Source organism: Ailuropoda melanoleuca, chromosome 8, assembly GCF_002007445.2.
Source record: "Ailuropoda melanoleuca isolate Jingjing chromosome 8, ASM200744v2, whole genome shotgun sequence".
NCBI classification, from domain to species: domain Eukaryota; kingdom Metazoa; phylum Chordata; class Mammalia; order Carnivora; family Ursidae; genus Ailuropoda; species Ailuropoda melanoleuca.
The window spans coordinates 20,718,782-20,790,588 of record NC_048225.1 but is presented as its reverse complement, the minus strand read 5'-3'; the positions used below and the strand labels follow the sequence as shown (position 1 = coordinate 20,790,588).

General features: G+C 41.4%; 2 protein-coding genes and 1 pseudogene across 7 annotated transcripts; 2 read left to right on the top strand and 1 right to left on the bottom strand.

Annotated features, from left to right (window-relative positions):
- The window catches only part of LOC109490348, a 5,080-nt pseudogene extending 4,131 nt beyond the window's left edge, over nucleotides 1-949 (top strand).
- A 15,582-nt stretch (nucleotides 950-16,531) lies between these two features.
- ACRV1 (acrosomal vesicle protein 1) lies at nucleotides 16,532-22,349 on the top strand. Of its 4 annotated transcripts, none has more exons than XM_019804620.2 (4): nucleotides 16,532-16,662; nucleotides 19,016-19,636; nucleotides 20,963-21,082; nucleotides 21,825-22,349. In XM_019804620.2, exons 1-4 carry the CDS (start codon nucleotides 16,611-16,613, stop codon nucleotides 21,947-21,949), a joined length of 918 nt encoding a protein of 305 aa, XP_019660179.2. In that variant the 5' UTR covers nucleotides 16,532-16,610; the 3' UTR covers nucleotides 21,950-22,349. The 4 variants fall into 4 exon arrangements, with proteins under 4 accessions (XP_019660179.2, XP_019660180.2, XP_034521938.1 ...); XM_019804621.2 differs by lacking the exon at nucleotides 16,532-16,662 and adding an exon at nucleotides 18,275-18,721; XM_034666047.1 differs by lacking the exon at nucleotides 16,532-16,662 and adding an exon at nucleotides 18,277-18,727 and having other exon boundaries at nucleotides 21,825-22,345.
- A 16,010-nt stretch (nucleotides 22,350-38,359) lies between these two features.
- On the bottom strand, nucleotides 38,360-67,896 carry CHEK1 (checkpoint kinase 1). Of its 3 annotated transcripts, none has more exons than XM_011230764.3 (14): nucleotides 67,645-67,896; nucleotides 66,845-66,919; nucleotides 65,538-65,761; nucleotides 64,269-64,333; nucleotides 64,105-64,174; nucleotides 52,874-53,062; nucleotides 52,095-52,199; nucleotides 50,032-50,127; nucleotides 47,975-48,010; nucleotides 46,456-46,564; nucleotides 46,091-46,268; nucleotides 45,690-45,821; nucleotides 43,301-43,402; nucleotides 38,360-42,068 (listed from the first exon to the last, which is right to left on the bottom strand). In XM_011230764.3, exons 2-14 carry the CDS (start codon nucleotides 66,907-66,909, stop codon nucleotides 41,973-41,975), a joined length of 1,467 nt encoding a protein of 488 aa, XP_011229066.1. In that variant the 5' UTR covers nucleotides 66,910-66,919; nucleotides 67,645-67,896; the 3' UTR covers nucleotides 38,360-41,972. The 3 variants fall into 3 exon arrangements, with proteins under 3 accessions (XP_011229066.1, XP_011229065.1, XP_002924041.2); XM_011230763.3 differs by lacking the exon at nucleotides 67,645-67,896 and adding an exon at nucleotides 67,025-67,508; XM_002923995.4 differs by lacking the exons at nucleotides 47,975-48,010; nucleotides 67,645-67,896 and adding an exon at nucleotides 67,025-67,504 and having other exon boundaries at nucleotides 38,362-42,068.
- Between the last annotated feature and the right edge of the window lie 3,911 nt (nucleotides 67,897-71,807).

Genomic DNA, 71,807 nt, shown 5'->3' with positions numbered 1-71,807 from the left:
AGCCCCTCCTCCTCTGGGCTCCACGTCCCAGACGGTGGGGGCTTCTGGAAACAGCTGGTTTGCGGTATTTCCTTTGGTAGGCTGCCTGGGAAGAGACCCCTCCCCCCCCACCCCCTGCAGCCTCACTACAGGTGAGTCCAGTCTTGGCACATCTCTGACTGTAGGGGAGGCAGGGCCAGCAGACGCGCTCTGACCAGGAGACAGGGATTACACTGGCTGCCCCTAGTATCTGAGGCCTCAGAGAGATCAGGTAGAAAATGAGGACTTACAACACCTCCTCCCTTCCTTAGGTATAAAATTAGAGTTGTACAGGAGGTCATGAGAAATTTCCTACCCTGTCCCCATCCTTCCCACAGACCCATCACACAGCCTTGTTTGGCAGAGACTATAGGACCAGGGATAGCAGGGCACAGTGGGAGGGCTTGGGTCTTCCAACATTCAGTGGAGTTGTGATGAAGACCTAAGACACCAGGAGGGGGGAGGAAGACGTGGTCGCAGCTACAGTGGAGCTCTGGCCGCCCCGCTCCAGCTCCTGACTCACCGCTGTTCACTCTCACCAAGAACAAGTCAGTCAGGAAGCTATACTGCAGCCGTGGCTTTTAATGACACCGGGAAGACACACATGGAACTGGAGGTGGTGATTCACCAAATTAGAAAAACTCTCACCAGCCGCAATGTAAAATCTTTGGAAAATGTGTGTGCTGACTTGACCAGAGGCGCAAAGGAAAAGAATCTCAAAGTGAAAGGACCAGTTTGAATGCCTACCAAGATACTGAGAATCACTACAAGAAAAACTCCCTGTGGTGAAGGTTCTAAGACATGAGATCCTTTCCAGATGAGGGTCCACAAGAGACTCACTGATTTGCACCGTCCTGAGATTGTTCGGCAGATTACTTCCATCAGTATTGAGCCAGGAGTTGAGGTTGAAGTCACCATTGCAAATGCTTAAATCAACCTTTTAAATAAATTGATTATCAGTTGTTAAAAAAAAAAAAGAAAATAGAAGGGGCTCAAACTCATCTGAATTGAATATAAATTTCCTTAGACACGACTTGAGGGCTCTCTGCAAGCTTCCTTGGGGCAGGAAGTGAAGATGGAGTAGGTATGGATTTGTTGATACTATAATCTGGGGTCCAGGAAATATCTCATGTTTCATTCTCTTGAAGTCACCCAGAATCCAACATCCCACCACCACTGACCCAGACGCTAAAACAATCCATCTCTGTGATTTTGAGGTCTTCTCCCCTCCTCTCATTTCCTTCAGGGCAGCGTCTGAAGAAGACACACACCCGTGGAAGTTCACGAACGTTTGCCTGAACTCCGAGCAGAGCCATCTGCCTGTGCTGAGCTGCTGGCCCCTGTTCTGGTCTCATGCTTGGGCCTCACTGGGTCCCACCAAGTCTGAAATCCATGGAGACGAGGGGTCACCTCTCTGAGTGGACCGTGTCCCTGTGAGGTCACCCGCTCCTTCAGGCGCTGCCAGAATCAAGGTGGGGAGAAGTCATCCCAGTGTCCCACAGTCCCCAAGGCATTCCCTCCTCTCCCCACAAGCGAGGTAATCCTGCCAAGGGCTCCAGACTTCCAGATAAACCAGCATATGGGGGAGGTTGTTCGCAAACAACTTCTGTTTGTGCTGGCCAAAAAATCCTCCCTGAGGCCAGCCATAAAATGAACTGGAAACTTCCTGGGAGACAGTGGGAGCTATTTTGTGAAGGGGAGAAAGGGAACACAAAAAGCGTTGAGTAGGTCAGCTGGAATTCCTGCCACAAAATGGTTTTTGTCCTGAAGTTGATTTTTGTGTAAAAGGAAAAGAGGTTTTAGGGGAGCTTTCTAAAGCACCAGCAGCGAGCTGGCAGAATCCCCTGTTTGTCTCTCATCTTCAGTGAGAGCACAAGGCTGGGCAGAGCACCTAGGCAGGTCAGTGACCCCTGGTCTTCTGGGAGCTCCTGGGACCAGTGCAGGGTGGCCTTTCAGAGATATGGGAAGTCTGTGTGGGAACATTAGGGAAAGCATACCGTCTACCAGCTTCATTTGCAATCTCAAGGTCACCCCCCACCCTGTGAACCTGGGGAGAGTGGCTGCCCTGGCTGTCCCCACCTCAGCCCTCACACTTCCTGCCAGTGACACACATAGGTCATGTAGCTGGTCTCCTCATTCTTGTAAGAACTACCCACTCATTTTGCTAATCATAAATATTTCACATGACAGAGCCCCTTCTCTGAAATACATTGGTGGGGAGGAAAAAATTTTCTATACCCTTTGAGATTCTTATACGTGGTCTAAGAATTAAATTGACAGGAGACAGGTTATCAGGGAAAAAATCAAATTTACTGATGTGCATATGGGGAATTCGCATAAACGAGAGATTCCAAGGACAGATGGGCAAAATGAAGCGTTTATGCTATCCTGAGCTAAGGAGAAGGGCTAGGAGTCTAGGACTTCAAAGGGAAAGAAAGCAATTCACAGGGAGATGAAAAAGGGTAAGGGAGGGATGGAGGTACAGAGAGAGAAATGGAGGAGACAGGAATCTGAGAAAAAGAGCACCAAGGGCGATGGGAAACAGAAAGCCTTGATCTGGTGGGAGAAGCTGTGGAAATGTCAATACCCAGAGCTGAATAGGAGCAGACTTCAGAGCTTGAACAGGGGCAAGGTGGCCCCATCCTTCAAGGCTACAAGAGCACAGAAAAGGGCTCAATGATTACTGAACAGGTCAAAAATGGGCCAACTCTCTACAATTGTTCACAGTTCACTTGATTCACGAATCTGAGCCCTTGGTCTCAAGACAGGCACGGAGAGGTCCCCACGGTCCTGGTGTCCGTATGGGAGACTGTCATCTGGAGAGGAAGACAAGAGAAGAGGATCTCTGATTTGTGGCCTCCAAGATCAAGTGTGTCCCACATTCGGGGTAAACAATACATATTTGTTAAGACAATGAGTGATTCAGCCAATGGGAAGAAACAGCACATGGTCCTGAGGGTTCAGGTTGCCAGGTAGGAAGGGACATCAACCACCACTCTGCAAGGACGGGGGGTGCCCCTAGTGGGCCATCTTCCTCCAAGCCCTCACCTTGCCCCCAAGGCCTCCAAGTCCCAAAAGCACTACCACAAGCAAGCTCCACTTGAATTTGCATAGCTAGTTGCTCCCATCCCTGAGTCTGCGTGGGGACTCCCCAAAGACCCAGGGACCCCTCAACAAGCCCTTTTCCTCTGATAACTCTGTTGGTCCAGTCAAGGGCCAGTGGCAGTTCAGCACCAGATCCAGGACCCTTGTGCAACTTTTTTCCCCCAAAATGATTTCACAGCCCTTTATTCACTCTCATGTGTATGCTTAGATGATATTTAAATACTGCCACGTTGATTTTAGCCCTTGGCTCAAACAATGCAAACACTAATTTTGCATACAGTAACAGAACCCCGATCTGGGAGAGCTTTCCCAGTGCTTAAGGGTGGAGTATGCAGGGAAGAGCCAAATCCCAAGGGCTGTAAGGAATTTCCAGATTGTAACTCCAGGAAGCAGATTATAGAGCTATGGGGACATTCACTTAAAACCGTCCCCCACAGGGAAATCCATGATGCATTCTGGCCATGGCCCCTTTTGCAGCTTTTTAAGAAAAATCCCCTCCTGATCTCTCTGCTTTTGACCCCAGGGTTCCTGAGAGCCACCTGCCTCAAAATCAGGCAAAGGTCACCCAGGGGATGTCTCAGGCCCCACCTTACCTTCATGGTCTGTCCTCAGAAAGCTCCGTTGGTTCCCTACAGTGTGGGTGGCATGTTGCCCACCCGTGGAAACCTCAACTTCATTGATATCCATTTGGGCACGGAAACACACATTAGCATTCATTCTTACATTCTGGAAATATCCTAAAATTGGAAAGTGAAAACAAGCATAATGAGGCTCTCCGGGCCCTGCCTTCCCACAGGTCAGGAGAGAGCACACCCTCTGGGCCACTGGCAGCCTGGAAAATGGCCAGTTGCCAGGCCCGATGAGGTGGCTGAAAGCACGTGATTTCTGGGTGCTTGGCTCAACCTGGCAGGACTGACAGGCTCCCCCTCTCCTCCCAGGGACGGGCTGTGCTGCCTGGGAAAGGTCAGGTCCTACCCTGTAGCTCCTCCAGCCCCACCCATATGGTCCCATGACCATCTCCCCAATCCTTCCTGAGAGGAGCCCACATCGCCTTCACCACCCACAAAACCTTCCTTGCTCCCTTTCAACTCAAATTGAGGGCTCTCAGCAAGAAGGCCTGAGGAGCCAGGGAGTGTCAGGGATTAGAACTGAGGTGGGAAGGGGGTGAAGTAAAATTGGGAAAGGGGGGAGGAAGGAGAAAGGGAAGAGCAGGGACAGAAGTGGAAGAAACAGAGAGGGGAGGCCGAGGGGGAGGACGCACAGTGGGGTGAGGGGGCGAAGGCTGTGATCACCTCTGAGGTTAAGGTTAGACCCTTGTGCCTTGCTCTTCACCTCCCCGTGGCCCGCCAATTCATAGCTCACCTGCAGCCTGTCGCATAGGTCCTTCGTGATGCCCAGATGCTCGACTTCTGTGCATGTATCCCAGCATGTAACAGGTGATGAGCAACACGATCGGTGACAGCAGCAGCAGCGGTGGGATGACGGGTCCCATTGCGTGTGCAGGCCCGGGGAGCAGAAGGCAGGGCAGAGCCACAGGCCTGAGTATCGGGCTTTACCACCCCGGCTGGGAGGGCTCGCCAGTGGGAGCTGAGGCACAGGGCTGCACTTCCACCCCAGAATGAACAGACTGGCTGCGGGGAGCCCCAGCCTTCCTGCCTGCCTCTCGGGGGTGGGGCACACCACCATGTGATTTCTAATCCCTAGAACACTTGCCTGAGTATGCTGTGAGCCCAGACTGAAACCTCCTGATTTCTCAGAAATGGATACGTGCCTTGACTCTTGCTTAAAACACACACACACACACACACACACACACACACACACACACACACACACAGTATAGTGAACTTCCCTTCTTGAAGAGGAAAATTACCCTGAGCAGGCCCAGGCCAGGAGGCCCCACAAAATGGAAAGTTACTAACAATAAGCTAGAGATAACCAGAAGCCTTCTTGGGAGCAAGAGATAATCCGCCTTTTCTGCTTCTGTAAACAGGCTTCTGGAAACAGGCTCCCCGCACTACCGTTCCCACCTAAAACGGCCCCCAGTCCCCTAGTTTAAGCCCACGGACCAGCAGTCAGTGTAGGCCTTGGAACCTGACTGTCTGCAGGGCCCTATAAAAGTCCTAGAACCCTGTGGCCTGGGGCCCAGAATTTGGAGCATGAGCTCATCTGGGTCCACGGGTTTAGAATAAACCTGAGTTCTCCTACTTCTCCAAATGTCACTTGGTCTTTCACTAGTCTGATTTTTAGTTTTTCTGCAACAATTCGACAAAAGAACAGCCTAACAACAAGGCGATCCTCCTTAGTGACCCTAACAAGGGCTAGCCACGGAAATGTTCCCCACTGCAAGACAGCAGTACTGGCCTCCTCCACCCGAACCTGGCACTGGCCCCAGCCTGTCAGCAGCGTGGGCTCCAGCCTTAGCTTGGGACGCCCTCTGCTGGGTTCTGTTGCCACAGTAACACCTGTGTCTGCCATAGAGCCGCTGTCTCCCTCTCCCTTCTCTCTCTCTCTCCTCAATCACTTGTCACGGGGGTTTACCTAAGGGGTTTATCTTCCGGGCAGCCTGCATTCCAGACTAGACATTTTGGTGTGTTTATATGGTGAGGAACGTAGTTTAGAAACACTCTGGAGGGGTGCCTGGCTGGCTTGGTGGGCGGAGCAAGCAAGCCTGGATCTTGGGGTTGTGAGTTCAAGCACCATGTTGGGTGTAGAGATTGCTTAAATAAAAATCTTTAAACACAAAACAAACACTGATCTGGGAAAAGAAAGTTTTGTAGCTTTGGCTTCAGGCTCCTCTGCACCCCTAGGCACACCCCAGAACTTGGGGCCACCCTTACCCAAATGCAGAACTCAAAAGTGAACAGATCTGCTCCCCCCTGCATCTCTCCCAGCTTAAGAATGGGAAACCCGCTGAAATAAAGGGCTTACTCCATAGGGGTCTAATTATTCCCCAGTCCACCTCTGAAGTCTGACAAGGCTGAGACAGCTATGTCATCCCAAAATAGCGTATGACACTGATAGAAAGCTTGCTATGAGCCAGACTTACTGCTGAATACTTGAACAATATTGAGGAGGGAACAGAAGGCTAGCTGAGGACAGAGCACAGGCTGACACCCTGCAAGCCCCCGCCCCCCAGGTGGGATCTGTGTGACATTCCTCAGGCACGCCCCGCTGCCCTAAAGCCAAGGGAGGGAAAAGCAAATGGTTAACTTAGAGAGATTACACTCCTGCGGGACAGGAGTCTCCCTCAGTTTACAAAGGTCTTAATGATTTACAAGAAAAAGCCTTCTTATCAATCACCCAACTTCCAGAAGCAAATTCCCAACTGTCTTAATGTTAATGCTTTGCTAGAGGGAAAGACAACCTTAACTGGACAGTGGCAAGGCCTCTGTTGTTTTTGTAGGTCCTCTTTAGCATAGGAAGTTTCTTTTGAAAGCCTCCCTTTTTCCTTAGTCACAACCCCCAAATACATAATCAGCCATCCCTCACAACCCTGGGGCAGCAGCTCTTCCTGCCCACGGGTCCTGTCCCTGTGCCTTAATAAAACCACCTTTTTACACCAAATACATCTTAAGAATTCTATCTTGGCCATAGGCTTCAGACTCCACCCCACCAAACTTCACCTGTATTCCAGAAACCACATCATTTGGTGCCCAACGTGGGGCTTTGAGTCTTTGCATCTGGACCCTGAGCTTTGGTGCAAACTTGGTGAGTACTTCTCTTCTCATCCTTTTCTCTCATGCAGGGGCTTTTCAGGGAGCATGGTCTTATTGGAGCACTTTCATGCCCATTGCTCGGGCTGCAATCCTCTAGCCCATGGCTACTCTACGGGGAGGAGAAGCTGGCCTTTTGGCTGGAAGTTAGTACCCTGGCTGGGATGGTAATAAGACCCAGAAACTTGATGCCCCTCTCTTTGCTCCTGTCCTTATACAAAGTCATCTGTCTTGGGTACAGGACAGCCACCTAAGTCACCAGGACAGCTGCCAAACCTAAGACTCCTGTGTGAGGTTTCCACCTCATTGGTCTAATGTGATCCCCTTCATATCCGTGGTCTAGTCACTTCTGGTCACAAGACTTCCACTGGGAGCTGGCTGAAACCAGTACCCAACTGAATTGAAACCCAAATGGGTACTCTTTCCTAGGGACGTTGGCTGTAAGTACCACATGGGTTAGAATGTTGCTTAGGTCATGATGGATTTTATCTTTACTGCTTTCTATCAATGTCCTCTACTAACTACTTAAGGTACAAAATTGGGTACTTTCGTCTACAAAATTGGGTACTTTCTTCTTGTAAAGCTTCTCTAGTGTATTCCATGGGTTAAAAATGGTGGATTCTACATGGCCTTCACAGCAAAGCAAGCCAAGGTGCACATGGCCTTCACAGTGGGGCCTTCAGCAGGGCAAGACAGGGTGCAGTGTGCAGTGTGGCAAGGCAAACTCAGTCCATACACCAGCACCATCGTAGTCTAGAATGTGATGGGGAAGCGGGGGCAGGGGGGCAGGCCTCTCACCTATGAGACCTTTATGGCAGGCAGTGATCATAGCGATTTCATTCCGGAGATGCCTCAGGTTGCTCTGACACAAGGAACCTCTGACATATCCTGCATGTGGGAGGCTCCCTGGGAGTGGGGGTAGGGGGCTGGTTTTCTTGGTAATGGATGTTCTCTATTTAGTCCCCAAGGATTCTCCCTTGGGATGCCTGTTATCCCACAGGAAACAATTCAGATTGCAACATTTAACAAAGGTATGACATGACCTCAGTACAATCTATCATCTCCTCTGCAGGAAACAGGGTGAATGGACCTAGGGTACCTTCACTGCTCACACCTAGGCCTTCATTGCTCTATATCCGGACCTAACGGCCTCTTGCAAAATGTGTTTGCCTGAATGCATTGGCTAGTAAACTCCCTCCTGACGTATAAGATGATAATTAGCTAAACAGGTCTCCTCTGTGTAAACCCAGGTTACTGGAGGAAACACAGGCCATCCCTAGTAAAGGGAACTCTGACTTTTCTCTCATTATTCCTCCTAATAGACCCAGGTTACTCTAATGGTATGTGGGGCTGCTCCGTCATTCATTTCCTGGGTTAGACCCAGGTTACTCTAATGGTATGTGGGGCTGCTCCCTCATTCATTTCCTGGGTTAATGGCTGTAATGGAATCCAACTGTCCCTGGTTAGCCTACCTCAGGACGATGACTTTAAGGAATATTCCCAAGCAGCTGCCCAAACTCCCTTTGTTTCAAGGAAATTCCCTGTCTTCTCCAGCCCAACATGAACTGCCTATTTCCTTTTATTGGTGGGAAAACATGGAGTCTGCTCCTCTGTGGAGCTGATGAGCTCTAGAACCAGGAACCCTTTGTCTGCCTTCTGGCAGCACTTCACCTCTTCCGTCTCCCCCTCCTCTTGTTTCTGCATCACCTTGGATGCGCCCTGCATAACCGGCTACTAGACCATTCTCAGTGCCTCCAGCACCACTGGCTCCTCCTCCTCTCCTCTCTCTCAAGGAGCGAAGAAGAGCACACCCCGGACTGAACACTGCCCACTTCAGATTTCCCCACCAGTATCCCAGGTTAAAATAGACAATGGGGAAAAACTGAGTTTTAAAAGCAGATCCAGGTGAAACATAGTTTGGTATTTAAACTAATTTAAGTTTGTTGGTTTAATGAAGATAAACATGTATTTATTTATATTTTTTAGAAGATTTTATTTATTTGAAAGAGAGCAACGATGAGAGGGGGTAGGATCAGAGGGAGAGGCAAACCCCCTGCTGAGCAGGGAGCCCGATGCAGGACTCGGTCCTGGGACTCCAGGATCATGACCTGAGCCAGAGGTAGTCACTTAACCAACTGAGCCGCCCAGGCACCCTGATAAACATGTCTTTGAAGTGATCAGAATTAAAGGTGAAACTTTTATTCTATCGAGGTTTGCTGAAGGTCAAATAAGCTTCTGTTATGTCTGTTGCAATTTGTTAGCAAGAAGATGATTTAAATGATGATTAATTGTCTCAAAGTTTTCATGAGTAGTTGTTAAGACGGCTTCCTAAATCTTTGATAACCTGAAACCTTAAAGTTTTGCTTGGATGATAAATGGGATTGAATTCATTGGAAATATAGGTCTTTTACGAATAGGATAAAGTGCTAAAGCATTGATTACTGGATATAGGTATGTGCTTTTGACTTCTTATTGCAAAGAAACTAAGACTATTTAGGCCTATTTACTGGTAAACATGCTTGTGCTTAATCCGTTCATAAAATTGCCATCTAAAAAGTTTTGGTGTAACAGTTCACAATTGGTTACTACTTAGTTTTCACTAGAGACTAAGGTTTGTAAGAGTGCAAAATTCTAAGTGTAATTAAAGACTGATGCAAATAAGGGAAGCAACTCTGTATGTGTAAGAAAGATAAAAGGAATGGAAATGCATTTTTGTTGAAGGTAAAAGAAAGTAACTTTGTCCAAAATGAGACTGTTTTTTTTTTGTTTTATTTATTTATTTATTTATTTATTTATTTATTTATTTATTTATTCGACAGAGGTAGAGACAGCCAGCGAGAGAGGGAACACAAGCAGGGGGAGTGGGAGAGAAAGAAGCAGGCTCCCAGCAGAGGAGCCTGATGTGGGGCTCGATCCCACAACGCCGGGATCACGCCCTGAGCCGAAGGCAGACGCTTAACCGCTGTGCCACCCAGGTGCCCCTGAGACTGGTTTTTTGAAGAGAAATGGCTTGGGACAGAATCTGAATGTAAGGAAAGTTGTGGAAGGTTTGTGAAAGGAAATCTTTGGAAAAGAATTTTAGGTATGGTCAGGATGGACTAAGATTGAAATGAATGGATTTTAAAAGTACTGTGGTGTAAGATTGAAATTCGGCCTTTCTCCCTGTTCAAAAGGCAAGGTTTTCTTGAATTTATTGGTCTGCTCTTGATAAAATGTAAACAGGTTTTTCTCTTTTGTCTGCCCAGAAAACCAGTTTCTATATTTTGTCTTTATCAGGTTTTTGATTATTTGGTTAAAACTTCTCAGTATTAGGGGAGCTAACTTTTGCTAACATCTATATAACCCAACATGTTTGCCTTTGGACTCTCTTATTGTCACCTTGGTTAAATAAAAATAAATTTTGTAATGATCTGCAATCCTATTTAGACACATGCTTTAAAACTTTCTAAGGTTTTAACAAACTTCCCAAGATTTAAATTGTAAATAAAGTCTCTTTGACTCATTAGGCCTTTGACTTATTAGGCCTATTTATTATTTATGTTCAGTTACTCTGGAAGAACTCTTAAACAAATACTAAGCCTTTGCTTGTATCGCTTGGGTAAATGCTATAAGTATTCTAGAGATGATATGCAGTCCCTAAAATTTTAAATATGTTCTGGTATAAGGCCATCATTTAATATTCTGATTATTGAAGTGTTACATGTCACAGAAACAACCAGAGTTCCTTGCCAGCTGTGTTGTAAACTCTCAGTTCTTTAACCATGTCCATTTTGAGTTTTTAATTTATGGTCACGGTTCTTTTTTTTTTTTAAGGTTTTATTTATTTATTTGACAGAGAGAGAGCATGCACCCGCGCGCGAGAGAGCGTAAGCAGGGGGAGAGGCAGGCAGAGGCAGAGGGAGAAGCAGGCTCCCTGCAGAGCAGGGAGCCTGATGAGGGGCTCGATCCCAGGACCCTAAGATTATGACCGGAGCTGAAGGCCAGCACTTAACTGACTGAGCCACCCAGGCGTCCCTATAGTCAGTGTTCTTATTCTCTTGAAAAGTGTGTTTCATCTTCAATGGGATTCATAAAAAAGACTTTTAGGACAAATACAGATATTTAATATCTTTAAGATTATAAAACTGAAATTGGTAAGAATTTCCAGAATTGACTAAACTGAGGATGATTATAGTTTAAGACTCTTGTTTAAAACATTGCTGATTCTCTAATATTTGCTTTTTCAGACTAAGGAACTTTCTCTTAAGACATCAGTGATATACAGAAATAATAAGACAATTATTTCCTCTGTGAACAAATTGAAGCCTTTAACCTTTTTTTTTAAAGATTTTATTTATTTATTTGACAGAGAGAGACAGTCAGCGAGAGAGGGAACACAAGCAGGGGGAGAGGGAGAGGCAGAAGCAGGCTCCCAGCGGAGGAGCCTGATGCGGGCCTCAATCCCAGGACTCTGGGATCACACCCTGAGCCAAAGGCAGACACTTAACGACTGAGCCACCCAGGCGCCCCTGAAGCCTTTAACTTTTCTCTCCACCTGAACCCTCTGAAATTCAAAAGGTCTCCATAAGTTTTCTTTCTTTCGTGACAATTACGGTCAGTTGCATAAGTTCAATAAGAATGTGTTCTCCTTGTTAACAGGGCACCATTGGAAATATTGGCTATTTTACCAAGACATTGACTGGGATGTCATATGTGAGAGACTTGCATAGACTCATATATGACCAGACAGCTTTAAGGAACTAAGTTTGACTTCATTTATTTTTTTTAAGATTTTATTTATTTATTTGACAGAGAGAGAGAGAATGGGGGGGAGAAGGCGAGGGAGAAGCAAGTTCCCCACTGAGCAGAGTCCTGACATGGGGCTCGATCCCAGGACCCTGGGATCATGACCTGAGCCAAAGGTAGACATTTAACTGACTGAGCCACCCAGGGGCGCTGAGGTTGACTTTATGAAACCTGGAGCTGTAAAGCCCCTTGGAACTGTTGGCTGATACCTTGCTTACAGAGTTCCCCGCAGCCTCACCAGGTGAGTAAAGAGTGTCACTTCCTGGAAAGTGCAGGAACCTCAGGATACTTTGGGGACCTCAGTGAAGAGGAGTTCACCCAAATCTACAGGTACTGCAGGCATGTCTGATGACAGGTACTTGGCTTGGCTTCTGGCCTGGAGAACTAGAAGTTCAACCTAGAGATTCCTTGGAAATGTTCTAGCAAAGCAGATTCTGAAAGAGCTATGTGATCATCACTGTTCTTGCTGAGTTTACGTGGATAATGAGGCCAAGTGTGTTAAAACTGGACTTGTTTCATAAGTAAGTTAGTCCTGATGTGGCTATTTCTAATTTAAAATAGGAGGGCACGTATCGCATGGTGCACTGGGTGTTATACGCAACTAATGAATCATCGAGCTTTACATTGGAAGCCGGGGATGTACTGTATGGTGATTAACATAATATAATAAAAAATCATTTAAAAAAATAAATTAAATAAAATAAAATGGGGGTTATTATAGAGATAAAATATTTCAATAACACATCTTTGTAGCTACTAGATTACAAGCATTGAGATTCAAGGAAACTGGAATGAGGATTGCCCCAAAAAACCCATAGGGGTCAGTCCTTTTGAGTTCCTATATGGAAAACCTTTTCTCACTGTAGGCCTATCAACAGATGGAGACTATAATGCTCTGTTAGTTATTCACTTGAGGCTGGGCAAATTCATGAATCTCTAAATGAACATGCAAACCATATCCTTCGTAAACCTGTTCTGATACTTACTAGCAACCCACCCCGTATAAACCCTGGAGACATGATTTATTTAAAGGATTGGAAGTCTAACACAGCAGAGGATTTAACTCCAAAATGGAAGGGCCCCTACCGGCTCGTATTATGTACTGTATTATTTTACTGCAGTAAAATTAGAGGGACACTCTCCATGGGCTCGTATATCTAGAATAAAACCTATAACCCCCTTACAGGGGACCCATGAGCAAGCTACCATGCCTTCCTATTCCTGTGAACCAGTGGAAGACCTCAAATTTCTCTTCAAAGGACAATAAGGACTGGAAGAAAATTTTAGTTAACCACCAAAGGTCTCTTTCTTCAGGCTTCTCTTTCTCATAATATTAACCTTGTTTTGTTGTCTTTTCTGGTGTCTCCCTGCCTGGTGCCAAGATTCCTCTACGGCCATACTTCCAGCTGACAGATGGTCCTTTCTACTCAAGAATGGGTATGTCCTGTAGTAACCTAATGAGATATTTAGTCTGTATGCCATGTGCTAACATCCCTACATTCTCTACCTTGGACTGGCTGCCTCTGCCTTTGGTAACTCCCGCATATAAATTCCCAACTGACTAATGACGACCCATAGGTCGGGACGCCTCTACACCCTTATTCAGCAGGAAGAAGTTACAGAAGGTAAGACCTTCCACTCTCAGCAACCTTAAAGATTTAAGAGTCAAAATTGTTCAGGGGGGTATGATGTGGGAAACCAAGGCAGAAGGAAATGGTGATACAATTAAATGTCCATGTAACCTGCAGCCCATTGACAAATCCTTGAGGCAGGCAGAATATAATATTCCTCCAGGAAGCTCCCAATGTGAATGTCTTGCTAGAGGGAAAAACAGCCTTTGACGATAGCAAGGCCTCCTGTCTCCTGTGTCTCCTTTAGCAGATGAAAATCCTTTTGGAACTTTCCTTATCTTTACTTCCCCCCACCCCAAAGTACAGAATCACTTGCTCCTCATAATCCTGGGGCAACAGGGAGCTGCAGGGAGCAGAGGGCAGCGACAGCTCTTTCTCCCCATGGTCCTGTCCCTGTGCTTTAATAAAACTGCCTTTGTGCACCAAAGTAGTCTCAAGAAGTCTTTCTTGGCCATCGGCTCTGGACCCCAACAACACTACTCCAAAAACCACAACCCAACAACACTACTCCAAGAGCCACCACATGAATATCCAAAGACCAGAAGACAGGATTCCTACTGCCAGCGATGGCTCCTCCGGACGCAGAAGGTCGCCAGCCCCTGTTCCACGTCATGCACAAAAATGGACATGTCTCAGCAAAAATAATTTTCTGTAATCTACTAATAAGCTTTTTTACTAAATGGTTCTTCTGGGACTCCCATTCAGTCTTAATCCTAGAATGCTCTGGTGCAGATGGGGGCCCTGCTGTTTAGGCCAGCGCTAGGGGATTCTTTCCTTTCTACTCCTTGAAGCTAATCCCTGACCCTCTTTCCAGTTTTCCAAGCTCCCTGAGGCCTGGCTGCTCTTTCCCAGTCCTTCCTGTAGTAAAGACAGATGAGACCCCTGTTAGCCTGTGGGGTGCTCAGGGACTCAACATTGTGCATTGTGCCTGAACTGGGAGTGGGGACAGATCGTGACAGAAACTTAGGATGGGTGAGCATGCATCATTTTCATAAATATGTTAATATAGTTAATATAATACACTTTGAAAAAGCAAGTAAAACTTTTTTGCTTTCTTGGCACAAACTACATAAAGCTTATCAAAATCAGCACAGCAAATGGAGGTATCAAAAAGCAGTCAACCCCCCTCCCAGAACTGTCCAGGAAGCTTAAAAGGGGCCTCCTTAGGGTATAGTAAGAATTTAGATATTTACCCAAAAATGATGTGTTTTTTGTTTTTTGGGGTTTTTTAAGGTTAAGAAACCTTCCTCGGGTGCTATCAATGAGTGGTTAAGGATGAATGGGTAGAGGCAGGAATGAGCTTGTCATTCACCTCTGGTCTCAGCAGACAATGTCTCCCCAGATCCTGACCCCCACAACCCCATGTGACCCTCAGCCCCCACAGCCCCTGATGCCTCTGAAATCTCTGCCTTATGTTTTCCTCTTTCCTGAATGCAGGGAACCAAAAAACTTGGGGTCCTCCCAGCCAGCCCGGTGTTGCCCATAAAAGGACTCTATGATGCTCTTCTCTGTTCTATGACATAAACATAAGGATGGGTATGTACTGTGGTAACCTAAGGAGATATTTAGTCTGTATGCCATCGACTAATATCCCTCTCTGCCCTCAATTATAAGAAGGTGGCCTGGTCAGAGTCCCAGGAAGTGAGAGGAGGAATGGCTGTAGGGGCATACAGTGAAAGCAGAGTCCTGGGCATCAGGGTTCCAACTTCAGGAAACATTCCAGGGCAAGACCTAAGCGTGGCACAAAGGTGGCAAAACTCCCAGGCTTCAGGAGAGAACAGGCCCTTGTATAAAGGTTACTAACAACCTTTATCAATAACCAGTGGGGCCGGGGGGGCACCTGGGTGGCTCCATTAGTTGGGCGTCTGCCTTTGGCTCAGGTCATGATCTCAGGGTCCTAGGATGGAGCCCCATGTCAGGCTCCCTGCTCAGTGGGGAGTTTACTTCTCCCTCTCCCCCTCTCCCTACTCATGCTCTCTCACGCTCTCTCTCAAATAAAAAAGGAGAAAATCTTTTTAAAAAGTAAATAAGCCCTGGGAACAAAAGAGTGCAAAGATGCAACCATCAGTACAAACTCATTACTTATCTGGCTTCAACCACAGCAGAATTCCTGGCTGCTAGTTTGATCAGTCGTCCGTTCAGATAGGAGTTCCTATGCTGAAGAAGTGTGCAAGGTCTCAATGTCCTGACAAGCTGGCCACCTTCCCCGGGTTCTAAGTACATGGGTCAGCCCCCTGGTGTGCTGGTAAACATTTGACAACTGGCTTGTGGGGCAAGGCTGGATGGGAAGAGTCCTGATTTGTAGCATTTGTAGATTTCCACGGTGCAAATGGCAATTTTCAGCTACCATGCTGACATCACTGACCAGGGAGTTGAGAAGAGATGTGCCCAGCATTAAGAGTATTTCCCTCATACAGATACAATAGTACTAAACAACCTTATGGGCACATAGTAAATAGTAAAATGTCATAAAATAATTAAGAAGTGATGAGGTTTTGAGTATTTCTTACCTTTGTTTCTAATATAATTTGTCAGTTTATATGTTAATTTTAAAAATATCTGTGTCCAACAACCAGCTTGTGGAATTCCTGAAACTTGACCCATCAGCTCTCATCGGCCAGTTCCCAGCACATCACGGGTTAATCCCTGCTCAGCGGGAAGCCTGCTTCTCCCTCTCTTGCTCCCCCTGCTGGTGTTCCCTCTCTCACTGTGTCTTTCTGTGTCCAAGAAATAAATAAAATCTTCAAACAAAACAAAACAAAACAAAAAAACCATGGCATAAAAGGAAGAAGAATATAGAATAAATACTTTGATCTCAATCTGTGTGTGTGTGCATGTGTGTGTATTTCCCCCTCTAATCTTCCACTGGCTAAATCCAGTGTGAACCCAAACACAATCAGCAGTCAGGGGATCAAGTCAATTGAGATTAGCCTCCAGGGCCAAAAAAAGGGGCTGATTCAAAGGGCCAAACACAAAATAATCAGCCAATCACACCTCACTGTCAAGAACATTTCAAAAAGAGAATAAATAGCTTTTAAAATGTATTACAAAGAGAATATGTTATTTTGGTAATATGATTTTTTTTAAGGATGGGGCAAAGAGCCCCAATACACCATGTTATACATGGCAAATTAGCCTTCACTCGCACAGTTCGCCCTGACTTGTTAGAAAGCCATCCTGCCTGAGCAGCCAACATGAGAACCTCAGAGCTCAACCCATTGTGAGGCACATGGGTGGTCTCTGAGGTTCTAGAATTCTCAGGAGCTGTAGCTTAGCACTGGGAGCTTCTGCTCACAGTTTTCCTTCACAGCTCTTGGGTGCCCTACGCCAGGGTCTCCCCTTCCCCAAAATCCAGATGAAGAAGTTTCTCTTACTAATGAGTCTTTATCTGATTGGATGTGCCAGAGGTGAGTCCCCTATCTTGGCTCTGGGAGACTTCGTTCAGGTCTTTTAGCCCTTGAAGAAGGAAGACCAGAATATTAGTTACCCAAACCAATCTGACTCAGAATCAGGAATAGCTGAAGCAGTTCAACTCTGAGACCCAGTTGATTCCTCCTTGTAATGGCTTTACCATCAGAGAAGCCTGCTGGCTTGGCACAGTCTCATTCCTACAACTTCTTTCAGCCACTCACCATTTGTACCTGCCACTCTGTGAGATGAGAAGATAGCCCTAATGGTTCTGTGGAAGTCCAATGAAGGTTTGTCCCAAGGAACTGAGTGCAAGGGATCTTTCTGTAGTTGATGTAGCAAGCAAGGAAAGACACAAGGAGATGGGAATGTGATGTACCCAGAAAGCCGTCTCAGAGCACAGCAGGGATATGGGCCAGAGACCCTAAGAGCCTCTCCTTCATGGCCAGGTTCCACCCATCTAGGACCTCTTTCAGGGTCCTCATTCATGATGGGCTGTGTTCCCTCATTCCTCCTAGAGGAGAAGAGAGAGGCCATGAGCTCTGAACTGTCGGCTAAGTGACAAAGTGTTTTCCGTGATGTTGGTTGTCTGAGATTTTGGTTTTTGTTCCTTTAGACTGTCAAAAGTTGATTCAGAAACGTAGATACATAGCTACCAGATGGTAGTATATACCAGCCACGCGGCGAAGCAGTGAGTCATCAACTCTAAAAACGACTAAGAAATGAATGTGCTCTTTCAAGCTTCCTTTCTACATCAGAAATCTCTTTATTAAAACTTCTGTTAACTGTTAAAAGAATCAGTCAAGCAGATAATATTCAGCAACAACTTTTAAAAATAAAAACCTCCCCAAAGCCTTTCCAAACCTTACCTTGCCTTTATCAACATATTCTAATCCTAGTCTTTCAGAAAGTCATCAGTTATAAAGACTGTGAATTACCCAGAATATATGTATCTATGGCAGGACTCTAACAGAGATAAGGGTAATTCAGCACCCTAGGCTACCTTGTCCTCAACAGATCTTGTCAATCCTCTCAGCTTTTGGGTAGGATTAATAATTCAGTCTTTATAGTCTACCCACCCTCCTCTGGGTCACTCAGCCTAATCACAGAGTAATAATCAAATTGTTTGGTGCTACATTCAATAAAATGAAAAGTCCTACCTAAAGAATATTTGTCTAATAGTCATTGGTGAGATGGATTCAAGGTAGAAGGGACTGGCCAGAAGAGAATGACTGGCTAAGAGTTTTTATAAGTCCCAGTATGAAGTGGGAAGGAGAGAAAAATAAAATTAATTGAACACTTAGGCAATACACTAGGCACTTCACAATTTATCTTACTGAAAACTCATGCAACTGGGGCGCCTGGGTGGCTCAGCCATTAAGCGTCTGCCTTCGGCCCAGGTCATGATCCCAGGGTCCTGGGATCGAGCCCCACATCGGGCTCCCTGCTCAGTGGGGAGCCTGCTTCTCCCTCTCCCACTCCCCTTCCTTGTGTTCCCTCTCTCACTGCCTCTTTCTGTCAAATAAATAAAATCTTAAGAAAGAAAGAAAGAAAGAAAGAAAGAAAGAAAGAAAGAAAGCAAGCAAGCTCATGCAACTACATGAAGTGGGTGCAAATGGTCCATCACAAGGAATCTCAATTCAGAAATAAATACGCAAAGAATGTTTTTATCTTAATAACTGATCCCAACTTTGAGTGTCCAACCCGCATGCATTGGGGACACAGTGTAAGAAAGAACTTGAATTTGCCGAATAAAAATGTCTTAAATCCTGTCTGATCATTTTTGTGGGTTCATTAGACATTTGTCATCTCTGGTTTAAAAATTATCCTGTCCAAAGGGTAAAATCTTCTACCTTCAATTTCAGCCAGAATTACTTAGCTATTGAACCGAGTTGCTTTCTCTTTCCCTTTTGTATTTTCATCCTTCCTGCCTTTCCCCCAGAGAGGAAACGGAGGGAGGGCTGGTGGTAGACTTCTGATAATGTGATTGATGGCACGCTGATTTCCTGATGCTGACTTTGTCGGGGAGGCACACCATTTTCCCTTCGGGTGCTTTTGGTACATGTGTGAGTGGGTCCCCCTGTATGTTTCTTAATAACGTGGATCTTTAAAATACTTTCTTTAAATGCCAGAGGCGGTCTCCGTGTGTTTCATTAACACCTCCGTCCTTCATGGTCTCTTGGGTAATGGGTTGATTTCCTCCAACATCTGCAATACCTTCAGATGCCTGACCAGGTGCACAGGAAACCCAGGAATCCCATATTAGCCTTACTGCATAAGAAAAGCAGTCTTTATCCTGGACATTCTTTCTCTCACCTTCACTCTCTCTCTTCTGTTCCTTCTCCATCCCAGGAGCATCAGGTCAGCCTGATGAGCTTCCTGGCTCTATGGACCATCAAGCTTCAGTTAAGCAATTTTCAGGTGAGTACTTTTCACTCGGAAACCCTTCAGATGGTGAAGCTTTGTATGAGACTTCTGCAGGCAAAAGCACTTTAAGCGAGCACGCTTCAGGCAAGCACGCTTCAGCTGAACATGCTTCAAGTGAGCACACTTCAAGTGAGCATACTTCAGGTGAACTTGCTTCAGGTGAACACACTTCAGGTGAGCATGCTACGGGTGAACACACTTCAGGCAAACACGCCACAGGTGAGCACACTTCTGGTGAACAACCTTTGGGTGAACAGCCTTCTGGTGAAAAGACTTCACGTGAACAGGCTTCTGGTGAACAGGCTTCTGGTGAAAAGCCTTCCGGTGAACAGGCCTCAGCTGAAAAGCCTTCAGGTGAACAGCCTTCCGGTGAACAGGCCTCAGTTGAAAAGCCTTCAGGTGAACAAGCTTCCGGTGAGAAACCTTCTGGTGAACAGGCTTCAGATGAACAAGCTGCAGCTGAACAGGCTTCAAGTGAACAGGCTTCAGGTGAAAAGCCACTGGGTGAACAGCCTTCAGGCATTCCACCTTCAAGCACATTTTCAGGTGAGGCACATTTTCAGGTGAAGTGCATCTGGATGGGTGCTAGTCCTTGACTTCAGGGGAGAAATAGGCAGCACATCAAGAAACCCACCTTTAAGGAGAGGGCATAGAAGAAAGACTAGTTCACAAACACGTCACAGGCATCTCTTTACAATAATACCAGGAGGCAGGATATAGGTTTTGTGGAGCCCTGAAGGCTAAACCATTTTGAGGGCTCTTTAAAAAAAATAAAATAACACAAATACAAAATGCCTGCAGTCCCTCCAACTTCACTCAATGTAAGAAATTATGAATATAAATGCCCACTGCTCCCTTGGAAGGGGCTCATGGGACACTAACCTTCATGAGCTTCATGCTTAATCTGCCTCAACAAACTATGTTAGAATGCCTCGCAAACTCTGGAAAGAGACGACTAGCCCTGAAGCTGGTGGCTTTCTTTTGTCTGAACATGGAAAATAGAACATGAACACACTTTTGTCTGTTAGATTCATAAAGAAGTTCCCAGCTTAACTGCAATTCTTTGGCTCCTACTAAAAAAGGAGTTGTTCAAGAAAGGAAAACAAGATCCAGAGTTTGACCCTTGAAGATATTACCAGACACAAGCACTTCATATTTCCTCCCATTGCATAAGTAGTAATATTCCAAATCTTCAGATGAGAGAAGTGGGGCTAACAGCACATAGCTAGAAAGGAGCAATCCTTGGATTCAAACTTCAGTTGGTCTGACTTTGAAGCCCACATCCTTCCTATTTCTTTATGCTTCCTTAACTAGGGAATTGGCAATGGAAATAATAAAAGAGGCAAAATGGAAGCATTTCAAAAAGAATGTCCTTTGTGACAAATTGACATTGTTGAAGGTCAACTTGAAAACGGAGAACGATCACTCTTTCAGCGTTTGCAACATTAGAGCATTCTAACATAGCTTATTAATCAATCAGTTCTTACTCTAAGTGTGCCTTGTGGGTGAGAGTATGATGGGGGAGTAAAAAGGGGAGCCAGTCATGTGATTAAAGCTCTACTTGGCTCCTATGGAGTTAGACGCGGCAGAAGCCAGTGGGGATATGGAGTAAACATCAGTATTACAGAGAGAAATTTGGGATTCTTCAGCAATGAAAATTATAGATGAAGCAGTAACAATGAAGGAATTTCCTCTGGTCCAGAAGAGAGACTATCCTCTATCAGATTCAGGGCCCTCAAATGCCCAACAAGAACCAAACAATGACATGTGTTGTATCCAGGCTACTTGCTGTCCATCATCCCTCTCCTTGTGACTCATGGCTCTCTGCCTGGTCCATCAGGAAATTTCATCAGGCTTATCTTAAATTTGCAGGCCCAATATTAAATTGCCACACATGCTCGTATATGAATGATCAAGGAAAATGTCTTCATGGAGAGGGAGTCTGCTCCACTCGGAATTCCCAGCAGTGCATGTTAAAGAAGATCTTTGAAGGTATGTGGGGACTTCATAGTACAGTCTGTGCCAGAGAAACACATCAACTAACTTGAGTACTCTTGGGAGCAACTGGGGTGGTGGGAGCCCAAGGCCGGGTCAAGCTGTGATTCCCCAGAAACTGGAGAGTCAGGAGAACCTTATCCTTTCAAGAATTAAGAGCAGAATTCTAGTTACTGATGGGGAGGTAGAGGCCCTTCCCAGCAGGCCTATGATGTCTTAAAAAGAGACAGGGAGACTGGCTGTCTCTTCCTGTAAAAGAAATGCATGAGTTGCACCACCTTCAGATGTTGAGACATTGACCATAAGCTCAGGACTGTGTCTGTCTTGTTCATGGTTATATATTCCTAGCACTTAGCACATTTAGGCATTTAGTAAATGCTGAATACATGAATAAAGAATTGTCTATCAGTCAGTGTTCACAGGCTGCTAGACCTATCTTGCTATATTCCCATACTCTCTACCCTTATACTCACTCCTCATCCCCAAAATAAGGTTACTGCCATCCGGCGAACCACACTGCCTGACTTCCCTTGTGGTTTGTCTAGTCCCTCAAGACAGGCAGTGGACAACAGATATGGGGAAGGGCCCAGAAAAGACAGTTGGAAGGAGAGGGGGAGGAAGAATATACAAGTTAGAGGTCTTGGTCGCGCCTGCACGGGGACACTGGGGACCATGGATGAAGGCGAAGGTCGGAGGAGGAAGCCTTCTGCTCACTACAGTCTGTCTCTGCTTCTTTCAGGTGGAAAACTCCAATTCATGGTTCAGGGGTGCGAGAACATGTGCCCATCTATGAACCTCTTCTCCCATGGAACCAGGATGCAAATCATATGCTGTCGGAACCAATCTTTTTGCAACAAGACCTAGAAGCCTGTGCCCTTGCTTCCTGCCCTGACTCAGGCAGCAAAAATTCTCCATCACCCTACAGGGCTCAATTTATATTTTGTTTCTTCCCAGTCAATAACTAGTCACATCTGCTCTGCCTGAGCGTCAGACAGGATGTTCAAATACCTCACCTTTCCTCTCCTATCCATGCCCCGTTACCCATTCTTCTCTGTCATCTGTCTTCCCTTATCCCGTCTCTCCACATTCTTTTCTTTTCTCAATAAATTCTGCATGGTCAAGAATATAGACTGGAGACGGACTTCTTTTCCCATCAGCCAGTTGCAGGGTCAGCCTGAGCTTGCTTCCTCTCCACACACTACAGTGGATGTGTTTTAAATCCCTCCACATTCATCAAAGTGGAGGGGTCCCCCAGGGCAGAGACCACACAGAGAAATGCAGGGTAGCTTAAACAATACTGTGAGACCTTCCCTGACCCCTCCATTTCTATCACAATAGAAACCCCACCCCCTTCTACCATCCTGGGATGGTGTTCAAAACTCACCCCTTTTTTGGCTCTTCAGTTTTCAGTCTTTGAGTTTACTCTTAACATAATTATAACAATAAAATGACTCTTTTTTATTTGCTATATAAATATGTAGTAGGTCATACTGCATAAATCTTTTTCTCACACAATGTTACTGGATCACCTCAGTAGAGAGGAGCAGGTGGAAATACTATAATAGTGCCTCTCTCATCTTGTATTCGTGTTATATTCTTTAATGTGTCTTCACACACATGGTCTCATCTGATCCTCAGCAAAGAGCCCAGTAAGGCAGACAAGAAAGACAGAATCATCCTTAGTTTACAAATACATAGAATTTATTTATTAGTACACCACGTTGTTCCAAACTTGCCATGGTTACATTGTTACATTGAGCCAGGGCCGGATTTCAAAACCAAATCTGCATGATTTCAATTTAAGTAGTTTCCACCACATGATAAATATTAGACAGAATAGTTCTTTCAAGATCAAAATCAATCCTCTCTTCCAACACAAGCCCTTTTTTGCTGCTGCTCTCGCACACCTCTAATTAAGACCTCCTGAGATCACCTAGGTGGTCTTAACAGTGTTTTGTGCAGAGCAAAAGCCTTCGATTTTGATAAAATCCAATTTTTTCTTTTAGGGACAGGGCTTTAGATTTCATACTTAAGAACTCTTGGAATACTGGGATTCTTGGGTGGCTCAGTCAGTTAAGCATCTGCCTTCAGCTCAGTCCTGATCCCAGGGACCTGGGATCAAGCCCCACGTCAGGCTCTCTGCTCAGCGGGGAACCTGCTTCTCCCTCTCCCTCTGCCCCTACCCCCTGCTTGTGTTCTCTCTCTCTCTCAAATATTTTTTTGAAAAACAGATTTTACTGTTTGTGAAATTTAAAAAATTGTACACTCACACACATACACACATCATGGACCCTCTCCCAAAAACATTGGTAATAGACTCTTCATTGGCAGTAACTACTTGCTAGTAGACAATGGAACTTATCTCCAAATTTCTTTTTTTTTTTTTTAACAATTATTAGAGGTATTTTTCTCTATATAATTTTAATTTCCATTGTCTAAAACTCAGTGATGCTTACATTCATATTTATTTGTTTTTATATGGGAATATCCAAATTGACAACACATTAAACATTTTTGTACTTTAATAGAGAAATGTAAACTGTGGTTAATTTAATATTTTCACCTATGGATTTAAGTAGGTACTATTTGCTTAAAACCAAATGGGCTGGGCACTGACTTTGGATATGTATTTCCATGCAGACAATCATGATTGTGAAGAGAGTGGTAACTAGCACTTACAGAATATATATACTCCATGCTATGTGATGCATGTAGCAGTTTGTTTATGCTTTCTCTTTTAATCCTGAAAACAATTTTACAAAATTATTAAGATTACAGGATCCTAAGCAAGACAAATTGGAGAGTTTGTCACAAGCCAAAATAAATAATGGTGGTCCAGAGATTCCATCAGGCTCCTTTTCAAATTTCTGAGTGAAAATTATTTTGGATACAAAGTACCATCCCTTGATAAACTGGCATTCAAAAATAAAGGCCCAAAACCTGGAACTAAAATCCCAAAAGAATTCTCAACTTAAAATATGGTCTACTGGGGCACCTGGGTGGCTCGGTCTGTTAAGCATCCAACTCTTGGTTTTGGCTCAGGTCCTGATCTCACGGGTCCTGAGATCAAGCCCCATATGGGGCTCCCCACTCAGGAGGAATCTGCTTGGATATTCTCTGTTCTCTGCCTCTTCACCTACTTGTGCTCTCTCTCTCTCTCAAATAAATAAAATGAAAGAAAGAAAGAAAGAAAGAAAGAAAGAAAGAAAGAAAGAAAGGGAAATATGGTCCACTGAGGTCAAGAAGAAAAATGAAATCCTACTAAAATTATTGACTTTTTTTTTTTGAGAGGAGATAAATATTAGCCAAATCTATTCTATAAATATAGCTACATATGTTGAGGAAATAAGTTCAAATGTGTGATCAAAATGTAAGGGAAGGGAAGTTCTGGCTTCAATTAATAGTGGAATAGTTTGGTCGAACTAACATTCTTTAGATAACAATTATAAACAGGGTGAAAAATAAGAAAGAACTATTTGAAATTTCCTTGAGAGAAATTGGAGAGAAGTCTTCCCCAAAAAGATAGGAAGAGTGCCAAGTGAGATTTGCAAGTCTGTGGTCTTATGCCTGAGAGGACTTCTTAGTCCACATATCAAGGGAGGGCAAAAACCCACAGGTTACTGGTTTGAGGATTCAGAGAACAAAGATTAGGGCTGGCAGAGCAGCTATCAAATTAGGGAATTCCAGGAAAGAAAGAAGCCACAATTAAACCTCAAAATGAGTATAAACTGTGACCAAATTCTTGGCTGATCTCTGACTCCAGGAGGTCTGACAATAGCAGCTGGAAGCTGAAAGAACTGAGCAGAGATGTGTGCTGCTGTCTACCTCAAAGAAAACAGAGTCTGGTCTACAAGTCAACCTAGGAAAACACAAGTCAACACTCTTCAGAGGAACACACAGAGTCCAGAGCCTCTATAATGCACCATTCACTATGTCCACTATATAATAAGAAATTAGTAGACATAGAAATAAAAATGTGACCCATAGCAAAGAAAAAAAGGATACTGACCCCAAGATGTACCAGACATTGGAATTAGTAAACAAAAGTAATAAACAGCTATTAGAGATGTGTTCAAAAATCTAAAGGAAAATAGTGTCATATGAATGAACAGATAAGGAATCTCAAAACAGAAACTAAAACTACAAAAAAGAACCAAATGGAAATTTTAGAACTGAAACTACAATAACTGAAAAAAATCACAAGATGATCTTAACAGTATATTGGAGACCACATAAGAGTCAGCAATCTTGAAGAGAGCTCAACAGAAATTATCCAATTTGAAAAACAGAGGGAAAAAAATATCAAAGAATGTGAACAAAATCTCAGTGATTTGTGGGACCATATCAAGCAACAGAACACATAATTAATTGGAGTCCCAGAAGAACAGGAGAGAGATAATAAGACAGAAAAAGCATTTAAAAAAAAATAATGGCCAAAATTTTCCCAAATTGGGTGAAAAACAAACTTACACATCTAAGAAGTTCAGTGAACCAAGGTTGGATAAACATGATAGAAAACCACATAGGCACATAATAGTCAAATTACTAAAATTCAAAGATAAAGAAAAAAACCTCAAAATTGGTCCAAACAAAAGATACATTGTAATATGTATATAAGAGAACACTGATACAAATGTCAGCTGACTTCTCATCAGAAACAATGGAGAGCAGAAAACAAGAGAATTACATGTTTAAGATTATTTATTTATTTATTTAAATTGAGAAAGAGAGAACAAGCAGGAGGAGGGGCAGAGGGAGAGAGAGAAGCAGGCTCCACACTGAGCAGGGAGCCTGATGTGGGGCTTGATCCCAGGACCCTGGGATGATGACCTGAGCTGAAGGCAGATACTTAACCAACTGAGCCACCCAGGCACCCCGAGAATTATATGTTTAAAGCCATAAAAGAAAAAACCTGTCAGCCAAAATGTTACAAACAAGACAATTAATTATCCTTCAAAAATGAAGGTAACAAAGACATTTTCATATAACCAAACAGGAAGAGAATTCACAACCAACAGACCTGTACTACAGAAGGAAAACAAAACAAAACAAAAAAGCTAAAGTAATTTCTTCGTGCTCAAGGAAGCTAAAGGAAAAGGACGCCAGATGGCAACTCTGACCTACACGAAGAAATGTGGAGAACAGATATAATAAATGTGGTAAATTTAAGACACGTATACTATTTCTTTTGCTAATTTTAAAAGCCATGTCTGCTTAAAGCTAAAATTATTTTTAATGTAAAAAGATATATATATATATAACAATAATAGCACAAGGAAAAAGAAGGTAACTGGAACTATACTTTCAGAAGTTTCTTATTTTGAGGGCACCTGGCTAGCTCAGTCAGTTAAGCATCCAACTCTTGGTTTCAGCTCAGGTCTTGCTCTCAGGGTTGTTAGTTCAATCCCCATGTTGGGCTCCAGTCTGGGCATGGAGCCAACTTAAAAACAAACAAACAAACAAACAAATTCTTATTTTTAAGTCAAGTAGTACAATATTAATTTAATTCAGGGTGAAAAGATACAGTAATCCTTGGAGAAAAATCATTTTAAAAAATACACAAAGGTACAGCTAAAAAGCCAATGTAAAAATTAAAATGGAATACTAAAAAGTATTTGATTGACTCAAATAAAGGTAGAAAATTGTGGCTGTTGTGGGGGGAGTGTTTTCCATTGTCTCTCTTTAATAAAACTTTGCTCTGCTTTACTTTTGTTTTGCTGTCCTGTAATTCTTTACTGTGACAGTGAAAAAACCAAGGCTTCTTCCTGTTTCCATCTCACTCTCAGTAACAAAGGGAAGCCTCATGCACTCTCCTTCCCTCCCATCAAAGACAATAACCAATCAATTACAGCTAAATATCACAGAAACAACTATGGTCCCATACCCACCAAAGCAAGCAAAGGCCAAGTGAGGAGCCTGCACTCCCACCCTAATGAGCCTATAATTAGGAGCCCAACACCCCTGCTGTGGTTGTGTCAAAGAAGGCCAAGGAGGGAGTTGGGAATTTCATCCCCCAGTAAGAAACAAGGCCCTTGCCAAACACTGTCAGCATAGGCCATGTGGAAAGCCAGGATTTCTGCCTGCACTTAGCAATAATGTTGAGTTCCCATTCCCATTGGAGTGGTATCAGAGGAAGTATAGTGGGGTTGGGAGTTTCCCCATTACCCAGCAGTAATGAGACAGCCCCCATGATAGTATCAGTGGAGACCACTTGTGGAGCTGGAACTCTAAACTGCACAGCAGCAATGAAGGGCCTCCCAACTTGTGTGTCAATGGAGGCCAAACGGGAAACCTGGATATCTGTCTCTACTGGATAGTAACAAGGTATTTTCTCCCTCATTGCTGGAACAGTGTTGCAAAAAAGGAAACTAAAACAAAAGGCTTAATTAAGATTCAATGTCCAGGACATAATTAAAAAATGTCCAAGTTTCAAAAAAATCACTCTTCATATCAAGAACCAGGAAAAGCCCAGACTAAATGGAAGAAAAAAAAAAAAAGACAATCTATGCCAAAAATTGAGATGATAGATATGTTTGATTATATGAAAAAGATTTTAGCAACCATAATAAATGTGCTTCCATGAGGAATTATGAACATCCTTGAAACAAGTGAATGGAAAGCCTCAGTAGATAAAATGTTTCAGCAAAGAAAAAAAAAAAACAAAGAAATACCAAATAAAAATTTTAGGACTGAAAAATATAACCATAATAAAAACCTCAGTGGATTGGACTCATCAACAGAATGGAGGGGAAAGAGGAAAGAATGAACCAGAAGATAGAAAAATAGAAAAGAAAAAATAGAAATCACCCAATAGAACAAAAAACAGCAAAAACCAAAACTGTATATATAAACACAAAGAACAAAGCCTGAGGGATCCATTAAACTATAACAAAAGATACATGCCATTGGAGTCCCAAAAGAAGAGAAGAAAGAAAGCAGGACTAAAAATACACTTAAATCATAGCTGCAAACTTACCAAATTTAGGGAGATAAAAATGGGGTAGGGGGCATGAACACAAAGGAAAGCCCTCCCTGACACCCTCCTAGGCACAAGAAAACAGCACTCCAACAGGGGAGGAATTTGAAGCCTGTGGCCCCTGGAAAGTAACAATAGCAACAATAAAGTGTAACCTATCGCAATTCCTGTCTAGACTAATTCATGCCCTCACACTGACAGCCTCACTCAAGAAGAAGCATGTCCATTTCTAGGTGTCAATACTATTTATCTCATTCTCTACAATTCTATCCACTGTGCCAAACATTTGATTAAAAAATTACAAATACAAAAAAAAAAGCAAGAGAAAATAACCCACTGTCAAGAGATAAAGTAATTATCATAACTTAACTGTGCAATGGCCCATTGTTGGAACTATTCATCAGGGAACTCAACTGTAATATGTTAAAAGGTTGAGTGAAAAAGTTAGACAAACAGTTTAGACAAATAGATGAAGAATTTGAAAGGAGAAATGCAATCTCTAAAAAGAGTCCTATGCTAGAAATAAAAAAACACAATATCAGAGGTAAAGATTTTCTGTGCTGGGCTCATTAGTAGACTCAATACAGCAAAGGAAAGAAACAGTGAACTTGAAGACTGGGCAATAGAAATGAGACTGAAACATGAATAGATATAATAACAATAAAATAATAAATAATAACAATAATAAACCAGCACATAGCATCCAACAGCTGTGGGATAATACCAAACATTCTAACATATGCAATCAGTTTCCCAGACAGAGAAGAAAGAGAAAATGGGATGGAATATATACTTAAAAACATAATAGTCAACATTTTCCAAAAATAATGAAAAACATCAAAACACAGATCCAAAGAACCCATAAGAATCTCACACAGATGAGTACTGAAAACACCACCACAACCATCAAACTGCTTAAAACCAAAGATAAAGACCAAATCGTGAAGACACCAGGAGAAAAAGACACTTTAAGTAAATTGTGATAAGTTAAAGGTGTGTACCATAAGCCCTAAAACAAGGTATGTCTCTGCATGATAGGATGGGATTGCTAGTGATGTCTCTTTTGGCCACTATTTCATACTTTTTTCTAAATTGAATATTTTACTTATGTAATTTAAACATAAAAACAAAAATTCCAAACAACATCAACTTAAAAAGATACAGGATTTATTAAGAAAAAAGATACACGGTGGAAAGGGGGAAAGACTGAGGAAGTGAGTGTGTGTCTGTGTGTGTGTGTGTGTGTCTGTGTGTGTCGGGGGGTGGTATAACAAAGGGGCAGGAGAAGGAGTCCCTTCCAGCCCTAAATTCTATGAGTAAGAGAGAAACAAGATATTGGAGCCATTGTGACTCTGGTCAGACTGGCAGAAAAGGAGCTTCTAAATGGAAGGCACATTGAGGGCAGGGATCAGGTCTGTTTTATTCGCTGTTATAAAATCAGCATCTAATTACAGAGCCTAGCAGGCAGAAAATATGCATTGAAGGAAGGGAAAGAAGGAGGGGGACCAGCTTGCTATATTCTAGCCAGTGATAGGAGAAGGGAGTGAGGGATGGAGGTACAGAGAGAGAAAGGGAGGAGACAGGAATCTGAGAAAAAGAGCACCAAGTGCCATGGAAAACAGAAGCCTTGATCTAGTGGGGGAAGCTGTGGAAATGTCAATACCCAGAGCTGAATAGGACCAGGCTTCAGGGCTTGAACAGGGGCAAGGTGGCCCCATCCTTTGAGGCTACAGGAGCACAGAAAAGGGCTCAATGAATAACCGAGCAGGTCAAAGATGGGCCAACTCTCTACAATCCTTCACAGTGTCACTGGGGGATTCAAAATGAATCTGAGCCCTTGGTCTCAAGACAGGCACAGAAAGGTCCCCACGGTCCTGGTGTCCATATGGGAGACTGTCATCTGAAAAGGAAGACAAGAGAAGAGGATCTCTGATTTGTGGCCTCCAAGATCAAGTGTGTCCCACATTCGGGGTAAACGATAACATATTTGTTAAGAGAATGAGTGATTCAGCCAATGGGAAGAAACAGCACTTGGTCCTGAGGGTTCAGGTTGCCAGGTAAGAAGGGACATCAACCACCACCCTGCAAGGACAGGGGGGGCCCCTAGTGGGCCATCTTCCCCCAAGCCCTCACCTTGCCCCCAAGGCCTCCAGTTCCCAAAAGCACTACCACAAACAAACTCCGCTGGAATTTGCATAGCCAGTCCCTCCCATCCCTGAGTCTGCGTGGGGACTCCACAAAGACCCAGGGACCCCGCAACAAGCTCTTTTTTCCCTGATAACTCTGTTGGTCCAGTCAAGGGCCAGTGGCACTTCAGAGCCAGATCCAAGACCCTTGTGCAACTTTTTTTCCCCCAAAATGATTTCACAGCCCTTTATTCACTCTCATGTGTATGTTTAGATGATATTTAAATACTGCCAGGTTGATTTCAGCCCTTGGCTCAAACAATGCAAACACTAATTTTGCATACAGTAACAGAACCCCGATCTGGGAGAGCTTTCCCAGTGCCTAAGGGTGGAGTATGCAGGGAAGATCTGAATGCCAAGCCCTGTAAGGAATTTCCAGATTATAATTCCAGGAAGCAGATTATAGAGCTATGGGGAAATTAACGTAAACCCATCCCCCACAGGGAAATCCATGATGCATTCTGGCCATGGCCCCTTTTGCAACTTTTTAGAAATAACCCTTCCTGATCTCTCTGCTTTTGACCCCAGGGCTCCTGAGAGCTACCTCCCTCAAAATCAGGCAAAGGTCACCCAGGTGATGTCTCAGGCCCCACCTCAGAAAGCTCTGTTGGTTCCCTACAGTGTGGGTGGCGCTTTGCCCAGCCTGGGAAAAACCCCGGGTGATGAAAGTCCAACAGCTGTTGACCCTTGGATGCTGGATATATTCTAAAATCGGAAAGTGAAAACAGGCATAATGAGGCTCTCCGGGCCCTGCCTTCCCACAGGTCAGGAGAGAGCACACCCTCTGGGCCACTGGCAGCCTGGACAATGGCCAGTTGCCAGGCCCGATGAGGTGGCTGAAAGCACGTGATTTCTGGGTGCTTGGCTCAACCTGGCAGGACTGACAGGCTCCCCCTCTCCTCCCAAGGACGGGCTGTGCTGCCTGGGAAAGGTCAGGTCCTACCCTGTAGCTCCTCCAGCCCCACCCATATGGTCCCATGACCATCTCCCCAATCCTTCCTGAGAGGAGCCCACATCGCCTTCACCACCCACAAAACCTTCCTTTCTCCCTTTCAACTCAAATTGAGGGCTCTCAGCAAGAAGGCCTGAGGAGCCAGGGAGTGTCAGGGATTAGAACTGAGGTGGGAAGGGGGTGAAGTAAAATTGGGAAAGGGGGGAGGAAGGAGAAAGGGAAGAGCAGGGACAGAAGTGGAAGAAACAGAGAGGGGAGGCAGAGGGGGAGGACGCACAGTGGGGTGAGGGGGCAAAGGCTGTGATCACCTCTGAGGTTAAGGTTAGATCCTTGTGCCTTGCTCTTTACCTCCCCATGGCCCACCAATTCACAGCTCACCTAGAGCCAGACCCCATCGTCCTTCCTGAAGCCCAGCAGCATCTGTCCTGTGCAGGAAGCCCAGCAGGAAGGGGACGGAGAGCAGCAGCAGCGGTGGGATGCCAGGTCCCATTGCGCGTGCATGACCAGGGAGCGGAATGCAGGGCAGAGCCACAGGCCTGAGTATCGGGCTTTACCACCCCGGCTGGGAGGGCTCGCCAGTGGGAGCTGAGGCACAGGGCTGCACTTCCACCCCAGAATGAACAGACTGGCTGCAGGGAGCCCCAGCCTTCCTGCCTGCCTCTCGGGGGTGAGGCACACCACCATGTGATTTTTTTTTTTTTAAAGATTTTATTTATTTATTTGACAGAGAGATAGCCAGCGATAGAGGGAACACAGCAGGGGAGTGGGAGAGGAAGAAGCAGGCTCTCCGCAGAAGAGCCTGATGTGGGACTCGATCCCAGCATGCCGGGATCACACCCTGAGCCTAAGGCAGACGCTTAACGACTGCACTACCCAGGCGCCCACCACCATGTGATTTCTAACCCTTAGATGGCTTTCCTGAATATGGTGTAAGCCCAGACGGAAATCTCCGGATTTCTCAGGAATGGATATATGCCTTGACTGTTGCTAAAACAAAACAAAACAAAAACCACTATAGTAACATCCCTTTGACAAAAGAACAGTCTAACAACAAGGCGATCCTCCTTAGTGACCCTAGCAAGGGCTAGCCACGGAAATGTTCCGCACTGCAAGACAGCAGTACTGGCCTCCTACACCCAAACCTGGAACTGGCCCCCAGCCTGTCAGCGGTGTGGGCTCCAGCCTTAGCTTGGGACGCCCTCTGCCGGGTTCTGTTGCAACAGTAACACCTGTGTTTGCCGTAGAGCCGCTGTCTGCCTCTCCTTCACCCCTCACTGCAGGGATTAACCTAACATTTTGGTGCCGAAACTCTGGACACAGGGCTCTGGCTCCACAGCGAGAAAACCATCCTGCAAGAGGAGAAGCAGCGGGCACCAGCAGCCCGCCCCTGGCTAACTCTCCAATCTGGGTGGGCTCCTTGCTTCTGACCCCGTCTCAGCCTAGATTTCCCCCTCCTGTTGCCTTCTCTTCTCCTCCCCGTGGCTCCAGCAGGGGCCACTTCCCATTGCTGGACATCACATCCAACACCAGCTGTCTCCATGCAGGTGAGTTTTCCCATTTCTCCATCCCTGGAACCCTCTCATATCTTCTACCTGCCAGGCATCCAGGCTGTGGTGGCAGCGTGCTCTCAGAGGATGCTCTCTGAGCGCTCCCCGCTCCTTCCTTAAAAAAATAGTAGAAGTCTTTGGGGACACCCCTCTCATCTAATATTTTTCATTTCTTTGGGAACTGGAATCCTCATTCTCTCAACCTCCATCATGGGTCAGACCCCCTCAAAACCCCCTCGTAACACTCCTCTTAGATGTCTTGGGCCTGACCTCCAGCATTAAGCCAAAAACATCTCATTTTCTATTGTAATATGGCCTGGCCACAGTACGAACCAGATAATGATAATTGCTGGCCAAAAAAATGGTGCTTTTAATTTCCAAGTACAGCGTGACCTCAGAAACTTCCTCCAACACAATAGAAAATGGTCTGAGGTCCCTTATATCCAGGTCTTTGTCTACCTCCAATCTAAACCCTCTCTCTGTCAACCCTATTCACCCTGCCAGTCCTTCTCCTCAAAACAAAATCTCCCCCTCTTCCCTCCCAAAAAAACCTTCTGCCTACAACTTCAGGTAGACGCATTGCCCCCATTACCACCTCCCACTTCTCTGCCCCCCTCTCCAGCCCATCCCTTGGTGCCTCCTCCCCCACCCCCTCAAAAAAAAAATCTCATGCCCCTGCCAACATACTCCCCTCCTCAGGGAGACGGCAGGGGCAAAAGCCATTGTCTGCATTCATGTGCCATTCTCCCTTGCTGACCTTTCCCAAATTAAAAAGTGCTTAGGCTCCTTGGTCACCGACCCTACCACCTTCTGAAAAGATTTCCTATACATCAACCAGTCCTATAATCTTACCTACTACATCTAATTCATCCTCTTGTCCACCCTCTCCCCTAAGGACAGGGAACGTATCTGAGCAGCACCTCAAATTCACGCAGACACACTCCATCAACAGGATGCCACCCACAACCCCACTGATACCATCATTGTCCCCAAAATTGATCTCAACTGGGACTACCTGCTCAATACACCCGAAAGACAGAGTAGGGGCCACATGGTTACCTACCTCCTGGCTGGTATGGGTAACACTGCCCTCAAGGCCATCAATTATAAAAAGATTTAGAAAAAAAGAAGTCACCCAGGGCCCGATGAATACCCTGCCTCCTCCTACTCCTGGCTTTCAAAAGCTGTAACGAGATACACTACTCTCAACGAGTAGTAGTGTATAGATAGAAAGGATCTATCTTCACTTACACTTCATTTCACAATTGGCCCCAAATATCCATAAAAACTCCAAAAACTGGAAGATGGCCCACAAACCCCACAATGGGATTTAATTGAGGTGGCCTTTAAGGTCTTTGATAATAGAGAAGGGGAGCAAAAAAACCCAAAAAACTCAAGAGATCAGGCAAAATATCAGATACTGGCAGCTGCCATCAGGCAAGGCTCCCAGGGTCCTCAAAAACCTAACGCCCCACACATAAGCTCACCAGGACCATGCTGTAAATGCAGCCAACAGGGCCACTAGGCAAGAGCTTGGCCCAACCCCAAACCACCACCAAAGCCTTGCCCTACCTGTGGCAAAAAGGGGCACTGGAAGTTAGACTGTGTTCTGCAAGACTGTTTCCCGTCCAATCACTTCCAACTCAAACCAACCCCCTAACCCAAATCTAGGCCTGGCAAACCTACTGGGTCTGGCCACCAAAGACAGATGGGGCCTGGGGTCTGTTGCCCCCACCACCATCACTACCTCAGAGCTCACGGTAATGCTGTCAGTATCAGGTAAGCTCATCTCTTTCTTACTGGACACGGGAGCAACATTCTGTCTTACCAGTTTTCCGGCCCCCTCCACAGCTCCTCCATCTCCACTGTTGGGGTGGATAATCTCCATACTTAAACATAAGATGAATATATCTTTTTGAATTAGTGTTTTTGGGTTTTTTTGTGTGTTTTTTTTTTGGTAAATACCCTGAAGTGGAATTACTGGATTGTATGATATTCCTATTTTTAATTTTTTGAGGAACCTCCATATTCAAAGAAAAAAATATTAAAAATAGCCAAAGAAACATGAAGCCTTATGTATAGGGAGAAAACAATCAGAACTCCACTTTTGCACGGGATTTATAAAGATAAATGCGTAAAAAATAATTGTAAGTCTGTGTTAATGGGTATATAATATATAAAGATGTAATTTGTGACATCAGTAAAATAAGATGGGGAAAGGAAGAAGCAAAGTTGTGGTGGACTAGAGTCCTTTCACAACAAAATTAAGTTGGTGTTAATTTTAAATATATTGTTATAACTCTAGGATGGTGGGAATGTAAAATGGTACAGCCACTATGGCAAACAATATGGGGTTATCTCAAAATATTAAAAACAGATTTACCATATAACTAGCAATTCCACTTCTAGGTATATACCCAAAAGAACTGAAAGCAGAGACTCAAATAGATATTCGTACACCCATGTTCACAGCAGCATTATTCACAACAGCCAACAAGGACAAACAATTCAAATGTCCATCAAAAGATAAATGGATAAACAAAATATGAATTATAAATATAATGGATATTATGCAGCCTTTAAAAGGCACGAAATCTGATATAGGCTAAAACATGGGTGAATCCTGAAAACAAATGCTGAGTGAAATAAACCAGACACAAAAGGACTGATGTTGTTTGATTCTACTTATATAAAGGACTAGAAGTTTTCAAATTCATGGACAGTAGAATGGTGGGTGCCAGGAGCTAGTAGGGAAGGGTAAATGAGGAGTTACTGTTTCATAGGTATGAAAGTTTCAGTGTAGGAAGATGAACAAGTTCTAAGAATGGGTGATGGTGATAATTACACAAAGTGTGAATGTACTGAACACCACTGAACCCACACTTAAAAGTAATTAAAATGATAAATTTTATGTTGTATATATTTTACCACAATTAAAACTAATACCCAGAAAATTTCTTTTTTTAGATTCAGACAAAATTATTCTGAAATGTATATGAAAAGACAAAAGACTAGACTATCTAAAACAATTTTGAAAAGGACAAACTGGAAGGAATCAATCTACCAAATTCACAATATATATGTGTAGTAATCAAGGCTGTGCAGTATTATTGGACAAACAGACATACAGAACAATGGAACAGAACAGAGCTCAGAAACAGACCTACAAATACACCCAACCGATGTTTTTACAAAGGTGCAAAGGCAATTCAGTGGAGGAAAGATAACCTTTTCAGCATATGGCAATGGAACACTAGACATTCAGAGGCAAAAAAACAAAAACAAAAACAAAAAACTAAACTCGACCTAAGGCTCATATTTTACATAAAAATTAACTCAAAATGCATCATAGCCTTAAATGTAAAATGAAAAAACAAAAACTTTAAGAAATAATGTAGGAAAAATCTTTGAGATCTAAGTCCAGACAAAGGATTGTTAGACTCTGTGTCTAACAGATCCCATGAACGTCATTCATAAAATGAAAAATTAATAGCTGGACTTCACTGAAATATAAAACTTTTGCTTCCAGACTTCTTAAGAGGATGAAAAGGCAAACTACAGAATGGGAGAGCATATTATAAATCACATATCCAACAAAGAACTAGAGTCTAGGACATATCATTTCCAAAACCCAATACAAAAAATTCCAATTAGAATATGAATGAGACAGGATGGCTGGGTGGGTCAGTGGGTTAAGTGTGTCTGCTTTTGGCTCAAGTCATGATCCCAGCGTCCTGGGATCAAGTCCAGCATCTAGCACCCTGCCATGCAGGGAGTCCGCTTCTTCCTCTGCCCCTCCCCCCACTCATTCTCTCAATCTCTCTCTTGCTCTCTCCCCCAAATAAATAAAATCTTAAAAAAAAAAATGTCCTGTAAAAAATAAGAACTGGAAATCTGAACACTGAATGGATATCAGTAGGAAAAGGATAATCTTTTATTATTTTTATTATTTTATTTATTTTTTTTTTTTTTAATTTTTATTTATTCGACAGAGATAGAGACAGCCAGCGAGAGAGGGAACACAAGCAGGGGGAGGGGGAGAGGNCTGCCCCTCCCCCCACTCATTCTCTCAATCTCTCTCTTGCTCTCTCCCCCAAATAAATAAAATCTTAAAAAAAAAAAATGTCCTGTAAAAAATAAGAACTGGAAATCTGAACACTGAATGGATATCAGTAGGAAAAGGAATAATCTTTTAAATTAACCAGTGTTAAATTGGATGGCCAAGTGGGGGAAGAAATGAACCTTGACCTCTACCCTCACATTATACACAAAATCCACTTTCGGGTGGATTGTAGATCTAAACATGAAAGCCAAAACAATAAAGCTTTTAGAAAATAATACAAGAAGATCTTCATGACCTTGAAGTAGAGAATGAGTCCTAAATAGGAAACAAAGCTAGCCAGGAGAGGTCTTAACGGAACCATATTAAAATCACAAACATCCACGAAATGTGAAACGATAACCCACAGAATGGACAGTGTACACGCTCCTCATGCAACTGACAGAGAACCAGTATGCTGAACGTATGAAGAACTGAAATCATTAAGGAAAAAAAAACAACAGAAAAATGAGGAAAAGGTTGGGGGAGGCACATCATGAGATATACTCAAACTTATTTAAACTTAGGAATGAGCAAATTAATACCAAACAAATATTACACACCCGTAACTTAGCAAAAATTAGACTGACAGCATCAAATCGAGGGGACAGTCTGAAATACTAGAAACACATATTCTGCTGCTATGAAAATTCTGATACTAATAGATCATTCCAAACTGCTTTTCCAGCAATTGCATCCTCTTTTCATGGCAGTATAAATTGGTACAATCATTTTTGAAACAGTTTGCCATTACTCTACTCAAGTTGAAGATACGCATATCCTAAAACCCATCCATCCCACTCATAGGTATACACACTAGTCTCCAGGACCTGGAGAAATTCACAGACATGTACAACAGTGCTCTTAGCAGGAGTGTTAATAATAGTGGCAAACTGTAAATAATCCAAACATCCATTAGCAGTGAGAGAATAATTAGTGATATGTTCATAAATGGCATACTGTACAGTAATTAAAATCAATGAATTTGATACATGCAAGTTATTCATGCTAATAAAAATTAAAAAGCAACATAAAAATTCCATACAGCATAATTTCATTTTTATGAGTTCTAAAACGGGCAAAACTAAACTATATCATTTAAAGATGCATAAACAGGGGCGCCTGGGTGGCTCAGTCGGTTAAGCCTCTGCCTTTGGCTGAGGTTGTGGCCCCAGGGTCCGGTCCCAGGGTCCCAGGGTCCTGGGACCGAGCCCCACATCAGACTGAGTAGGGAGTCTGCTTCTCCCTCTGCCCCTAACCTGCTTGTGCTCACTCTTACCCTCTCTCTAAATAAATAAAAGTCTTTTTTTTTTTAAAGATTTTATTTATTTATTTTGACAGAGAGAGACAGCCAGCGAGAGAGGGAACACAGGCAGGGGGAGTGGGAGAGGAAGAAGCAGGCTCCTAGCGGAGAAGCCTGATGTGGGGCTCGATCCCAGAACCGCGGGATCACGCCCTGAGCCGAAGGCAGATGCTTAATGACTGCACCACCCAGGCGCCCCAATAAAAGTCTTTTTTAAAAAAATTAAATAAAGATGCATAAATAGCTGAGAAAACCAAGGAGAGGATTATTATAAAAATAAATTTTATGATTACTTCTGGGGGAAAGGAGTAGGTTGAGTGGGAAGGGGTACAACGGAAGGCTTGTGAGGGTCCAGAAATGATCTTTCTTCCATTGAGTTTGGTTAAACAGATTAACTTTACAACTGCTTGTTAAACCATACACATTTTACATATTTATATTTATCTCAACAATCATACCCACTTCATACATCACACTATGCATACGTACAATGCAGCAAATGTTGACATTTCCATCAAAATTTTAGCTATTTCTGGGTAATAATTCCATTCCCCCCATTTTTACATTTTGCAAATTTCCATCGATAAACAAACATTACTTTTAAAAATAGGAGTAAACGCCTCTACCAACAGCATAATGAACACTGCAAAAAATTATGGCAGCTTATGTTTATTGAATGCCTTTTGTGCAACACAGTATACTACCATCTTCATACACATTAACTCGTTTAAGATTAAAAACAACTCTAAAATGTAGTTATCAGTCTCTTTACAGAGGCAGTTGCCAATGCTCACATAATTATAAATGTGAGAGCTAATCCGTCCAAGTCTGAATGGAACTTCCCCATTCTACACAAATTACAACAGCTGAGAAAGTTTGTTTACTAGCCATCTGTTCGCCTTCCCCTTACAATATTCTGTAGCATTTTCTTCATCTGATATTTAATTCATTCATTTATTCAACAAATATTTATTTAGGACCTACTATATTCCAGGTACTGTTCCACATACAAGATATACAAAGGGGCAAGAAGTGGGGCAGCGGGGGGGAAGATACACAAAGGGGAAAAGAAATGACAAAGTCTAAGTTTACATTTTGGTGGGGGAGACAGTCGATAAATTTCAGATAGTAATCAGTTCTGTGAAGAAAACAAAACAGTGGGACAGTGACTGGGGATAGCAGAAACATTTGGGCTGAGATCTGAATGCTAAATAAGTCATGCGAACTACTGGAAGGGGTTCCAGGCGGTGGTAGCTGTAAACATAAAAGCCCTGAAAGGGGAATGAGCTTTGGCATGCTTAATGAATGGAAGAAGCAGTAGCAGAAGGTTACTCGGCCTGTAGTATGATGAACAAAGAGGACAGATGGTGTATCTTGCAGTTCAAGCAAAGAATTTAAATTCCATTTTTGATGCAGTGGGAAGGCACTGGAGGTTTTTAAGCAAGGGAGTGTCAGAGTACAATTTATCTTTTAAAAAACAAGAAGTTAGGACCTGTGTCAAGAAAACACTTTGAGGGAGAGAGGGTTGGGAAAAGGCAAGAGTGGAAGTGGGAAGACATTAGTTTTTAGTAAGAAATCCAGGGAGATGAAGAAGCTTGAACTAGAGTGTCAGCAATCAAAATGGACAGAAGGCTTCAGCTCCCAGATATATTCTGAGGATAAACCGGATCAAGAGTATCTGCTTCTTCATTAAACAACTATTCATTGCATGGCTTAATACATGAGGCACAGTTCTAGGTGCTGGGGACACAGAACTGAACAGGACATATAGGATCCCTGACCTCAAGGAGTTTATATATTTACATACTGCAATGAGGGACGTAGACATTTAATAGGTAAATAAAAATATAATGTCAGATAGTATTATGATGAGAAATAAAGAATGATAGAAGTGGGGTAACATTTTAGATTAAGTCAAGGGAAGACTGTGCATAATGGGTGACACTTAAATACAAGCCACAAGAATGTCTGGGAATAAAGCACTCCAGGGAGAGGCAACAGCAAAGGAGATGAGAATATGTCTGCTCATGAAATGAGCAGAACAGCAAAACAAATGCAGCTAGGGCAGGATAAATAAGAGAGTGGCAGAGGAGGCCCAGGCGCTGGTAAGAGGGCAAATCCCATAACACCAGGAGGTGAGAGAGAATATTTTGAAGTTTGTTTAAGTGTGATGAAAAGCCATGAGAGTTGAGAACAGGGGAAGGATACCTGATTCACATTTTAGAAAGATCATTCTGACTGCCTTTTTGAACTGTTGAAAGATAAGTAATATGAAAAGAGAGGTAACAGTGCCTTCAACTAGAGTGCTTCTAGTAGAGCTGTGAAGTAGGATAGATTGTGATAAATGTGCTAAATCAAATTGGATTTGCTGAATTAAATGTACAGTATGAAAACCAGGTCAAGGAGGATTCCTGGGGTTTTGGCCTAAGGAACTAGAGAGATGAATGTAGCCATTTATTGGGATTGGGAGAAACTGGGGAGGAACAGGTTGGAAGGCAGGGACCAAAAGCTGGTTTTGGTCATGTGATCACTATTAGACAAGTGAAAACGTTAGCTTGGCTGTGTCTTTAAACGCCTAAAGCTCATGGGAGAGGTCAAAGCCCGAGATAACTTTGTTTTTCAGAGTTACTAATGACAATTATCAAGAACAAAATTCTTCATGTTTGAGAATTTACTGGCTCAATTCTTAGGAGTCACCTATTGCTTCAAATTTATTTCTCCTACGGATATACTGCAGTTAACACAATGTACCAGTATACACTAATAAGCGATAAACTCTAACCATAAAATTTCACATGTTCTTAGCTTCAGACTAAGATGATTAATTTTATAAATTACCAAGAAAAAGGCATACAGGTCCCAACCTAATACATTCAAAAATTAATATAAATTTCAACAGACGAACAAAGTCTTAGTAAATCTAACAGTAAAAGATTTAGGAATCAGATCTATTTCTATCACAGTTCTTCCTTACTTCTCCCTCCTCTTTTATTCCCTACTACCTAGAAGCTTGGTCACCAAGAAGTCCACAGAGTTATCTATTCATTTTCAAAATAGAATTTATTTCTGTAATAAAGAATTAAAATATGGCTGTGAAAGTAGAAAATAATATAGAAAAATATTTAAAATGTGCAATAGTAATTTTAGAGTAAAGGTAGTTAAGCACTAGAGTCCATGCTCAACTTCTACTTGAAAGACCAACCAGTATTTTATATATTATTAACTACAATGGAGAAAACATACCTACTTGCAATTTTAATTAACAGTTATAATTCAAAAACAGATTTATATACTTGGTAAGGCCCTTGTGAAAATATAAGTACAAATCTTGAGGATATATTTTTTGAAGTTGGCTTCACTTTACAGACTGATAAATCTACTGTCCAAAAGTCACAGGATTGCTTTATTACTAATCCATCCATACAATTAAATCAACATGGAGGAAACACCTACTTTTTGGATAAAACCAAATGTTTTGTTAACAACGCGACAAGAATATCCTCTTTCATTACATCGGTATAAAAGCTGGTAAGCTCATGTATCCCCAGAGCTTGGTTTCCATCACATGGGTCTTTAGACACTAAACACAGGATGAAGAAGTATCTAGTGAATTCTATCCATCCGTTCCCCAAACCTTTACTTACAATGAAGATATAGGTATTGTTTGTATGAAGTACATACAAAAAGAATTGGAAAATGTTTGGCTAGAGGGAAGACAACTCTTCAGAGACTACTGTTTGCAGTTTGCAGGATAGGATAATCTTCTCTAGGAAGAATAATGTCAACATAGCAGCACTATATTCACCAGGAATCCAATGGATCTCTCATGTGGCAGGAAGCCAAACCTTCTGGCTGCTCACAACATCATTCAGCTTCCCTTTAATCTTCAGGAAGTGTCTCTTGAATTCTAATCCATCACCCTATATTAGGAATAATATCCAAAAATAGTATCAAAAAAGAGACTGCCATAAAATCAAACTCTCTTTAGTGGTAAGAAGAGACAAACATCCTCAGATATGTCCAGCTACAATTCTCTTCAGGTCCTCTTATGAAGACCAAATATCCTAGCAGAAGTGGCTACATAAATAATTCCAACTTGTTTTTGGGCCCATCACTATTCCTATCACACTGGGCTCAGAAAGGAGAAAAAATGGCATCTTGGCTATTTATAGCATTGCTTTAAATAGGGACCTAAGTCACTGTTTTCCATAGGCACCAGGGGTTTGCAAACTAAAATTAACCTATACAACTACACTGAAGTCTTGCCAAAATACTGTGGCAACAAAGCCACAGTATTTTGTTATGTTATTCAGTTATAAGAAGAATTTCATTACACTAGGATCTTAATAATTTAATTCCATACTAAGCATCTAGACAATGGTAATGCAGCAAATTTCCAACTTCAGAATGTGATCTTTTTCTCTAACCTCCTTTAGAGTCATGTACAATCTCTCAGTAAACAGAGAAAATGCTATTTTGGTCTTATATACCAAGGCCAAACTATAACCTCAGAATCCGTAATTTCTAAAGAAATAACCAGAAATGTGAATAAGACTTTATGTATACAAATATTAATCACAGACTTACTTGTAACAGATAAATGTTCATCAGTTATATTGTACATTTTGACAAACATATAATTGTTATTAAAAAGATATATATGGATTAAATAAGAAGTTTAGAATGCTTTAAAATATTCAGGGTAATTCCTGTTGAACAGTATAATTTACGATTATTTTTATCTTATTTTTACTTATTTACATGTTCTACAAAAAAACTTCTATAATAAGGAAAATGTTATTTGAAAAAACTGTTTTAGAAGGATAATGACACAAATGTTCAGAGCACTGAATGAAAAAAAGCAAGTTACCATATATTTACAAATGCCATGTATATACAAATATAATGCCAAAATAAATCTGTACATTTAAGAGCATTTCCATATAGTACATACTAAAGAAGTAGTAAGACTACCATAATGAAATACAGTATAAAATAGGTCTCTGTTCTCTCTGGATGATAAGATTAAACTTGATTCTTATTTTCTCCTTTATATGTTTTCATATTTTCTAGGTTTCTACAATGAACATGTAATACTTCTTTAATAACAGCAAAAAAAAAATTAAAAAAAAAAAAGTGTTGTTATACATACCTTAGAAAGCCGAAAGTCGACCAAGATCTTCTCATCCATTTCTACCAAATTCACTTTGAAAATCAGTTTATTGTTTCTCCTATCAGTTGTTGATACAGTAACCTAAGGCAATAAAAATAAGTTTAGTCCAAATTACAAAAACATTTGTAATACTTCTCATTTCAAGGAATGACTAAAAAATACACTGGTATACCACAATTGTGAAACACTGGAACCTCATGTTCCAGGAAAGTATAAGATGCTTAACACATACACTGCTGGTGGGAATGTACAACGGTGCAGCTGCTTTGGAAAACCACTTGGCAGCTCCTCAAAAAGTTAAACATAGAGTTACTATATGCTTTAGCAATTCCATTAGCAGGTATATACCTAAGAAATTGAAAACATATTGTTACAGGCTGAACTGTGTCCCCTCAAAATTCATATGCTGAAGCCTTAACCCGTCAGAATGTGACTGTATTTGAAGACTGGGCCTTTAAAGAGGTAACTGAGTTAAAATGAAACCACTAAGTGGGCCCTAATCCAATATGACTGGTATCTTTGTAAGAAAAAAAAAATTAGGATACAGAGAGAGACAGTAACCAGGTATGCATGCGCAAGTAGGAAAGGCCAGATGAGGAAGCAGCAAGAGGACAACCATCTGAAAGCCAAGAAGAAAGGCCTCAGAAGAAACCAAACCTGCCAGCATTGACTTCTGTCTCTAGAATTGTGAAAAAAATAAATTCCTGCTGTTTAAGCACCCAGTCTGTGGTATTTTGTTATGACAGCCCTGGCAAAGTTCATACAAAAACTTGTACAAAAATGTTCGTAGCAACATTACTCATAATAGCCAAAAAGCAGAAACATCCCAAATGTCCATCAACAGGTAAATGGATAAATAAAATGCAGTCTTCTATCCACATAATGGAAGATTATTCTCCCATAAAAAGGAATGAAGTACTGATAAATGTAAGCAACACAGATTAACCTTGAAAACATTATGCTAAATAAAAGAAGGCAGACACAAAAGGCCATTTATATGATATCATATAATTCCATTTATACAAAACATCCAGAATAGGCAGCCCATAGAGACAGAAAGTAAATCAGTGGCTGCCAGGAAATGAAGGGAGGAAAGAATGAGGAGTGACTGTTAATTGGTATAGAGTTTATTTTCAGGGCAATGGGATGTTCTGGAATTAAATAATGATGGTACCACAATCTTGTGAATATACCAAAACCACTAAATTATACACTTTAAAATGGTTAAAGTGATGATTTTTAGGTTACATGAATTTCATCTCAATAAACCTACCTGATTAAAAAAAAAAAAGTAAATTGCCTACACGAGTGAGAGGAAAATCAGGCTGGCCTTAGATTTCAGCACAGTAAAAATTTCCCCTTTTAATTTTGAAAGTTTACAAATTTATTAAAAAAAAAAAAAACCCGGAAAGAATCTACAATAAATAACTATATACCCTTCATTGGTCTTTCAACCTAGATAAGTATATGTTTACTTGTCTTTTTTTATGTGGTTGTCTTTTTTTTTTTTTTAAGTTTTTCAACCAAGCTACTGAAGACAAACACTTCACTTCAACATGTTTCTTCTATGAACAAAGACATTCTTCTACAAACCACAATATTATGATAACACCCAAGAAATCTGGCACTGATACAAAAACATTATCTAATTTAAAACCATATGCAAATTTCCCCAACTGTCCCAATAACATCCTTTATAACTTTCTTTTCTTTAAATCCATGATTTAGTGAAAGATCATACATTACATTATTTTTCAGACCTCTTAAATACATAATATTCGCCTCTAATTGTTTTTTATGACATTAGGTTTTTGAAAAGCCTAAAAACAGATTAGAATTTCAATGTCACAAATATGCTATAATAACATAAACAACAAAAACTGGTAGGCGGGAGCAGGGGAGAAGGAAGAAATATGAGATTGTTAATGTGTTCAGCTTTCATAGAAGGGGATCTTTGCTACTGTTATAATTTACATATGTATAGTTTATAAAAACATGACTTGCCTCTCTTAATATTTTTAATAACCTTAAAGAAGACTTTCAATATTATTTAAGGTAAAGAACATTTTACATAAGTCTTTTCAATTTCAAGTGTTTTTTTTTAAAGGTTTTTCCCCCCCCAGACAGAGAGAGAGAAAGAGGGAGAGAGCACAAGCAGGGGGAGTGGCAGGCAGAGGGAGAAGCAGGCTCCCTGTTGAGTAAAGAGCCTGATGTGGGAAACAATCCCAGCACCCTGGGTCATGACCTAGCCAAAGGTAGAGCCACCCAGGTACCCCCCCCAACTGTTTCTTTTTCAAAAATATAATGATAATGATCATTTTTTACTTAAATATTTATATTTTTCTTCAGGAAAATCAATGAAACATACCTGATTCATACAACTCTTTTTCCATTGATAGCCCAATTTCTCACAAGTCTCTTTCAGGCATTGATAAGATTTGTCTGCATCCAATTTGGTAAAAAACCGTGTCATCCTTTTAACCAAGCGCTGCCAAGGGTTCTACATGTCAAACAGAGCAAACCTAAATAAATCTGGTATCACCAAAAGCAGTCATATCATAGCTATTTGGTCTGAAAATTCTTTTCTGTGACTTAAGCTGCTTATACAGGAAAGCATCCTCTAATTCTCTCTTCCTTGTTAAAAAAAAATCTGTATATGCTAAAATGTTAATACCATATTTCTAAGATTTTTACATTAAAAAAAAAAGGCTTTACGACAAAAACTTAGAGGTTTTTCATCACTTATTTGCAAAAACTAAATTCCCTTACCTGTGAGGATCCTGGGGTGCCAAGTAACTGACTGTTCAGGAGCATATGATCAGGGCATGTGGGCTGGGAAAAACTGATCCCTTGTACCAGTTTATCAATATAGGAAGGGCTGGTGTCCCATAAGGAAAGACCTGTCCGTGGTTCTGGCTGGGAACTGGAGTACTTCACATTTTCTTCACTGGGGCATTAAGATATGGGGAAAAAAATGTATCTTCAGATAAAATCAGTTGGGCCTTTCTTATATCACATTACCATTCTCACACTGATAAAAATATATTCATTATTAAGAAAAAATACATACATGCATTATTTCTTATGGGAATATTATATTCAACAACTATTTGATCTTTATTGATTAATCTTACCTAGAGGCACTGTTCACTGGTGAGAAGTCCAAATTGGATTGAATGTGCTTAGAAAACCCACTAGGAGACTCTGATACACCACCTGAAGTGACTCGGGGCCTCTTTGCCCCTAAAAAAGAAAACATAAATACAAATGTTTTAAAACCACATCTAAACCCATTTATTCAAAACAAAATAGTTATATGATAAACAGTGGCTCTTTGTACATAAGAAATGTGGTCATTATAAACTTAGGAGGACTGACTTGTCAAATTACACATTTCACAAATCCTGACATGTAAGTATGTTCCAAGTGTGAGGTTTCACATTACGGCCATAATTTTAATGGTACCATTTATAGTAACAGACAATGGTCTATGGAAAGAAAGAGACCTAGTTAAAAAATCAAAACTTTTTAAAATAAAAAATAATTTATGATAATGGCAATAAACATTATGAATCGACTCTATCCAACATTCTCTGCTCCCCTGAAAAAGGTACCAAGAATAATTATTATACAGAAAATGATGCCACTATAAATTCATGGTTACTACCCTTCGCTGGATCCTCAACACTGACAGTCGGTCCTATGCTTCGTCAGTTTCCTCTCCCTTTCTCCAAATGATTACTTCAAAACTTCTACACGTCTGTCAAATTCCTACAACTACCCATCCTTCCCTCCCTTCCATGCTCCTATCCAACGCCCATCCCTCTACTTGTATGTGAGCTCCATAACCTCCTTTCTCTTCAGGGGTCTTGATGCTCCTTCATTCCTTCTCTCTTAGACCTTCAGCCTTTTCCTCTCAACTGGAACTGTCCCGAAACCATTTAAACACACTTATATTTAGCCAAACATTTTATTAATTCATTCATCTAAATATTTTATTAAGGCTACTATGCATTGGGCAGTAAGATGAAAAAAACAGCATGCCAGTATGCCGATGAGAAAGTAGGAGAGAAAGAAAAATTAATGATGCAAGAGAAAGACAGAATTGCTAGACAACGTCCCTGAATAAGCAAAAGAGAACTGGGCCTCGTGCACAAGACTGAGTTGGCTTGTATCTGGAGCAGACAATTTATTCATAGCAACTGAGGAGAAAGCAGAGTATATGAGCACAGAGGCAGCTGGTTAGGTGAGTAAAAATGGTGATGGGAGCCTGTGGAAGTTCCCTTATGATTGTTTCTATTTCTCAGTGAAATAGGAAGTACTGTCACCAACTGAGAGTGAGGATGGGGAAGGAGGTATTAGAAGTTGAAGAAAAAAGAAAAGGTATACAAATATGATTTAGAGGAGTGAGGTTGGGAAAAAAGTGAAGAAATGCATTATAATTGCCTGGCAGAATTAAGGGCTCACTTGAGATTAGTGATCATGAATTTAAAGTGAACACTGTTATGTATTTGGGTCCAAATGCAATCAGCTGTGCAGGTGTAAATGTAGGGTAGGCAGAAGACTGGTTAGGTTTGACCAGTAAGCATGATGAAGAGAGAACAGGGCCAGAAAGCTGAAGCTGAATGTAAAGAAGTCATTATAATGACTGACCTTGGGATTTACAGTAGTGAGGATGGAACTGAGGACCTAGGGAGGGAGCAGATAAAAGATAGTTAAAGGAAGTAGAATTAGTGGATTGCATATTTAAGTAGGATCAAAGGATTGCTGGAGTCAGGGTACTAGAAGAGGAAACCAGAAAAAAAAACATACCAGTAGTCAAAAGTAGGATACTTGAAGAGATCACTAGAGGAGAGAAGGTCAAGGAAATATGAGATCAGGATAGTGGAAGGATCATCCAAATGAATATTTAAATCACCAAAAACCCTGAGAAAATTTACATCAGAGTCAAGTTGGAGAGATGACAATGTGGCAGGAATTTTAATTGGGGGTTCAGAAGCTGACTGTAACAAGGATGGAACTGTGGGTGGTAATCTGATAATAATGAAATTCAAAATGCAGCGGGAGAGAAATGTGGGAAAAAGGGAGAAAGTGGCAATGAAAGATAAAAAGGATGTTTGCCCCACCCCATGTTTCAAGGGTAGGAGCATGTGGAAAAGAAAACATCTACCACTGGAGAGGAAGCCTGTGTTCTCAGGGAACAGTTGGATTCCTATTAGAACAGAGTGAAAGGTAAAAGACACATTCAGAGAAGAGTTAAAAACTCCTCATTCATCTCCAGCCATTGGCCTCTCTCCTCCCATTCACAGTCAGACTGCTTGAATGAGCTGTCTACTGTACTTGACAATTACTCCCAGGTCTCCACCAAACCTGTTCCTGCCACAATCATGAATAACTACTGGGCAAACTTTTAGGCTTCATGTTATTAATTCACTTAACAGTATTTGCTACTATCATGCATTTTCTTCTCTTAGCGTCAATTCCTCCATATTCTCCTGATGTTTCTCCCATTTCTTTGGCTATTTTTCTGTTTCCCTGGCCTCTACCTACCACTTACTGTTGGCATTCCTTGAAGTTTCATATACTCAATTTCATCTACCAGTTTAAATTACCATCTATTTGCAGAAAACACCTGAAGATCAACATCTCAAGCCTGGTCCTATTTCCTGAGTTACACAATATACACACACATCCCCTTATTAGACAGTTTTACTTCTCAAATTCAATATGTCCAAAATTGAATAAAATTTCCCCCCAATTATGTTTTTCCTGAGTTATATCCCAGTAAATGGCACCACTGTTTTCTGAGTTGGTCAACCCAGAAAGGAGTCATCCTGGATTCCTCATCCTCTTTCATTTTCTATATATAAACAATCAAAAGTCCTATCAATTCTAATTGGTAAATTTCTTTGGAATCTACTTCTTTTTCCAATCCCATTGCCACTAACCTCATCGAGGTACCATCTTCTCACATCTAGGACCAAAAATGTCAAAAACAATGAAAAAAAAACTAGCCAGAAAGATCTTTTAAAACCACATATATGATCATGTATTTCCTGGCTTAAAATCTCTCAAAAGCTTCCTCAATGGCCTTAAGTTAAAGTCCAAAATCCTTAAAATGGTTTACAAGGCCCCCCTCCACAATTTGGTCACTATCTACCTTTCCACCTTCATCTCAAACTTCTCTCCCTCTACCCCTTCTTTATTCATTCATTTACTCAATAAACATTTACTAAGACCCTACAATGTACAACATACTGTGCTAAGCACTGGTGACACCATGATAAGCAAGCCAGACATGGTCCCTACCATAATGGCCTTCTTTCAAGTTCCTCAAATGTACCACCTTCCAAATTCTAAGACTCTCCAGATGCTGCTTCCTCCCTTCAGAATCTGCCACTGATCTTGCTAGTACTCATCTGACTAGCTCCCCTTTAATCTTCAGACCTTAGATTTAATGTGATTTCCTCAGGAAGACAAATTTTCTCTGTCACTTAAGACTTGGTCAAATACTTAGCTATAGTACTCTGACTTTCCACTTTATTAATAAACTTCAAAATTATTTTTTGTATTTGTTTTCCTTACTAGACATTATAACCAACCTACATGAGGTCAGAGATCACAGGTATCTTGTGTTATTAATTTGTAATACTGACTGCAAGTGTCTTTTCTTGCACAGAAAAAAATATTTGTATTTTTCAGGATATTACCTTTCTTGAGTGGTTTGTTGTACCATCTATCTTTTTTGATGTCTGGGATGGTAATCCTTACTGATGGATTCTCAACTAAGATTTTATGGAGCAAAGCTGAAAAAAAAATATTAATACAACATTTACAAAAGAGTCATGCAGATTAGAAACTTGTGCTGTGGAACATATTCTCTATTAGTCTCCTTATATCCAAATATTTCTGGGCCAGAGAAAGAATAAAGCTACTACATTATTGCTTTAATTTCATGCAGTTGCTCTTTGCTACATTCTAAGATCTGATTCTCAGCTGTCTGCAAATAAGGAGAACAAGAGCCAGGTGGAAATGTTTCTCCCCATGTGACAACATTAACAAACAGATACAAAAGCCCTCATCCATCTTCAATACCAAACTTCACTGTTCCAATACGTCATGTTACATCCTCATTCTCACAGTTTTATAAGGAAAATTTTCTTTCCAGTAACTTTTTAAGAGGCAATAACGTAAGCAACTATCATCCTAAAGTATCTTAATTATCTTGATAAAAAATTCATGCATCTCCGAAAGCCAAAATTATTTTCTAATGGATCAAAGATTTAAATGAAAAACTGAAACTATAAAAACACAAAAACACAGGGATTATTTTTCTAAAGTTGGGGGTAGGGAAGACCTTTCCAAACATAACAATATAGTCAGAAAACTGCAAAGAACAAAATAATAGATTTGAATAAAAATATAAAACTTCTGCATATGAAAAGAGCATAAATGAAATAAAAATGCATGGCAAATTGTGAAAAATATTTGTAACAAATGCAAAGATCAAATGACATTAACGTTTAAAAAAAAAACTCATACAAAGTAATAAGAAAATCTCCCTGCCACAAGTGAGTAAAACGGATTGTCCACAAAAATGGACAATAAGCTAGCATGGATATACAACCTCACTGGTATTAAATTTAAAATAAAAATAAGAAACAGTGAGTATAGGGGTGCCTGGGTGGCTCAGTCAGTTAAGCAACCAACTCTTAGTTTCTTCTAAGGTCGTGATCTCAGAGTTCTGAGATCAAGACCCACATTGGGTTCCATGCTCAGTGCAGAGTCTGTGGAAGATACTCTCTACCCCTCCTCACTGCACACGTGCACTATGTATGCTGTCTCTATATATATAATAAATAAATCTTTGGGGTGCCTGGGTGGCTCAGTCAGTTAAGCGTCTGCCTTTGGCTCAGGTCATTATCCCAGGGTCCTGGGATTGAGCCCTGCATCAGGCTCCCTGCTCAGTGGGGAGCCTGCTTCTCCCTCTACCGGCTGCTCTCCCAGCTGTGTGTGCGTGCTCTGTCAAATAAATAAAATCTTTAAAAATAAATAAATAGGGGCGCCTGGGTGGCACAGCGGTTAAGCGTCTGCCTTNAGATTGTGATGAAATGATACAAACTTTCTAAAAAGCAATTTGGCCGAGCAAACCATAGTAATTAAAAACTGCATACCTCCCTGACACTTCTGGATTTGTTTTTTAATTAAATGATTTAAAGCTATGTGCCTTACATGGATGATCACCGTATCTCTTTCATTAAGTGAAAAATTTAAAAAATATATAAATCTCTAAAAAAAGTGAATTGGATGAATATAGTAAAACATACCCACATAGCAGAATTCCATCACAACCTTTAAAAACAATGATGTAGACCTACAATTATAGTCATGGAAAAATGTCCATGACTATAGCATTAAGACAAAAAAACAGGTTATAAATAGCATAGTGCAGTGTGACCTCATTTTCTGTAAAAACACACATATTTGTAAATAATATACATATATAACAAACGTATGTATTTGTTATACATCTTTACAACAAAGTGTAGAACTGCATATCAAAATATTAAAAGAAGCTATTTCTGAGTGCTGGGATCATATGGTTGGTTTTTTTTTTTAATTAATATTTCTAATCTACCTGCAAGGATCACAGATTACTTATGTGATTTTTTAAAAGTTAAAAAGAAAAATATATATATAAGAAAAAATTCAAATATCACTATGCTTCATAATCTTAAGAAATCAGTACTTTCAATCAACATAATCTAGTTACCTAGAGGAGCTGAATCAATTTTTTTCCAAGGGTTGAGGTATGTTTTTTTCTCTTTCCAATCAGAATATTCCTGACAACTGTCACTGGGCTGGTCCCATGGCAATTCTAAAAAAGAAACAAGTCCCGGTTTTCCGAGTATTCACATTATTATACAGTAAACATTTTAAAGGAAAATAGTCAATGATACAAATACATTAAAAGTTTTCTCCAAATTAATTCAGTATGGTTTTCAAACTAAGAATGCCAACTCACAGAAATTTTAGAGCACTTCAAAGATAAACCACTTCTGCTCTACTGTTTCCAAAATTATTCACATGAATCTTAAGAGATTGCTATCATGATATTTCATTTAATAGCTATACATACCTCATTTTTAAAAAGCTTTGGGATTCAAAGTTCCAACTTAGTTATAAATAAGTTCACTATTAAAATACTATCATATAAATAAGTTCACTATTAAAATACTATCACTATTAAAATACTACATAGAGCCTGGGTGGCTCAGTCCGTTAAGCATCTGCCTTCAGCTTGGGTCATGATCCCAGAGTTCCGGGATCAAGTCCCGCATCGGGCTCCTTGCTCGGCAGGAAATCTGCTTCTCCCTCTCCCGTTCCCCTGCTTGTGCTCTCTCTGACAAATAAATAAATAAAATCTTTAAAAAAATAAAATAAAATATTATCATATAAATATGGATTCCCTTGATTTGTTTCATTTATTTTGGTATAACAAATCTGGCTTTCCATAGGACGCGAGTTTCATCATGATTAAATAGTTCTTACCTCCAGCCAACATTGCCGTGAGTACTATTCCACAGGACCAAACATCAACTGGTTCTGCATGAAATTCTTTTCTCTTTAGAAGTTCTGGAGCAACATAAGGTAAAGTACCACACATCTTGTTCAATAAACGTTCACGATTATTATGCCGAAACACTGTTGCCAAGCCAAAGTCAGAGATTTTCAGGTTATCTAAACCAAAGGAAAAATGAATGGCAATGGATAAAAATGTTTTATAAATAGATATACTTAAACGAATTAAGTTTTATTGGAAAATCAATGGTGTTTCTTAAAGTGCATAGCACGTTTCTACCTTAAAATGATAAAAAAAGAAAAAATTTTTAAAGATTTTATTTGATAGAGCACAAGTGAGAGAGCACAAGCAGTGGGGAGGGGGCAGAGAGAGAGGAAGAAGCACACTCTCTGCTGAGCAGGGAGCCAGACTCTGGGCTCTATCCCAGAGCCTTGGGATCATGACCTGAGCGAAGGCAGACGCTTAACTGACTGAGCCACTCAGGCACCCCAAAAAATAAATTTTAAAAAAGAAGAAATAAAAGATATCATCACATAACTAAAACTAGAAAAAGGCCTCAACACTTATAATTTAAATACACAGAACAGTTTGGACCAGGTTAAAGAAAGACATTGGAGTCAAAAGGGGCTGCCCTTCTGGAAAAACGACACTCTAGTCCTAGCTTGAAAGCAGAGCCAAGACCTTCATCAGCTTGTACAGAGGGCAGGAAGGAGACACTAATAACATGACAGGCACAACTTTCTCAGCAGCAAACAAACCGAGCTGGCAGGAAGAAAACATGTTAAGATGTACCAAAGCTAAAGACACACAAACCTCTAGAACTTCTTGTCAAAATGGCTAAGTTTAGAAAAGGAGGAACTCTGTACAAAAAAATAAACCAGAAGAGCAAATTTCCTCTAACTTCCCACCTTTAACACACGCAAACTGAAGGCAGAACTTTCAACTTATCATGTCCTTAGTGAGTATCCGCCATAACTGAGGGACACTGTGCTAGCCAATGCAGGTAAATAAATTACTGAAGATTAAAAATAGACAACTGTTGTGGAAGTTATAAATATATAAAGCATTACAAGATCTTATAGCAAGGGAATCTAATCTAATCTTAGGAGGAAGAGAACTCCCCCTACTACCATAGTGTCAAATGGTATAACCTTTTTAGAGGGCAATCTGGAAATCTGAAATATTCACTCTTTGAACTAGCAATTCCCATTTCCAGGACCACAAACACAGAAACGCTTCCTAAAATTCACAAACATAAGGATATTCCTAGCAATATTATCTGTAAATAGCTTAAATATCCATCAATGAAGAAATGATAAAATCTTACTGCACATTTATACAATGAAAACTATGTTGATAAGTTGCTTTAAAAAGGGGGGGGCTGCCTGGGTGGCTCAGTCAGTTGAGTGTCCAACTCTTGGTTGTGTCTCAGGTCATGATCTTGAGGTCCTGGGATCAAGCCTCGCACGTCTGGCTCCACACTCAGTGCAGAATCTGCTTGTCCCTCTCCCTCTGCTCCTCCCCCTGCTTTCTCAGGAATAAATAAAATCATCAAAGAAAAAAAAAAATCTATCTACAGTACTGACATGGAATAGGGTATAAGTGAAACAAAAAAAGTGCCATAGCAAATATCCACTACAACATGACCCAATTTTTATATTGGGCCTTTTCACGAATTTATAGAACAGACTTTGCTGTTCTTTCTTTTTGAATCTAGAAACAACTTTAATGTCCTAAAATAGGGGTTTGATTCTTCGGAAATCAAGTATATCCACACAATATAATATGTAAGGCATTGATGATATTTACCTGCATTTGAATTGGGAGGTAGCTACTGTAATTATCCTTTTAATGCCTATACATGACACAATCTTGACAAACCACTGAGATTATGAGTACCAAGTTACCAGTGAAAATGCTAATGGATAACTGTAACATTCCTTGAATTTTGTTGTTTCCTTATGTCTGCAACATAAAACTCAGGTTAAAGAACTCTATATAATAAATTCTAAATTGAGGAATGTGGTTATCTCTGAGAAAAAGGGAATACATTTGTGAAGGAATACACAGGACTTGGACTATATTTGCAATGCTTTCTTTTTAAAAAACACTATTGTTGGGGCGCCTGGGTGGCGTAGCCGTTAAGCGTCTGCCTTCGGCTCAGGGCGTGATCCCGGCGTTCTGGGATCGAGCCCCACATCAGGCTCCTCCTCTATGAGCCTGCTTCTTCCTCTCCCACTCCCCCTGCTTGTGTTCCCTCTCTCGCTGGCTGTCTCTATCTTTGTCAAATAAATAAATAAAATCTTTAAAAATTCTAAATTGAGGAATGTGGTTATCTCTGAGAAAAAGGGAATACATTTGTGAAGGAATACACAGGACTTGGACTATATTTGCAATGCTTTCTTTTTAAAAAACACTATTGTTAAATATTGAATAGAACAAAAGAATATTTATATAATATGCAGGATATAAGGAATATAATGAACATCCATTTATCCAATACTCAATTTAAGAACATTCTATTTCCTTTGAAATCCCCTATAATTACTTCCCTCAATATATTCCCTTCCCTACCTTCTCAGAAGTGACCACCATTTTGATTTGTGTTTTAATATGCTTTTTTCCTTTGTGATTTTCCTCATATTTGTATCTCTAAACAATATATTTGATGTTACATATTTTTGAACTTCATGTATATAGAATCATACATATATGAATACTTCTATGAAACATATCCCTGTCATTACTTATACCTATAAATCATCCATTTCATAATTTATCTATTCTATTGCTGACAGACATTTAGGTTGTTTCCAATTTTTTGCTATTATAAACACCACTGCTTTGAGCAATGTACATACGTATAAATGTTTTATTCTTTTTAAGATTTTATTTATTTATTTTTGCGAGAGCAAGAGTGAGAGCGAGAGCGCAAGCATGAGCAGGGGCAGGGGGCGGAGAGAGAGGGGCAGAGGGAGAAGCAGACTCCCCATGGAGCAGGGAGCCCGATGCTGGGCTTGATCCCAGGACTCTGGGATCATGACCTGAGCCAAAGGTAAAAGCGTAACCAACTGAGCCACCCAGGCACCCTAATATTTTACTTTTTAAGCCAGGTTAGTACACAGGTAGTTACTGTATTTTTATTTTATTATATTATATATTATATGTTTTAAATAAATTCTTATGTGCCTGAACTTTTTTAAGTAAGCTCTACATCCTGGGCACCTGGGTGGCTCGGTTAAGCATCTACTTTCAGCTCAGGTAATGATCTCAGAGTCCTGGAATAGAGCCTCACATCAGGCTCCCTGCCCAGCAGAGAGTCTGCCTCTCCCCTCTCCCTCTGCCTGCTTATGTGGTCACTCTCTCTCTCTCTCAAATAAATAAAATCTTTAAAAAAAAAAAGAAAAGAAAAGTACACTACACCCAACGTGGGGCTCAAACTCACAACCCCAAGATCAAGAGTAGCAAGTTCTACCAACTGAGCCAGCCACGTGCCCCATGCCTAAATTTTTTTTAAGTTTTGTTTTGTTTTGGTTTTGGTTTTGGTTTTTTTAAGATTTTATCTATTTGACAGAGAGACACAGCAAGAAAGGGAACACAAGCAGGGGGAGTGGGAGAGGGAGAAGCAGGCTTCCCGTTGAGCAGGGAGCCCAACAAGGGGCTTGATCCCAGGGCCCTGGGATCATGACCTGAGCCGAAGGCAGACACTTAATGACTAAGCCACCCAGGCACCCCTAAATTTTTTTTTAAGTTTTAAGTAACTATAAAGGTTTTTATATAATATAAATACAATATAAAGTTCTGAAAAATAAAGTCCACATGCACATTAAAAAAGGATATATCCTATGATCTAACTTATGTTTATACATATGTGGGTAAAGATATGTATGTCTCCTTTATCCTAACAACCCAAATAGATTCTCTTACTATCACCAGTTATAAAGAAGGACAGTAAGGCAAAGAGAAGGTAAGAAATGGCCAACTTACCCAAGGCCATACACCTACTATGAGGTTGCCTAGATTAACCCTAGGTTCAAATGACTCTAAATCCCACGCTCTTAACACTATGCTATACTGCCTCTCATAGCTAGAGACAAGCAATTCTTTTTTCCCAGAGGGCTTTATGCAGCTTGAAACCTACATTTACTCAAAAAAAGACTTAATTTGTAGATGAGGAAGGGGATGAATTGACTGTACTACCATCAAGGCTATAAGCATTCAGGGGCGCCTGGGTGGCTCAGTCGGTTAAGCATCTGCCTTCAGCTCAGGTCATGATCCCAGGGTCCTTGGATGGAGACCCATGCGGGGCTCACTGCTCAGAGGGGAGCCTGCTTCTCCCTGTTCCTCTGCCTGCTGCTCCCCCTGCTAGTGCTACTTCTCTGTCTCTGTCAAATAAATAAAATCTTTAAAAAAAACAAAACAAAACAAAACATAACACATAGAAACAATCCAGGGAACAGAAAAATGGATTAATTGCAAATAATGCAGAGGAAGAAAAAAAAATTTTTTTAAAGGGTGTTAGTATTCAAAAAGTAATAGAAATAGAATGAAAAATGGAAGCTAAAGGAATTCTCCAGCTGTGCTCTCATTTCTTGGGACTCATCAATCAACTATTCAGTTGCTCTTCCCCATACACCAAATTTTCTGAATATCTAAAATTTTGTTATGTGCCTTACAAAGCAACTTGCAAGAAGCCTAAATAACCAAAGGAGGATCTTAGGTAGCTAGGTAGATGGCTTAATAAATGTTTATTTAAAAGATATTCACTAGGGGCGCCTGGGTGACGCAGTCGTTAGGCGTCTGCCGTCGGCTCAGGGCGTGATCCCAGCGTTCTGGGATGGAGCCCCACATCAGGCTCCTCCGCTAGGAGCCTGCTTCTTCCTTTCCCACTCCCCCTGCCTGTGTTCCCTCTCTCACTGGCTGTCTCTCTCTGTCAAATAAATAAATAAAATCTTAAAAAAAAAAAAAAAGATATTCACTAAAAATTAACAGTAGTTATAACTCATTAGTGGGTTTCTGGTGATTTTTTTACTTTCTTCTTGATACTTTTCATCTTACTTCATGATTAACTTTTATCTTTATAAATTAAAAAAAACAATATTTTTAGTTTGGAAACAAAGTTTTCATATTCCAAATATTATTACATATTCACATCTCCATTACTTATTAAATAAACTGGCTTTCCTTAACTCATCTCCTTGTATGAGGGTCAATTACAGAGTTCAGGAAAAGGCTAGGAGGCTAATAAGAAAGTGCAGTGACTTGCTGTGGTGAACAATACTGTCAGAAACACTAAACCTCACGGTTGGACAAGATCTTAAAAATACTTTAGTCCAAAGGGCGCCTGGGTGGCACAGCGGTTAAGCGGCTGCCTTCGGCTCAGGGCGTGATCCCGGCGTTATGGGATCGAGCCCCACATCAAGGCTCCTCTGCTATGAGCCTGCTTCTTCCTCTCCCACTCCCCCTGCTTGTGTTCCCTCTCTCGTTGGCTGTCTCTAACTCTGTTGAATAAATAAATAAAATCTTAAAAAAAAAAAAAACTTTAGTCCAACTAGCCAAGCAATGTTTAAGTTCCCTTTATAATATCTCTGATAATTAATAATCCAGTGTTTGATTCTCATGTTATAAACTTCCTACATTCCAAAGCAACCTATTCAATTTTTGGATAGATCCAACGTGGTCCACGCTTGCACTAATCCAATGCTTCCATGAGGTTTTCACTCACAAGGTCTGAAGAACTGCACTTAAGCACTATCAAGTTTCCCCTGGGCTCCTTCAGTTATTCCTTATTTCACGGTTTGTGGCCCTTCCACCAGTTGGTCACTCTCAAAAGCACTTCACAGGTCTACATGACTTTTGTGGTAGTGTGCCAGGGCACCCATTATTTCCAGTATGGCCTCACCAAAGCAGTGCTGGACTGCTATCTTCCTCGTTCTCAACACTATCACCTTGGTTTTCTGAAGACTACATCACACAGGTGATCAATACGAAGTCTGCTGTCTAGTAAAAGTCTTTTTTAACCTGTTTTGCTGCCAAAGATAATACCATTCAAATGTACTTATCCTGGACTTCAGATTTTTCTGTCTTGGAAAACAACTTGTTAAACTTGACTCACCTCTCTGGCCTGCTGTATTCATTCATTCAGTAAATATTTTTGAAAGCCTACTATTTGCAAGTCACTATTCTAATGCCTTAAATGAGCATTAAAAAGAAAAGACAAAAATCACTGCCTCATGCTACTGACATTTGTCATCTTTTTTTTTTTTTTTTAAGAATTTATTTATTTATTTTAAAGAAAGTGAGCTAGTGGGGCGCCTGGGTGGCACAGCGGTTAAGCATCTGCCTTCAGCTCAGGGCGTGATCCCAGCATTATGGGATCGAGCCCCACATCAGGCTCCTCTGCTATGGGCCTGCTTCTTCCTCTCCCACTCCCCCTGCTTGTGTTCCCTCTCTCGCTGGCTGTCTCTATCTCTGTCAAATAAATAAATAAAATCTTTAAAAAAAATAAAATAAAGAAAGTGAGCTAGAGCACAAGCAGGGGAGGGGGAGAGGGAGAGGAAGAGAATCTCGAGCAGACTCCCTGCTGAGCACAGAACCCTATGTGGGGCTCGATCCCACCACCCTGACATCATGACCTGAGCTGAAACCAAGAGTCGGATGCTCAACCAAATGAGCCACACAATCGCCCCCTGTCATCTTTTTTTATCCTTACTCAATAAGCTAATAGTTTCAATATCCATCCCTCTCAGTTTTTATGACATCCATGAAATGTAACTAAACTCTTTCCATCTCCATCCCAGTCACAGATTAAAAAGACAAACAGGGTGGAGCTAAGTGGCAGAGTAGGAGGACGCTAGGCTTGCTTCATCCCTCGAACACAGCTAGATAAATATCAAATCATTCTGAATACCCAGAAATCGATCTGAGGACTGACAGAACTGCACAATTAAGAGAGACAAGGCTAAACTATGGAAGGCAGGAGGTGTGGAGATGTGATTTGGGGGAGAAGAGGATCACAGGTGCTGCAGAGGGGAGGAAGCCCTGGTCAAAGAGAGAAGCAAGAGAGAAAGAGAAAAGCACATGGGAGACTGCACAAGGAAAACACTTCCCCAAAGCCACTGACTGGGAAAAAATGAGAGAGGCTGATTTTGTGAGTTTTTATGACTAGTGAGACTGAAAGACTAGAGTTTTAGAGGTCTGCAGCATGGCTGGTGTGGAGCCCTGAGGGTGCTGCAGTGCTCCTTGGGAGGAGGGCAGATAGACTGGGAGAAGATGGTGCAATCTGAGTATTCCTGGGACACAATGGGAGAGACAGTATTCCCTTCTTGGCACACATCTGGGAGAGGGGGCATTGCCTCTCCAGGAATAAAAGAGCCAGAGGGCACCATTTTCCTCCTCTGCCCCTCAGCATAGGTGCTGAGACACCTGCTGAGGGCAGTTAACCTGGACACTGGCTCTTTGCTGTGCTTTATTCCTGGGTTGCAAGGGTGGTTCAGTATTCACAAATCAATCGAGATGATATATCACACTAATAAAAGAAAGGATAAGAACCGTATGCTCCTCTCAATAGATGCAAAAAAAGCATTTGACAAAATTTAGCATCCACTCTTGATAAAAATCCTCAAAAAGTAGGGATAGAGGGAATACACCACAACATCATAAAAGCCATATTCAAAAGACCTACAGCTAATATTATCCTCAGTGGGGAAAAACTGAGAGCTTTTCCTCTACAGTCAGGAATAAGACAGGGATGGCCACTCCCACTGTTATTTAACATAGTACTGGAAATCCTAGCCTCAGCAATCAGACAACAACAACAAAAAATTAAGGCATCCAAATTAGCAAGGAAGAAGTCAAACTCTCACTATTTGCACATGACATGATACCCTATGTAGAAAACACAAAAGACTCCACCAAAAAATTGCTAGAACTGATACACAAATTCAGTAAAGTTGCAGGACACAAAATCAATGTATAGAAATCAGTTAGATTTATATACACCAATAAAGCAGCAGCAGAAAGAGAAATCAAGGAATCAACTGTACCAAAAACCATAAGATACCTAGGAATAAAACTAACCAAAGAGGTAAAAGATCTGTACTCTAAAACTATAGAACACTTATGAAAGAAATTGAAGAGGACATGAAGAAATGGAAAAATTCCATGCTCACGGACTGGAAGAACAAATATTGTTAAAATGTCTATACTATCCAAAGCAATCTACACATTTAATGCAATCCCTATCAAAATACCACCAGCATTTTTCACACAGCTAGAATAGACAATCCTAATATTTGTACAGAACCAAAAAAGACCCCGAATAGCCAAAGCAATCTTGAAAAGGAAAAGCAAAGCTGGAGGCATCCCAATTCTGGACTTTAAGCTGTATTACAAAGCTGTAATCATTAACACAGTATGGTACTGGCATAAAAATAGACACAGAAATCAATGGAACAGAGTAGAAAATTTAGAAATGGACCCACAACTATCTGGTCAACTAATCTTCAACAAGCAGGAAAGAATATCCAATGGAAAAAAGACAGTCTCTTCAACAAATGGTGTTGGGAAAACTGGACAGCAACATGCAAAAGAATAAAATTAGGGGTGCCTGAGTGGCATACTCCGTTGAACATCCAGCTCTTGGTTTCAGCTCAAGTCGTGAGATCTCCGCACTCAGTGTGAAGCCTGCTTGAGTATCTCTCTCCCTCTCCATTACACTCTCTCCCTCTCTCTCAAAAAAAAAAGAATGAAAATGGACTACTTTCTTACACTATACACAAAAATAAATTCAAAATAGATGAAAGACCAGGGGGGCCTGGGTGGCTCAGTCAGTTAAGCATCTACCTTTGGCTCAGGTCATGATCCCAGGGTCCTGGGATTGAGCCCCACATCGGGCTCTCTGCTCAATGGGGAGCCTGCCTCTCCCTCTCCCTCTGTCTCCTTCTCCCCTTGCTTGTGCTCACTCATGCTCTCTCTCTCTAATAAATAAATAAAATCTAAACAAAAAAAAAAAAAAAATAGGTGAAAGACCTAAACATGAGACGGGAAACCATCAAAGTCCTAGAGAGGAACACAGGCAGCAACCTCTTTGACAGCAGCAGTAGCAACTTCTTACTAGACATGTCTCTGCAGGCAAAGGGAAAGCAAAAATGAACTATTGGGATTTCATCAAGATAAAAAGCTTCTTCACAGCAAAGGAAACAATCAACAAAACTAAATAGCAATCTTTGGAATGGGAGAAGATATTTGCAAATGATATATCTGATAAAGGGTTATTATCCAAGATCTACAAAGAACTTATCAAACTCATCACCCAATAAACAAATAATCCAGTTAAGAAATGGGCAGAAGATATAAATAGACATTTTTCCAAAGACATACAGATGGCTAACAGACACACAAAAACATGCTCAATATCAGTCATCATCAGGGAAATGCAAATCAAAACTACAATGAGATATCACCTCACATCTGTCAACGACACAGGAAACAACAGATGCTGGTGAGGATGCAGAGAAAGGGGAACCCCCCTGCACTGTTGGTAGGAATGCAAACTGGTTGCAGCCACTCTGGAAAACAATTATGAAGGTTCCTCAAAAAGTTAAAAATAGAACTGCCCTGAGGTGCCTGGGTGGTGCAGTTGGTTAAGCCTCCCACTCTTGATTTCCACTCAGGTCACCATCTCAGGGTCCTTAGATCAAGCCCCAAGTTGGACTCCACACTCAGTGTGGAGTTGGCTTGCCCCTCTTCCACCCCACATGCACACACTCTCTCTTGCTTTCTCTCAAATAAATACACAAATAAATAAAATCTTTTTTTTTTAAAGATTTTATTTATTTGTCACAGAGAAAGAGTGGGGGGGAGAGAGCCCAAGCAGAGGGAGTCGCAGGCAAGGGTGAAGCAGGTTCCCTGCTGAGCAAGGAGTCCAATGTGGGACTTGATCCCAGGGCCCTGGGATCATGACCTGAGGCAAAGGCAGCCACTTAACTGACTGAGCCACCCAGGCGTCCCTAAATAAAATCTTTAAAAAAAAAACAAAAAAAACAGAACTACCCTACGACCCAGCAACTGCACTACTAGGTATTTACCCAAAGGATACAAAAATATCAATTTGAAAGAACACATGCACCATGATGTTGATAGCAGCAATATCAACAATAGCCAAATTATGGAAAAAGCCCAAGTGTCCACCGACTGCTGAATGGATAAAGAAGTTGTGGGGTGTGTGTGTGTGTGTGTGTGTGTGTGTGTGTGTGTGATGGAATATTACTCAGCCATAAAAAAAGAGTGAAATCTTGCCATTTGCAATGACGTGGATAGAACTAGAAAGTATTACGCTAAGCAAAATAAGTCCATCAGAGACAAATACCATACGATTTCACTCATATGTGGAATTTAAGAAACGGAACAGATGAACATGGGGGCAGGGAGAGAGGCAAACCATAAAAAAGACTATAGAGAACTATAGAGAACAAACTGAGGGTTGCTGGAGGGGAGGTGGGCGGGGGGATGGGTTAAATGTATGATGGGTATTAAGGAGGGCACTTGTGATGAGCACTGAGTGTCATATGTAAGTGATGAATCACTAAATTCTACTCCTGAAACTAATATTACACTATATGTTAACTAATTGGAACTTAAATAAAAACGTGAAACAAACAAACTAAATAAATAAATAAAAAGAACAAACAGGGTAAGGCTGAAGTCCAGGGTATTTCAATGGAAACTTTCCTTTACTAATTCACTGAAAAGTTGTTTAAAGACTATTCGTACAGCTATTCATTTAGTGAGCTACCCTGGCATCTAGGTTAGATTTCTCTATCTCATCCACAACTATATCAGGAAGAACTTGTGAAGTCTAAATATACTGAGTCTCTCAAACTTCCTAGAATTTTCAGATTTTCTGCCCTAAAATTTCAATAACACAAAAGCTTCAAATCTGCCTTGTATGGATTAAAATAATTTAGGTAGGGACGTCTGGGTGGCTCAGTCAGTTAAGTGGCTGCCTTTGCCTCAGGTCATGATCCCAGGGTCCTGGGATTGAGTTCCGCATCGGGCTTCTTGCTCAGCAGGCAGCCTGCTTCTCCCTCTGCCTGCCACTCCCCCTGCTTGTACTCTCTCTAGCAAATAAGTAAATAAGATCTTTAAAAAAGATTAAAATAAAATAATTTAGGCAGCAGTGACAAAAAGCTAAGCTTACCCCTTTCATCCAACAGGAGATTTTCTGGCTTAATATCCCTGTGAGTTATCCCAATACCATGCAGATAAACCTAAAAGAGAAACAGAAGGAAACATACCAAAATTTGGTAACTTACTTCATTCATAATAATTTTAAACAAAAGGAAAAGAGACAACTGTACCTACCACCCCTGCCATGAGTTGATGGAAGAACCTCTGAGCATCTTGTTCAGGCATGCCTATGTCTGGCTCTATAAGAATTAATTATGAAAGTTAGTCTGCCAGGTAAACATAATCAGGCATCAACCACACAGTCTCCTAATTCTAAGGTTAGATTTTTGTGATGGTACTCTGGCAAACAGAATCTTATGATAACAATTAAAAGGCTCTGGTGTCCACTAACTCATACAATACTTAATAACTCACATGTCCCCATCTGTTATGTGGCAAAAATAAATTAACATCACAGGGAAGTTATAGAGAGAAACAACAAACTACTATCGAAATCAAGACTGGAAGCCATACCTTGAAAGCCTCTGCTTATCTTACACTAACCATCAGTTATTTGGTATCTTTCAAATTCTCCCCTAATTTCTTCTAAATGCTATGACAATACTCTCCCCACCCCTGAAATGTAATTATCGAAGTGTAAGCCTGGGCAAATATAAACTAAATTCACTAAATATTTAACAACAAAATAAAACTTCATACAATCGCTCATACTACACAGCCATGAATGCCTGCAAAGTCCCTTCAGAAAATACAGTTTTATTAAGAAATGTTCTACTGTTAGTTATCTTTTTATATGTTGATCTCCCTCTTTACCTCTTGGTTTCTTTTACACTGAACTCTGTCCCGAGATACATACTGGAGATTCTAATAATCAGCTTTTAAATATGAACATGATAGCTTTAAATAATAAATATAGATCCACATAATATTATTATGTACTTCTTAGTGTTCTGCAATATCAAGCCTTTGAATCTACATAGAACATTGAAGTAGCAGTATAGAATTTACTAAATATAGGCAAAGCAATTCTGCAAATTCTCAAGTTAATTTCACTTAAACAAAGAAGAAATATAACAACATGCTATTATTGGGGCTCTGTAAATATATGTAATGATTTCATGTAACTGGAATGTCTATAAAGAAAAATCACTGTACAGGTAAATAATACACTGTACTAATAATACTTCACCATGAGATTAAACTCTACAAAACAGCAATCCTAACCAAAATCACATACACAATTTGGGGAGAAGGTTTTCCTTGATGATTCCATATATGTTTTAATGTGTTAATATAACTTGCAAAAACAAGAAAACTTACTCCAATTTCACTGTTGCATAAAGCAGTTCTGAATGGACAATGACGAAATAGTAGACCCAAGATTAAAAAACAAATTTAGAAACTTATTTAGTAGAACAGTTATCTTAAAGCTTATTTCCATACCAATTCTGTCAAAAAGTTCCCCTCCACTACAGTACTCCAGAAATAGATACTGGATATTGCCTTCTCTCCTGTGACCATAGAATTTCACTACATTCTCATGATTTAACATTTTATTGATACAGATCTCTTTCTTAATATTTTCTGGACAGTCTATGGCACGCTTCATGTCTACAATCTTGACTGCAACTGCTTCTTCAGTTCTTCTATTCACAGCAAGTTGAACCCTAAAAAGGAAAAGGAAGACATCTGAATTCTATTTCATGAAAACTTCAAAAGATTAAATATGACTCAATCAATAGTTTTACCTTCATTACTCTCTCTACCCAGTACAAACCAAGGAAATGGTTTCTGCCATGCTCTCAACAGATACTACTCCCTTCGGAAATGTGAAGCACGATGACTAATGCTCTAAAGTCATTATGTTGTACATCCAAAGGTTATTTAATACTTGATAAAATAAACTAAAATTGAGTAACAGTAATTCCATGCCACATCAGATATACACATGCTCTATTTAATTTTAATAACACTACCTAAGATTTATTAACCTCATATTATATATGTCTGTGGTAACTGTTCTAAGGGGTAGGTACTATTATTGTCATTTTAGAGCTGAGGAAACAGAGGCGCACATTAACAAGTTTGCCTAAGGGGTGCCTGGGTGGCACAGTACTTAGCGTCTGCCCTCAGCTAAGGGCGTGATCCCGGCGTTCTGGGGCCTTCTGGGGCCGAGCCCCACATCAGGCTTCCCCGCTAGGAGCCTGCCTCTTCCTCTCCCACTCCCCCTGCTTGTGTTCCCTCTCTCGCTGGCTGTCTCTGTCAAATACATAAATTAAATCTTTAAAATAAAAAAAAATAAAAAAAAGAAAGAAGTTTGCCCAAGAACACAAACCAATGTGTTAGTATGTGATGCGTGAAGATTTGAAACCGGGCAGTCTAACTCCAGAGTCTGTTCATTTGCTCATTTAACCACTATGCTCATTTGCTCATTTAACCACTATGCTTACACCCCAGGAAGGAATATGTGGGAGGAGAAACCGACTTCACAAGTCTCTTCCAGCTCTTCACAGAGAAAATGTTTTTAAAAGGGGGAGGGAGGAGCGGAGCGGGGAGGAGAGGGGGATTAATCCTTACAAAAGATTGTGCGGCTCTAGTTCCCAAAAATCTTAGACTTCAAATGCAAAGCTCTGCTCTTTAAGTTGCCACTGTATTAGAATAAACAATTCCAAAACAACGAATATGTACTCAAGACAGCAGACGGAAAACTAAAGCAAGTCAGAAGGCAGGGTAAAAGAACTCGAACTCACTCTCCATAGGCACCTTCTCCCAGGGTTTGCACCAAGTCCCAGTCTTCCACGAAGGGCACTGCCATGACTCCACAGCTGTAAAAGGCAGGAACCCAGAAAAGATGGGGGTGAGAATAAGCTTCAACCACCTGCCATGATCCCTCAATATAGGTAAGAGTTCGGTTTCCCCTTACACCTCACCCGTATTTTATCCAAGGCTTTAAACCACAAGCAAGTATTCGAAATTCTGGCATGTTGTGGTGTAAATCACCAACCCCATGCCCACGCAGAACCAAGCCGAGACTGCCTTCCTCAGGCCTCTGAGAAAAAGCAGCGGCTGTGTTGAAGAGCCGGGGGCACCAATGCTTTGAGGGGAATGACTGGGGACGGGCGGGGGGGGGAGACGGGTGAGGGACCGCGAGCCAGTGGAGACGGACAGTTTAACTACGACGCCTGCAGCCCCTCCTCCCCCCTTGTTCAGCTCCAATTCCCACCCCCACGCCGTCCCAAAGGCCGGGAGGAGCCTGGGGCGGGGCCAAGCTGCCCCAAGAAGCGGAAGGGCTGGTAGGCACTCGAGACGGCCGGCGCCCAAACCTCTGGGGTCCCCAGCCCGCAGAGGGGTAGTCTCTCCAATCCCCCCACCTAGGGGTTCCCCTGGTCCCACACTCCTCCACCCCCCGAAACCGCCCCTCAGCTGGAGTCTCTCCAATCCCCTTCGCTCGTCATCGATAACTTTCTCTCAACACGCCCCTCCCAACTAATGTAGACCCCGAACTCCTTCTACAGGCTCCTTTCACACCCTACCGGCCGCCCCTCCTCACCAGGCCGTCCTTTGCCCGCCACCACAGGAATCCAAATGCAGCGCTTTTCCCGCCAAAACTCTGCCGGCGTCACGCTGTCGCAAACGCGCGCACCCTTGCCGTAAAGCAGGAAAGCGCGCGTCCCTTCGCCCCGCTACTTTAAAGGGAGGCGATAACGGGCTGTGGGCGCTGAGAGGTTTCCTCGGATGCGGAAGCCGGCTGCGTCCGGGTTTGTTTGGAGTCGAGGGGAGATCCAGGCTGGAGAGGTTTAAGAACTATCGAGCACATCAGCGCGAAGGATCTCTGGGCCTAAACGCCAGCAGGTATCCGGTGCGTGGCCCGCAGCCGGGCCGCCCTCGCGCTTCTTGGCGGAGCCGAAGCCCCCTCGGACGCAGGCACACACTCTTTGGGCTGCGGGGTCTTCGTGTGCCCTCCCCGCCGTTCTGGACCTGCACACCCCGTTGCCCAGCGGCCTGGCAGCACTGTGCGAATCGTACTCAGAAGTGCTGCTTCTGAAACTTTCAAATACGGTACAGCTCAAACTGGAGCTGAAAAACTAGGAACAGCTGTTGCGATCCGATCCTGTGAAAAATGAAAGAACTTTGTGGCTGGAGCAAGAAGCACCCAAAAAGACTGGCAAGACAGGCTGCGCGGCAGTGTGGGTGGAAGGCATCCAGCTGAAGCAAGCTACTCTTCTGTAGTGTGAGGGTTGTGTCAGGATACTTTTTGCCTTGTCTCGAGGCTCCAAAACCGTATCTTATCTCAACGTTTTTGAGGAAACAGCATCTCCATAGCCAAGTCCTACCCGCTTTCTCATTCTTGGTGTGTAAGAAACAGACAGGTGGAGGCAAAGGGCTGTTTCCTCATTTTACGATGCAGATTTTAAACGCAGAGTAACCAGTTTGGGAAAGAAAATTCTGGGGAAAGGTACTTGCTTGAGAACAAAATAATGCGGAAAAACTGTAGGTATACCTCCCCTTGACAATAAACTAGACTGGGAACTCAAGATGATGGCAAGATTATCTCCATTAAATTCTCCAGTTCTGAAAACTCGTCTACATACCTTGAGTATAAAGCTCTTGATCGTGATACTATTAATAGAGTAAAATGAGTGTAGATGTTAGCAAAAAAGCACACATTTGTTTTAAAGCAAAGTCAGGGACAAAACAAGGCCAGAGCACTTCAGAGTGCTTACTGGAGAAGTTTTTAACTGTGATGTCAACAGTAGGCTTCATGTAATAAAGTAAGTTTTCCAGGTCATTTACTCCGTTTTCTCTCATTTTCACACTGTGCTGCCAAAGAATATGAAGAAAGGAAGAGGAGGACCTGCACAGTTCCTGTGTCTGAGTGGAATTAAGGTATCTTAGCCTGAAAAAAGAATAAGGTATACAGATTTCAGGCAGAACACCAGTTAAAGATAGCACGTGAGAGAATCAGTGCACACAATGGCCCTTCATGCCTTCTCAAATCTTAGAATAGTAAATATTAAAATAACGATTTAATAATAAAAATACTAAATTTGTAAAAGGCAATAACCTACAAGAATGGAGTACGAAAAACAAAATTTTGGAAAGTGAGAAGTTTCAGATGAATGATAACTTAAAAGATGAATCTTAAAAGCCAGCAATAGGAAAGGAAAGCAAATTGATTTACATCACAGAACTCCCAAAAGGCTCAAGTTGGATTAGTGACTCCAGGTAACTGCATGTTAAGGTGAAGGTGGGGCTCAAAAGAGGATGGGTTGAAAGACTATGTAAGAAGCCTAAAGAACCTCTCCCTCCTTTGTGTACCCAAAGAACTGCTCCTCCCCAAAGCTGTTACAAGAATTGAGAGGGTAAACCCTATCCTAACTGGGGAGCATCAGGCACAGTTAAAGGCCTGATGACCTTACTGAAAACAAAGGTATTAAGTTTATGTACTGAAGCTGAACCCCAAAGCCTTCTTGCCCCACCTTACTCCCAGAAATCTGCCAGCTGAGCTTGTATCCCTAAGAGGATATACAAGCCTTCTTGAAGGAATCTTACCTATATAAAAGATCTAAAAATACCAGTATCAGGGATTTCCTATGTAAACCATTACATAACAACAGAAATATGTTCCTATGTAACAAAATGATAACTCAGATCACAAGAGAAAGGCCCACGTTTAGTGAGCCCAACCCCAAACAGACCTTCCAATCCACTTTTTGGGCCCCACTAAGAAGAGCAGACAACTAAGAATTTGAAAAGGTCTTTAGTATGAAAGATATTAAAACAAAGGAGTATTAAAAAAAAACAAAAAAGCTTTTGGACATTAAAAAAAATGACAGCAGAAAAAAAGGAACTAAATAGGTTAGAAAAAAAAGTTTAGGAAATATCCAGAAGGAAGAATAAAGGTAGAAAACAGAAGAGTAAAATAGACTATCAGGAGACTAACCCAGTTAAGTCCAACATCCATGTAATTTAATTTTCAGAAAGAGAAGTTGTGGGAATACCTAATAAAGAAAATTTCCCAGAACTGAGGAACTTGATTTTGCATACCTAAAAGTTTAAAAAACCTAGCACAATGGATGACCCATCCCCAAGTGCATCATTGGTAAAATTTCAAAACATTACATAGAGAGGATCTTAATAGGTCTGGGGTGGGAGTTGGAGGAATGGACACACACAAAAAATTAAGAATCAGAATAGCACTGCAGGGGCACCTGGGTGGCTCAGTCAGTTAAGAGTCTGCCTTCAGCTCAGGTAATGTGATCCCAGGCTCCTGGGATCAAGCCCCACGTCCGGCTTCCTGGCTCAGTAGGGAGCCTGCTTCTCCTTCTCCACTGTCCCCTGGCTTGTGCTCTATCTCAAATAAATAAATATAATTTTTTAAAAAAGAAAAGAATAGCACTGTGCTTCTCAACAACATTTAGAAGACAGAATAACAATGGGCCGATACCTTCAAAATAATTCGAAGTTAAAGTTATCCCCAACCTGGAACTCTGTACGTAGCTAACCTATCAACTACGTGTGACAAGATCTCAAGAAATGTATCTCCCACACGTTTTTTCTCAGGAAGGTAGGTAGAGGTGATAAGGAAGTTAGGAGATCAACACAATTTGAGAGTGAAAGGATACCAACAGGTTGTGTAGCAAATGTGGAATGTAAACCAGTCCAAACTGGAACATACCAAAATAGAAGACCTCTCTAAGAATGAATACCTAACAAGTCTGAACATATTGAAAGGATGCTGTTACAAATGAAGGACAGTTTGGGGGGAAATGAGCATCAAGTACAAAATACAAATTAAAAAAAAAACCCTCCCCCAAAAAGTTAGGCCGGAAAAAAAAAAGAGTAACCACATGACCTAGTTGTGGAAAACCATAAAATAAGAAATATTGATCTCATCTAAGTTGTAACAATGACAGAACCGTAAAATGGTAAGAATATGTGTGTCATGGGAATCACAGACTGGTGAAAGAGCTACACCCTCAATTTCCACACCACCAAGTCACCAGATGATACCTAAAATTGAAAAATCAACACACAGCAAAATAAAACAAGTTATTTAATGATATGGAGGTAAGTAATACGAGAATCAGCAGAGTTGAAAATAGTTGTCTCTGGGGGGTGCAAAAGTGTTGTTGCTTTTTTAGAACTATGTGATTTTTCTTAAACTAAGTGCACTAGAACAATGGAAGTGAAAAGTAAATTTTTTAAAAAGATAGCTTCATGTAGCCTAGAAGGTAACAAAATTGAGATCATAAGACTAAAAACTATAGTGATTATCCCTTATATACTTCTGAAGAAGATCACTAATCATCTGTACCTGGTATTGCTCATATTCGTTAAAAAAAAAAAAACAAGCTCAGAATAACCTCTTCCACTAGGGAGAAATTGTGTGTGTGTATATATATATATACATGTATATATATATATACACACACACACATATATATATATATCAAGTAATATATTTACATATAGTAAATTAAATCTTACACCAATCTAAATCTCACCCACAGGTCAAGCACTTAGTATATAAATTGGTATGGAAGGCTAAGTTTCCTGGGTATACAAGAATACCTGAGCACACCCTTTAGGGGCACCATTAGGACTTATCTAAAATTCATGTAATTGCTCCTATTTCTTAAACAGGTAACACTAAACAGTTACCTTATGTTTTTAATGACTCAGGGTTTATAGACATCACTGATAATATGT

What these genes read in the sequence shown, in the direction of transcription:
- ACRV1 (XM_019804620.2), top strand. Translation starts at nt 16,611, where the DNA reads ATGAAGAAGTTTCTCTTACTAATGAGTCTTTATCTGATTGGATGTGCC. An exon ending in ACCTTCAAGCACATTTTCAG is followed by an intron (nt 19,637 to 20,962) that starts GTGAGGCACATT and finishes TTAAATTTGCAG; the next exon opens with GCCCAATATTAAATTGCCAC. An exon ending in GTTAAAGAAGATCTTTGAAG is followed by an intron (nt 21,083 to 21,824) that starts GTATGTGGGGAC and finishes TGCTTCTTTCAG; the next exon opens with GTGGAAAACTCCAATTCATG.
- CHEK1 (XM_011230763.3), bottom strand. Translation starts at nt 67,077, where the DNA reads ATGCCAGAATTTCGAATACTTGCTTGTGGTTTAAAGCCTTGGATAAAA. An exon ending in AAGCCTTGGATAAAATACGG is followed by an intron (nt 66,920 to 67,024) that starts GTGAGGTGTAAG and finishes TGCCTTTTACAG; the next exon opens with CTGTGGAGTCATGGCAGTGC. An exon ending in GGAACTTTTTGACAGAATTG is followed by an intron (nt 64,334 to 65,537) that starts GTATGGAAATAA and finishes TAATTCTTATAG; the next exon opens with AGCCAGACATAGGCATGCCT.